The following is a 56,313-nucleotide window of genomic DNA, read 5'->3' on the forward strand; positions in this document are numbered from 1 at the left end:
TTCAGGCTGCAACCCGTGCATCAGCGCATTTTCGCTCGATTGAGTGGATTTTCATTTCAATCAACGCCACCAACGCATTTTGCACTGCCAACAGGTTATGTGTAAATCAGGTTTCCACCACCACCGGAAGTAGCACCGTTTCGTGCCTCAGTTTCGAGAACGGATCATCCTGCGAAGAAGAAACTGGACGAAGCCAGTGACACAATCACTTGGTGTATAAAATTCGAACCTCAGCATTCCCCGGATTATCGAGCACCCAGCGGTAGGCAGCAGGCAGCTAGAACTAAGCACAACACGACAGATGAAAGTGCACAACTTCGTGGGAATCAATAGCGTGCGCTCATTTATCGGTGAAAAGAAGCCTTCTGTTCCTTGAACTCAGTTGAAAACTGCGATGCTGCAGACTCTTTTGAACAGAAAGTATGAAAAATGTGCTTCCTATCAGCTCGCAATAAAGGGGTGCTATATCGTGCCCCCTGGAGCCGTTGAAAAATTTCCCGTTTGGCACACTCTCACGATCACCCGATGCGATGAAGACTCCAACGGAGCAAAAAATCATTCGAATCACTTGCCGTTGATTACGGCTGAATTCATCGCATATGCTTCCCAGCGGGGTTTCCGTTCATCCACCAACGGAAAAACTCATCCACAACTGCCCACATGCACCACTGGCGTTCACTGCATTCCGTCTGGTACGGTGGAGCCTGAGCCCGTTATCACTTTTCCAGCTCCAAAAGGCAGAAGAATCCGTTTCCGAACCTGTCTCCGGCTGCCAATTGCTGACAGAGCAGGGCTGGATAGAGCGCAAGGACTGCGAGGATTTGAGAGTTGAGGGCAGTGGAGGCCAGACACGGCTCAACGTGCTCGTTCTCGGTCCTCCAGCCCCTGGAACGGTTGCACTTTTCGCCTCATTTTCCCGCAAGCACACTATCTCACACGGAGCCAAATTTTCCGCCACTACGATTGAGATAACACTAACCGTTGCTGCTGCTGCTCCTGCTGTTGCTGCTGCCTTTGCTGTATGGGTGTAAAAATTACGGAAAACCGAAAGCGGATGATGTGATGTTTGCCATACAAAAATTCTAAAGAAACTGAGCGCGCTGGGCCGGAGAGGGCGGTCAGCAAGCAGAACGTACAGCACCAGGCCAGCACGGTTTGCTTCCATTGGTTTCGGTGAGGCGAGCAAAACGGGCCGCGGGCAAACACGAGCGAACGAAAAACGAAGCAGGCCGATTTTCACCACGTCGAATCAACAGCCGTTTTGTGGTGAGTTTGCGCCGCGATTCGTCTGCGAGAGCGAGCAAAGGTGAGAGCACCGGTACAAGTTTTCTCACTCTCATCACGTGAGTTTTGATTCACGTTGCTCGTTCAAAAATCGTGCGATCGTTTCGTGCTGCAGTTGGGTATATGTGCACGATGCAAACGAACATAAGCTGGACAAAAATCACGTCATGAAAAATCCCTTCAATTCAATCAGCAACGTCTATCAATTTAGGAGAAAATTGGAACCAGAACGATGGGAAACTAATCGACCGTTGGCGGGAAATTGGAGCTAACTCACCATCTCACATTCAAACGTGATCTCATCTCACCAATCAACCTCACGTTCGCTCTCGCAACGTTCGACTCTCCCCGGTTTTTCGTTCGGAAAATCGCGTATCCCGAACCGAGGTAGACCGCGTTTCCCGCCTGGGAAAGCTGCCAGAGCTGCACCGTGAGCGGCCGTGCGGGAAACGTTCTGTCGGTCCGTGAAAAACAGCGTGCAGCAGGGAATCCCGCCCGCAGGAAACCTCACCCGAACCCGTTGCCCGGATCCGCTTCGGTGCGCGGCGAGTTTCACCAGGCCCATTTTCCATCCGCTCGCACACACGGCTGTGTCGGTGTGCGTTCGAGTGGCGCAGGGAAATTTTCACCTGCTCCCGATTCGATGCTCGAGGTGCCTGCAAAATTGCGGGCCTGCAGGCGCACACGGATGCGAACGGACGGTGAAGGTCATTACTGTAATATTTGATGCCGGGATGGGTCGAGCAATTGCAGCAGTTAGCATGCCCTCGGGGGATACGGTCGGAAAATTCCATCCCTCCGCCCTGCAGCTTCCTCGCACCGCTCGCATCGGGAGGCCCAGTTATTGACCCAATAACGGCTTCGGTACGGAAAATGAAGGCATCCGCATAAAATGGAAGCAAGCACGCGTGTACGCGAGCATTGACATTGGTGCGGAACGTTAACGGTAATGGCAAATGATCCCCTAACCCCCAGCCCTCCATTTCCACCTCACCCGACTGATGATATCGACAACCGCCGACTCCCAGCCAAGGACAAAAAAAAGACGCAAAGAGCGCCGGTTTCGAGTGGCTGTGGAATAAAAAAAACACTCTTCCCACCCACCGACTGGATTCGAGAGGGAAAGGAGCGCTAAACTAATTGTGATAATTAATTTTTACTGCAGTCCCTAACTCTCAGCCCTCAGCACTGTCGACTGCAACGCCGCCAGGGGGAGTGGTTTTGAATTAGGACGCGTCCCTGGCAAAAGATCTGGAGAACGCGCTAATGTCTGTTTTTGTCACCGCCCAAACATGCTGCGGTTTAAATCTCCCGCAAGACAGTGCCACATATGTTGCGGATTTTGCTGGTTTATTTTCATCGAACGACACTTTAAAAGCTCGCGATTGAGTGACGCAAACCGGAACCATGTGATTGTTTAAACCGTCAGTGCGGAAGCGCTGAATATTTAAATTCAAAATAAATTCCCTGCACTCACCGGGGGCCCTGGATTCGCGTTCTGCTCGATTGCTGGTAATTCGGTTCGTTTCCACTTCAAAACAAGCTCATACGCGATTGCCATCCAGCCCCCGGGGACATGAAAACGAACGCAAAGTCAAACGTCAACAGCAGCGGCAGCAGCACCAGCACCCGACCACATTGCAATCCGGTCGCGCGGAACGAATATTTAATCATAACAATTCAAACACTCCATTTCTAATCACATTCCCAGTGAACCGAACCGTTCAATTCCGTCCGATTGCGGATGGTGTGCCTCCAGCGCTTCTATCCCTCTCTTTCTGAGGCGTATAATTCCGCAAAAAGGTTTTTCCTTTCGTGATACCTACGCTCGATTTTGTCAGTGACTTGAGCCCAGCCTTCCCGTGATTGTATTACTTGCGCTCAGTCCTGATTTTTTTTTTTTGGTGAGTGCACATCGTGATGGCTCGAAAAGTCGCTTCTTTTTCGATTGATTTTGATTGCCGGAATCACAAGCAGCAGCAGCAGCGAAAAATGCGTACGAGCACGTCACCAGTCAGGATGATATAGAAAAAGGACACACCGCGATGTCAGGAATCGGGAATGTTTCAAGCCGTTCCGTTACCGTTTATCGATCGGCAAGCCGGCTCGTTTGGGGGGCTATTTTTTGTTCTTCTCTGGAGTGTATTGAACCCACTTCGACGCGAATGTTGTTTGTCGAATGCCCCATCGAGAAGGGATGCTTTCTCAACACCCCTGCTTGTGGGACCAATTGGGTTGCTGGTCGCACTATTACGAGCGATTGGAGGACTGCTTCCCGATTCCAACCACTCGTCCCATGCGATCTTCACCAGCGTACGTGACGTATATGCAAACAGGCAGGAATAAAAAAAAGAGTCTGGCTCTCACGAGACGATGCTCGACGCATAGCGTAGAGAAAGGACACCAGCAAGCACCTCGAAGTGCTCCCGTCGAAAAACTTCAATCGCTTAAGAGCCTTCCTAGTCATTATGCTTAAGCAAACAAGCCACCGTTTCAGGCGGATAAACAAGCCCGTCCATCCTGCGTCCTTCCGGTCTGTCGGTAGATTATTGTGCTGCCTCCCACCTTGGCACCAGGAAAAGGACCCTTCGAACCGGCTCTCGATGGCGAATGTGTGTACCTACACTTCACGGACAATCTCACCCTCCACGGGTACATACATACGGGATGCGCCTAATTTCCTTCCAGATCCTTCATTAGCTCCGTGTACCGTCCTCGCACGGTGCGTTACATCTTAATCAGGTGCCGGTGTTTCCTTTCCACATCGGCCCAGGCCCATAAGAACTACCTTCTCGCACATGCCACAAACGGAAAGGTGAAGTTCGGATGGCAGAGAGTTGCCCTTCTGCTAATTGCCAGCGCCATCTTACCAGGTTGGACGTGGCCATGGAAAAACGGCCAATATGAAAGAGTCTAGCGAAGCGGAACACGCCCGGCGTTACACGAACGTGGCGAAACGTGAGACCGGAAGAGGTGTTAAGTAGCAACAGCGTAATTACATTCACCCTCACTCCGGCCGGCTTTCGGTGGGGTGGTTGGGAAATGCTTTTCCCCTTCCGAACTCGAACCACCTCCGGGGTCTGGCGCACGCTGGCATGCAACAAGTTCCGCTTAATCAAGTACGAACGGGAGTCCTTTAGCACGTGGACGTCTCGGTGGGGCTACTGGACGCTCGCGCGTTTGGTTGGTGGAGTGTTTTATGATTATGCACTTTTAATAATATTTACCCGATCAAGATAGATTAACCAATGATTCGCCGCGGCGTGATAAGCCAGCGGGTGGCGCGCGGGTTTTTAATAGAGCCATCGCGAAACCCACGTCACTCTGGTGAGGGCTACGGGGTGCTTGAACGTGCTTGTGTTGAAAGTGAGTTGAAAGAACTCGCGATTATGTTGCGCTCTTTAGATCCTGCAAAAACCCGGCTGACGCTGGACGGTGTGAATGAAGCTGCAAAGCAATTTTGGGATTTTTTTTCGTGTCTCCTTTGCTCGCCAGCAAAAAAGCCGCTCATGTTACTTTATGAAAACACACTCTCAACTTGGCCGACCGTTGCACCCGCATAAATGTCACGTTCTCTGATAATACCATAAAAAGGAATCGGCGTCCCTTTGCTCGACGCTCTCCATTCGCGTTCCCACGCAAAGAAAAGGCGCGTTCCGTTCGACACCACCAACTGGCGTAAAGACGTTTCATGTTAGCGTCGTGTGTTTGTTGTTCGTTCCATTTCCTTTTTCTAATCCTTCTGCTTGCTGAAAGCCTCCGGTGAGCTTTCGACACCCACTTCCGGTTGCTCTTCACGCCGTATGGTCTTCGGTGTCGGTGGTCGATAATTCGTGCTGCGTTAGATGCTTCACGGCACTGTGATTCTCTCTTTTTTCTCTCTTTCGAAGAACGTGTGCCCGTGTCAAGGATGGCGCTCGCGTCAAAGCGACCGTACGCGAAGTGGTGCATGGGGATTTGTTTCAATTTGCTTTTGGCTTAAAGCCTGTGGAACAAAGCGGAACGCTTGTAACCGAGCGTGCATGGCATGAAAAGATGCGTTAGTTGACAAGTCAGACAGCGCGGAACGTTAGGACGGGCTTAAATGGTGGCCAAGTACCAGGCGCCTCCATCGTATGGCACATCAAAAGGGCGCAATCTTAATGAGCGCTACCGACAGTATGGTTTTAAGCACGGCCCCACATACATGGAAATGGTGTTTGGCTGCTTCCGGTGGTACGCAGTAATCCGTACGGAAACCCTTTCTCCAGTTCGTCTAATGCTTTGCAGAGCTTTGAAAGCTTTGTGTACGACTTGATGACAATGGGTGGAAAACAATGCGCAAGAATCTCTACAGACTTCACAATTCTATAGCTATAGGCTGTAACGTAAATAATCTAGGCTCTTTTTCGAATGAAAGTGCTGCAGTAGAGAATCATACTACCAACCTATCGATTCAAAGCCACTTGAAGCAAAACAATCGAAGCGAATATTTTGCCCGAGCACAAAAAACATGCTTAGTTCGAAGGAAAATAAAGCTGTCTCCCTGTCACCAACATCTTACAACCTTTTTTGTGTCTTTATTGTTCGTAAAACTACTCTGCAACTAAATGAAGATTTCACGTGTCATGTCATTGAATTACGCCCAAGGCCACATGTTATCGCCGTTACACTAGTGGCACATTTACGTGTAGCTTTATTTATCGCGAGTTAAAACTACCTTTTTATGCCTCTCTTATTGTGTTTTTGTGCACTGAAAATCTTCAAATCCCTCTCATAGAGTTCATTATTTGCCAGATTGTTGGTGAGTGGTAGAATCAAGCTATTTATTGTGTCGCTGGCTGGTTGGTGGCTCGACCGACACAAGGTTACTTGTTTGATGCATCGGGCTGATGCACGTGATACTGGTACGTGGCACATTTTGGCACGTGATACTGGATCTTGAATTATAATCTAATGCTAACAAATATCAATATTATGGCATATTACATGGAACAATTGGAAGCAAACTGGCGATGTCCTCAGGTGGAAGGGTTAAACACAAAGCATTATCATTCCGGTCGACAAGCAATCACCGTTTATATTGCGGTCGATCCGTTTAAGCACTACAAGTCGGTTTTGTAATGAAGCAAATACAGTATGAAAGATTTTAAAACTTGTAAAAGAAATCATCATGAAACATATTATTAGATACTAGCTCTCAAAGGTATACTTCACTCTTTTACCCTTCCAAAGCCAATTACTATAATATGATCGTAACGTTCGTTTCACTCTTTGATCGTTCCAACCGTGACATTTGTAAATTCGGATTAATTGCAATCACCACACACCACAATCAGTATGAACGTTTTATTTCGCATTTACAATGCTGCCTTCACTCTATTAAACCCCAGTTTGACGCTTTATCCACTCGCGACCCTCCGCAATGCTGCTGTAAACGCCATACTTGTTCGGCTTTGCACACCCAATCGCCCACGATATGATACCGGCTTGCATTCCGCGGCATATTAGCGGCCCTCCGGAATCTCCCTGCCGATGGAAAAGTCCGTAAACATGAGCTTTTCAGGCTGTAGCCCACCAAACACATACTCACATCGCACGAATCTCGCATCCCTTCGACATACCCAGCGCAAATCATGCGTGCCGTAATTTCATCGGTACCCTCATACGCCTTCCGGCACACACTCTGCGACACGATCGGCAACTTCACCTGACGCAACCGGTCTCGAGACTCCAACCCGAGCGTATAACCCCAGCCCGTAACCGTGCACTGTTCCGCCGGTGGAAAACGTCTCCTTCCTGGTGGCAGCTTCACGAACGAACCACGCCGGAAATGCTGCCTCAACCGCAACAACCCAAAGTCATAGTCACCGGTAGCGTAGGAAAAATTCTCATGCTTAATCACACGCTCCACACGGTGCAGCTGTCCACCGCGATCGTAGAACGTCGAGTTGGCCCGCACCATCGACGTCTGGGGGGTGAGTTTACTGTGGGTGGGAAACCACGAATGGAAAGGAATACCTCGTCAGGGACACCTTTTTTCGGTATGCTTTTTTTTTCTCTGCACACTCGCCACTCCTGTTTCTCCTTACTCGACGCAATGGGCCGCCGTTAGGACCCAGCTGTCGCTGATGAGCGTTCCACCGCAGATGTGCTGCTTCACGAACGGTGTCCACTTTTGCACGGAAACGACGTACGGGTAGAGCGTGATCGTCGTTTCGGTGCCGTTTACGATCCGAAAGTTCATTTGCCGCTTTCCACTGGTGGTGGCCACTGGAGAAAAAAATCGGAAAAATCAAGAAGTGCACATAAAGAAAAAAATAAAACCTTCAAACACGTGTGCGCGCGAACGTTAATTCAAAGGTCCTCGTTCAAAGGAGGACGCGTCATTACCGCAATAAACGATGGCACCGAAAATGGTGATAATCGTGGACACTGATCGCCGCATGCCGGTTGGTTACTTAAAAGAATACTAAACAGGAACAGCACGGCTATCTCGCAATAATGTGGTTAAGCTCATTACACGCATGTAGGGCAGATTTGGTGGATCTGATTTTAATGTTGCTATTTTGGGGCGGGGGGGAGGGCATTAGTTTTTGTGTGCGCAAGGTCACTTTCTCAGGGACGGCTCACTTTGGGGCAATAATTTTGAAGAAGGTCGCTCCAGGCGCGATATTCTCGCTAACCCATGGGAGGTTTTCAAATTTCCTTCATCTGGGACCGTTCACTGTCCAGATCGGTATCAAAAGAATGATCCAGAACAATTTAAATGGCCACTATATCACGGTCACGTATAAATGGCACACAGACTCGTTGTCTGGAAATAACCTAAAATTAATGATGATCGCAATAAAAAGCCATATGTCTATTGAAACACACTCAATTCACTAACGACGATAGTTTACGTTAGGCAAATTACATCATGCCCTGTGGATAATCAAAATTAATCAACTAGAATGTTTTGTTATCATTATCTAATGCTTTTATATAAAATCGCGATATACCAGAAAAAAGTAGTTCATAGGTGTTTTAAAATCCAAATGACAGCCACAGGTTTTCAACATTTTTCAAACTGCACTACAGCACGTTTTCTCTCCAATATTTCACAACTAACAGTGAGAATGGCTTTTTAACCGTTATTTAAAACGTGTGCTTGAAAAGCATTCTTACTCTTCCAATACTAGTCGCTACAGAAACCAAAACATCCAACATAGCAGGCGGTGAACGTTGCCACTTGACAACACCCAGCCATGCGGAGTTCGAGCACCTTCCATCATTCGCTCGCAAAAAAAAAGCATAAAGCAGCAACAGAAGCATAAAAAAAACCCAACCCCACCAATCACCGGAGCAAATGTGTCGCGAATCATTTCGCACCTGCACGCGATTAACGTACGTATGCTACAGCGACCTTTAAAACGACTTTTCCTCCCAACCAAACCCCATTCCGATCGATACTTCATCATCATCCGTACAAGCGGAGGAAACGGAGGTTAGCAACGTTAGCGCCATTCATGGTTCCGAATGATAAATATTGATTTTCACCGCTACTCCGGCCAGGCCGATCGATGTTTTTCCCTCCCTTTTTCGCATCGCCCAATTCAATGGCGTTTCCGGTGGATTTGTTCACCATCGTTATACACCTTATCGTACCGAGGCACCGCATAAGAGGCGTTGCTTTTCTTCTTTTTTTTTGCTTTCTTATCCCAAATCCCCTCTTCAACCGTTGGCGGTTGTGGCCGATGTGTCTTGGCTTCACCCGGTGCAAGGATCGGTGCCCTTTCCGAACCTCCACGAACCACCGGAAGCTGTGCATCGGTTTTTGCGAGTGAATGGAGCCGCCCGAACTCAAAACCGGTGCGAATTTTAAATCGATCACCTACCACGGCGAAAAAGGACGCCCGTGATCCCGTGATACATGCCGGAGGTGGGTGTGGGTGTGGGTGTGGGTGCGCGCATTGCGGTATCATCCTCGCAGATTCCGTCCCTCTGCCCTACAGGTATTCATTATTCATGGTGAAAATTGCACAAAAGCCATGACATGATTATTTAACTAATGTCATACTATGTGGCAGATGCCAGGTCGGATGCGTGTGTGTGTACGTGTGTGTGTATATATTTCCACTTCGTGGCTGCATATGAAGGGCTTACGCCACCCCCTAAGGGTGCGCGAACAGGCACACACACACACACACCGACGCCGACACACAATCATTTGTCCATCTTTGTGCCGCTTCACGTTCCGGTTCCGGGCCAGCTCAGCTCAGCCATAGTGGCTGGAAAAGCTGGAAAAGCGACCCAGAAGTCGAGAAGCCAAAGGGGAGGGGTTTTCCGAGCTCCGAGCGTTTCCGTTCTACCGGTTCATGCCGGTTGGTTGGTGCGCATGCCGTAGCAACCGACCGTTCCCATCAGAAGTGGCAGCGCGTTCCGGGAACACGATGTCGTAAATTGAAACGTCTTCCAACAACCTTAAACAGCGCGTCCGTGGATGGTGCGCGCACACCCAGGGAAATGGTGCAAGGACAAGGGCACACGGTGGATGCAAAAGAAGAAGAAGAAGAAGAAAAATACACACACACCCACACCCACACACCCGGAAAGGGAGCCGGGCGCGCGCCACAGCACCACACGAACAAATCAAGAATGAAGAAATGAAACCGGCACCATAACCCTTCTCCTGCGTGCTGCTGGGCTGGCCGCGGGTTGAGTTTCCACGTGAACGAGTCCCCGATAGGCGTGGGCGTGGGTTGGGGGGGGGAGGGCGTGGGTCGGGGGCCCATTCCTCCCTTCTCTCACCCAGCACCAGTTGCTTATGCTCGATGATTATTTTCTCCTAAATTATTCATCCTGCAACTCAGGTGTGGACATCGTTCCGGGGTTTGGCTTACGGTGCTGCTGCGCCGTGGGTGGTTGTGAGGGGGCGAGCTTTCGCCTCACAAGAACGCTCATCGCTCACCCTTCGTGGGGGTGGTATGGAAAACGGGATGGATTGGATGGTGCTCCCGGGCGAAAGTGATGCCCCTTTGCCGAAATCATTTTTATGTGCTTCTGCGAGGCGACCAGCTCTTAATGGGAGGGCAGTTAAAGCTGAGCGGATAGGGCTGGGTGGGGTGAGGTGGGTGGGAGAGAGAAGCCTTATCAATTAATTCGTAGGCCGAGGTTCTGTGAGAGAACTGCGGCTTGCTTATGGTCAAGGTTAAGATGAGCACGAATAAAGCACGCTGATGCTGCAGGCAGGAATGGATCGAAGTTTTAGTTGGAAATGATGACAAACGTTCGAAAAAGTACCGAATAGCGATGATAAGGGTTGAAAGTGAAGATTGTTTCACAAAGGTGCATTCAAACTATCGATTTTTTGTATGCATTGTTACTTGAATCATATTAAAGATGTAAGCTGTAATATAAGTAGATTGCGACCCAAAAGAGAGTACCATGAAGAGCTTTAGGATATTAACAATAAAATATTGATTTATGCCTGCTGTTGTTAAAGGCTTATATTTACGACATGGCTAGAAGCCGTTAAAACCCTTGGGATAATACATTATTCAAACGAATTCTACTGGGTTTTTTGGTGCAGAAAACATGCAATAAAAGTTCGAATGTTCATCGAAAGAAAATTATGCTCTAAAATCGATTTATAAATAGTTGTATTATTACGCTTACCCTACCGCCCACTACCCAGACGTTCTAATATCGATATTTGGTGGAATAATCCTTTGGCGAAACTACTAAACCGCGACCTTTTCGAGCGCCCCGGTACACCGTTTCGACGATGTCGATCATCTCCTGCTTATCCTCGAGCGGCCAGTTGATTTTGTTGTTGTTACCCGTGCCCAAATCGATCATGATGTGTTTGTTACGAAAGAAGAACATCACCGTGCAGGGATCGTACAGTTCGTACATTTTGTTGAAATCGGGCACCTCCGTTATGTCCACCAGGTAGATTACAGCAAAGTTTTTCACCTTCTCGGCGATGTTGTACAGCACCTCGTCCATTTTCATGCACGTTGGGTCCCAATCGTGTCCGAATCGTATGACCTGTTGTGGGAATAAACACAGAAAACCGGATGGTTAGCATGAGTAGAACGTGCTTCGGTAAGGATACTTGTGCTGTTCAACGTACTACGACACGGTCCTCCTCGGACAGAATGGCTTGGTCAACTTGCCAGCCGTTATGTAAATGCGCTAACATGTACGACATCTTGGCGGATGGTTTGGTTTTACTTGCGGTGCACTTGAATTAACGTTATATTCTTTTTTTTCGCTGCGAACAAGCACACCGGAATATTCGTGCCCGTTGCAATAACAAATAGTTGTATGTAAACAACAAGAGACGTTTCTCGTTTGACAACTGTTTGTCATTGCTCGAATCAGAACATGCTTTAAATTCGAGCAGATATGTTGTTCTCACAATTAATGATCATTTTATTTGTGCATTTATATTGATAAACATAAAAGAATTTTATAACTAAACTGTAGATTGAAAATTTTCAAGGTTTTTGCATGTGTTTCAACAGTTTGGATGAGGGTAACAACGAATTATTAAAACTAACAGTTGGCACAAAGCATTGAAAACGCTTCGAATCACAACGGACATTCTAATTACAAGCGAGTGCACAAAACAGTGAAAAGTGAAAGTAGGAAAAAAACGAGCAAAAACATTGACCGTGCATTTTGTAGAGTAAAACGGAGAAAATTTTTCATAAAAGTAACAGGAGAGCATACCAGGTAGCAGGTGTAATTAGCAAAAATTGAAACGCTTCAAACGCAGAAACGCTTCAAAATTAATGCTTCTTATATTGAAACATAGATGGCGCTAACTGGTCTAAAATTTACCTCTACTATTAGATCATAGATGGCGCTGTCAAAATTCTTGAAAATTTTCACACTTGAAATATTTCAAGTGATTTAGCGCCATCTATGAGTGAATTGTTTTTTCTGTTATACGGCATTTTGTTACCTCTTAGTTGGCATGCTCTCCTGTTACTTTTGTGATAAAACGTCTCAATTTTGCTCGTGACGAGCTCGATCTCGGGGAGTTTTTTATTGTTCCACAGGAAAATAAAGAAGCATTCTAACATTCAATTTCTTTCCTTTGGACGATCATACCACCACGAATCATTGGTTTGTGGATAAGAATTCATATCGTTTATTTCAGCATTAATTCAATATAATTTAACGAACGGGCTCGCCTCAGTTGATGATGTAGATAAAATTCGTGCCAATGTTCAAGTCTTTGAAGGCACCGTTGCTAAGCAGCACCTGTTTCTTATCCATATCCACCGTAAATTGTCCCTCCTCGATCGTAACCTTGCCCGCGCGATAATCCTGGAACGCGGGAAGACTTCGCGGGCCAAGCACAGGATCTTCGTACCGCATGATTTCCAGCGCGGACATATCGGCTAAAAAGAAACGTAAAAAATCCCATCCCATGAATATCATTCCTTCAGGTCACTTTACGCCAGCATCACGCCCCCCACCACGCTTACCCTTGAATCCGATTTGTTTGGCAAGCTTCTCCTTCAACGTCTTGCTCGTGTCGCCATCGGACAGATTCGTCGTCACCGTAAACAGCCCCGACCGTTCGACCGGATTCTCGAGCGTTACCGTGACGAACGGTTTCACCGTAAACACGATAAACGGCACCCCGGGACGGACCTCTTCGCGCATTTTCTCCGGCGTATCCGGCTGATCCGTGTACTGAAACGTGAGCGTATCCAGCTCGAGCGTATTCCGCAGATAATCCGCATTCATTCCCAGCACTTCTCGCTCGTCGAAGTCCAGCGTCACGTCCATCGCTTGCTTGCCCGGTCCACCGACAGCCTCCACCCGCTCACGGATCATTTGTGCGAAAGGCATCACCCGCTTCATGTACTTCTTCAGCAGCTCCTTCTTGCCGAGCTCCGTTGCAATGATCTTGTTATCGGGCAACGTACCTTTACCTTCCCTTTCGAACAGCTCACGCATCGTGTCCAGCACACACGACTGCCACGGTGGGAACGTTTTCGCCACCCAGATGGTGCCGTCGCTGGGTTTCGCGGCCGGAGGTTGTTGGCTTTTCCCTGTGCCACCCGCTTTCGCGCCCGCTTTCTGCTGGGTGGCGTTTTTCAGCGCCAAACGGAACGAATGGGCCGCTTCCATCAGGTAGGCGGAACACTTGATCTTTCGCTCGTCGATCGCACCAACCGTGGGCCAAGAAGCGTGCAAAATGGACGCTTTATTGCCGAGCAGATCGCACCAAATGTGTTCCGCCACGTGGGGACAGATCGGTGCAATCAGCAATGCCTGCCGGCGGATGAATTCCATCACGAGATTCGCGTGCATGCCGTTCGACCCGCACAGCTCGCGGTATTTATCACGCGCCGACTGAAACTCGAAGAAACCCGTCCGTAGGGCCTCCTTGAACAGCATCTTGCCGTAGTACTCGTCCGTCTGCTTCGTCAGCAGGTTCATCTCGCTCAGGAACACCTGATCGTTGAAGCTCGCGTCTTGTGGTCCCTTTCGCAGCAGCGGTTTGGAGGCGAGCGTTTCCTTCACCCACTCGATGAAGGTGTACAAACGGAGGATACCTGCGTCCGCGTTGGTCACGACAAAGTTCGCATCCTCGATGCTGTCTCCGGCGTCGGCAAGACACAGGCGCGTTCCGTCCGCACTAAACTTGCCGATCGATTCGTATAGCGTGAGGAAATTACCGTCCGATTTGGACATTTTCGCGGAGTTCAGCAACAGGTGACCGTTGCAGCGTACACCTCTTGGCCACATCGCGGGTTCTTTCGGCCAGATCGCTACGTGATTGTACAGGAAGAAAGTGAGATGGTTCTGGATCAGATCCTTACCGGACACTCGCAAATCAACCGGATACCAGTAGTTGAATTCGCGCTTCAGCTGATCGAGTGCTTCCCGCTTGACCCGGCTCTTTGCGGGAGGTTTCGAGTCGGCGAAGAAAATGTAGTCCCACACTTCCGGTGTCATGTCCACGGCAGTGATACCGAGTGGGCTTGGTTTTTCACCTCGGAACGAGCCAGCCTGCAACAGATGTGCGACGGAGTAGAACGCCATGTAGATGGTGGAATCGGAAAGCGATTCGATGAGCCACTGCTGGTCCCAGGGCAGCTTCGTACCCAGTCCGTACGTACGCGAGCAGGCGTACTCGTGCAACCAATCGAGACAGTGCTCGAAATTACGCGAAACTTCCTCGTGAAACAGCTCCATCGTGTGCAGATGCTCGGTCGTTCGCTTTTGCCAGCTCTCCTCGCCGTAATTCAGATACCACTGATTGCAAAGGGCCACCACGCATACATCCCCCGATCGGGACATGATCGTTTTCTCCGGCTCGTAGTACACATCCGCCTCGTTCCGATCGATGAGGTACTGCTTGAGGTCCTTCTTTACGTCCTGTACCTTTTTGCCCTTGTGGGCGCCTACCAGCATCACGCCGTCGTAGAAACCCTTCAGATAGACCAGCTCTTTGGCTTCGGCGAGCTTTTCGCGATCGTTTTGGCTCTGAATCTTGAACTTATCGTACGCGTACACGGCGCACAGGTTTCCGAGCCCAGGCACGTCGATGATCGGGATCGGTTGGAAGGGCAGCACCATCTCGTCCGTGATGCCGTACTTCTCCCGGAACGGTTGCTTCTTCTGCAGGTCGACCAGTGCGGCGTAATCGTCCGGTGAATCGGACGGTACGGATGTCACGATGCCCGTGCCTTTGTCCTCCTTGATCGACAGCATGGGCAGTGTGTAGATGGTTTTGTTCGAGGTGAGTGGAGCGGACAGCTGTAGACCCATGATGTCCTGCCCAACGAGCTCACCGAGGACATTCAGTTCGCCCTCGACCGTAGTGAAGCCCTGATAGGCCATGTTTCGTGCTGCACGACGCGTACAAACCCACACCTCGTGCTTTGCCGTCTCGAACGCGATGTACTTGATGTCCGGATGCACCCAGCAGTTCGTCTGACCGTACATGGTTTCCGGGCGCAGAGTGCCACACACCAGATAAACCGGTCGCTTTCCAGCAACCTGCGCAAGCTTCCCGGGGATCACACCCGTCACCTTCATCTTGATCAGAGTGTATTCCTGCGGACCAACGCCCTCACCGGACGAACGATCGTGGTCCATACATGGTTGGCCGTCCTTTGGGGAGTAGATCGTGTGGCGCTTGCCGTACATAATCTTTCCACGGGCCTTCAAATGATTGAACTGCCAGCGTACGAAGGAATCGTAGAATGGGTTCGCATCCGTCGTGATGAAGGTACGACGCCAGTCGATGTGTGCGCCCAGTTCCTTCAAATCGCGTATCGCCAATGGAGGGAAATACTCCAGCCAGTGGTCAGTGTGGGCAAATTTGGCGATTTCATCATCACCCAGGCCCAGACTTTGCATGATCTGCCACTGAAACTTCGCCGTACCGGCCTTTGCCGTCGCCTTGCTCTTCTTGCCTTTGCTCTTATCTTTTGGTACGACATCGTGCTCGTCGGGTTTTTCCACCACTATTAATTCCTCTTTCGGAAATACCGGTGGACATCCGTACAGCTCGATCTCGCGCTTTAGCTTATCGGCGCACGCTTTAATCGGCATGCCAGTGCAGTGGAATCCGAGCGGAAACAGCACCTTCTTTCCCTTGAGCCGGTGGTAACGCACGGCAAATTCTGCCTTCGATAGCGAAAACGCATGCCCCAGATGGAGCCGCCCGTTCATGTACGGGTACGGGAAGGTGACCAGGAATTTTTCATCGTTCTGCTTGCGCGGTTCCTTCGGTGCGTCCACATCGTACACTTTGTCCCGTTGCCAGCGGTCCTGAATTTCTCGTTCAATTTTTTGCAGGTATTCCACCTTGAACGTTCCCTTCCGCTCGTTCGCCTGTGATCGATGGATGAAACGCATAAATTATCACGAATTATAAGCACCATATTGCATCATGCACTGCGGTGCATCACTACCCGTTACTCACCATCGTTGATGCAGATTTAATCGTATGGAGTTCAGCGAATTTCAGTCAAGGGCCGGCACATGGAAAACGTAAGCAAAACTAGTTCGCAATAATCTCCCGAATGACAGGTGGGCCCTTTGGCACGTTGCTTTGACAGTTGTGCTGCAGTAGGGAGGTATTTTATTTGACGTTTACAGGCGCGCTTAGCGTAGCGAATAGATTGAATGTTTAAATCATAGTTTTTAAATTTATTTGAATAGTAATGATATAATAGTGCTATAACAACAGCTAACATATTAAAAGGAAATATTTTAAACCAAAAATCAATACATTTATTCCCTCACGTGGCTGGTTTTGTAACGGCATAATGTCAGCCATTTGAAACATTTGGACAAATGCATAAACATTTGAAAAATAGTTTTGTATCTAAACTTTTATATACGACCTATTTTAGATTGATGAGCTGAACGAACTTGCTTCAAATGAAAATGCTATTTTTAGCTTGCCATAGTTGATACTTTACAAGCTACAGTGGGATCACTTGAATCCAAATTCAATTCAATTGGAATCAAAATTCAACAAGTAGCTGTGCAACGTCGGGAGTAGTTTCCATTTATTATGTCTCCAACGCTAATGATTATGAATTTTGATGAATAAAACGGTGAATCGTCTCTAGACGTTCGCGTAGGCTAACAAGTTCCGTGGGAGCAATGAGAGCAATCAATTGACTGTGTCGTCTGGATCGTCATCATTTGTAATCAGCGAATAATTGCGCGTGTTGGGATTTTCTTTAATGCTCGTATTCATTTATTTCGTTGTAGTTCCATTCGTTTGCGTAGTTGGATGTCCTTACACACCGCTGTTCTCGCGAACCCAGTCGCGCACGCTAGCCACACGCGAGTAAACTCCCGGATAGCCGGCCTGAGCGCATCCGTAGCCCCACGAGACAACACCAACCAGCTTGCCATCAGCAACGAGCGGACCACCAGAGTCTCCCTGGCAGGCGTCCTTGCCACCCTGTTGGTATCCGGCGCAGAGCATACGCTCAGTCACACCTCCGAAGGACTGGTAGGCCTTATGGCACTGCTGCTGGTTCACGGTCGGCACGTTAGCGGCACGCAGGCGCGCGTTCGATTCCGAAGAGCTCTGGGTGTTGCCCCATCCAGACACCGTCGTCATGGTTCCATCCTCGACAGCCTCATCCTGTTCCGGAAGTGCGACCGGTGTAACTTCCTCGCTGAACGACAGCTCACTCTCCAGTTCCAGCAGCGAGTAGTCGAAGTCGATCGTGGATGCATCGTAGCTCGGATGTTGGACGACGCGCTCAACAGCCACCACAGTTCCACCGGAAGCGTGAGCAGTTGATCCGACGCGCACGCTCAAGCTCTTGGCCGAAGCACCGTCCGTGCAGTGAGCAGCCGTCAGGACCCACTTGCTGGATAGAACGGAACCACCGCAGTTGTGTCGCTTGTTGTACTGCAGCGACACCTGATACGGAGCCTCGGAGACGTCGATCTCGAATCCACCGACGATGCGCTGGTTACCGATGGCGTAGTGCGGTCTCGGGTGGAACCGCGGCAGAGGGCGAACGAACCCACGCTTCGATTCGTTGTGGGCCTGAACACAGGCGATCACCACAGCCAACAGAGCCAGTACGATTGCAATCTTGTTCGACATCTTGTCCGGTACTCGTATGCTTTCTGTTACGCTGAGGTCCACTATATATACCAGGGTCATCACGCCGGCAGTGGCAGTGAACTTGTCGCTGCAGCCAGGATTAACTGATAACGATATCAATCACAGATCGATCTGCCAGGTTGATTGGAGCTCGGTGGCACTTGATAGAGAGTGAACAAAAAAAAACAAATGCGTTCTAACAGCGTTGTTTGCCCTCTTAAGCGTGCTTTATGTCTTCGATACCGGACTGGACGTACAACTTCTGCTTGTCTGAAGTGGAGAAAACCCATCCAACGTGGGCCACCTTAAGCCATGGTCAACGTGCGTACTAAAGAAACGTGTAGTTCGCGCCGTCGCGCTATCGATGCACTTATTGGTGGACAATAATCTTGATAAGTGGGTTTTTTGTCTTCTCGATCTCGAGCTAATGCTTCAAATATGCGCAGAGATGCATCATGTCAGACGATTTAAAGCGGTGATTTGTTACATTGTACCGAGGATGAACTTCTAATTCCCAGCCACGATAGAGAGTTCTCAAAATTGTCATCACATAATCACAATCAAGCCAACGAAACCGAAGTAGAATAGGAATAAAATAGTTTAGTTTACACTTTATTAACAGAAAAAAAACAGCAACTCTCGCAACTAACAGTGAAGCGGTTTCGTGTTAGCCGCCGCAATAGGACGATATGTTCGAGGCCATCCGCCCTCTATTTACATGCTAGCATCCTTGCCCTGCGCTGTACACGACTCTCCGACGCTGGTAATCATACCACACGCCATTCCCAGTCAGCAATCATCGTATGGCGCACTGGAACCAAGCTCAGTTATGATTATGGCCAAAGGTCAGCGGGCTAGGCAGGTGCTTGGACTTTTTCCGCTCGATCAACTCGGCCAGCGTTTCGCGGTGTTGCTGGTGGCTGATGTACCCGAGCGAACCCGATCCAACGGTAACCCCATTGGGTCCGTGGATGTATCCTAGTGATCCGGAACCCAGCGCGATCGGACCGTGGTTCTTCGTCAGTAGTGGCGATCGTTGATGCTCATGTTGGACACCGAATCGTGGGTTAAAGTTGTCCACCAAAGTGGGCAATTGAGGCAGTTGTGGAGCAAAAGCTGACCCATACAGTGGCTCGTACGTGTTCGCAGGACTGAACTTACTAAAGTACGTGGTAGTGGGATAGGGCGTGCCGGCAGGTGTCCGGAAAGCACCCGAACCATGCAACAGCTGGTGCTGATGGTGTTGATCGCGTTCGCGTTCCTCCGCGTGGAATTCCATCACGGCGTACTGCTTCAGGATGCGACCGTCCGCAATGTACGTTTCCTCGTCGTCCAGACTCAGATGGTTGCCGCTCAGAAAGGGAAACGGAGAGCCATAGTTGGAGTACTGGAACAGGTTCCCGTTGAAAAGCGTCGTCGGCTTAAGGGAGGACACCACACGCGTTGGTCCGTGTCCGTATGGGGCAGCGATGGTGGCATGTGGTGATCCGAAGTACGACGACGTGGAGGTGGTGTAGGTGGGGGAAACCGATGGGCGGGGAAAGTAGACGGACGGATCGGTGACGGTCAGCAGGGTCGGATCTCTCAGATCGATGACGAGGCGCTTCTGCTTGATTCCTTTCGCCGACACGCCACTGTGGAGGGCAGGAACCAAAAGGAACAGGAGAAAGCAAGTCGCTAACGGTGGCTACCAATCGCGGAAGTTGCGAGGGTTGCGTGCAGGACATCGAATGGGTCGAGGTAAGAAGAAAAAGAAAAAGGGAAAAGAAGAAAAAAAACAGACATCTTGAGAATGGGGCGCAGCATGAAGCAACCACGAAGCAATTGGCACCCCATAATGGCCACCCTCGATGCATCGCAGAAGGACTATAAAAGAAGGATCATTCAGCAGGAGTGCCTCGGCTTGGCGATTGTCGACGTCAGTTCGATTGGGTGGCTCCATGTGGCCACGGGCGCTATAAAATGTCAATGTCAACAAAATGAAGTGGCCGTGCTCGTTGATTATGGGCTCGGTTTCATTCTGCAGCCCATCGTCGGTCGTGTTGTGGGTGATGTGGGCTGGACTGGGTGTGAATCGTAGTGTGTATGTGTGTGTGTGTTGTTGTGGAATGTTATGAAGCTAAAATCTCATAATGCAGTTTTTCGACTTTCGACGGAGCATCCATGTCGAGGACGCCAAATATCTCATGGAAACGTGCTGTATATTTTGCATATGGAACGCTCGCTCAACCCAGATGATTGAACTGTAACTTTACCGATGCAAATGTAGACACCAGGCAACGCTCGTTTCGAATTGCATTCGTCGTAAAACTTTAGCTCCGCAGTAGATGAGATTCGACACGTGTGGTGCAAATTGCATACCAACCAGGCGCATCGTTGGTGGGCAGTGCAGAAGCGATAATACACGCCACAACCATCGAGTGGACGGAATGCCGGCACCCGAGACAGATATTTCCAGTGCAGCTCTATTTCATTTCAGGTATCATGAACTATCCTTCAGCTAGGAATGATGTTTGGGAAGGGATCCTGGATGGACTGATTTGATGGAAGGGCTGAACGCAAGGTGCTTCCTTTTCGCAAAATGCATCTAGGAACGTACGGTCCTTTCCGTTCGACAAAAAAGCCAAAACCACTGAAGCTATGCAACGAGCGAGAAACCTCCGAACCTGCTTCTACGAAACCGCAACTAATCTCGGAAGAGGTGTAGCGATTCCATGCTTCGACGATCCGAACACCGGTACCATCATCATCGTCATCACCCATCATTGATCGAAGTCGTCTGCATCGGCTCACATCTTCATTTGCCTGATCGGGTGCTCGTTGCTTCAAGCCATGCACTTGACTTTTGCTATCTGTGCGATCTATCTTGCGGTTCACCGCCTGTTCGTGAGGTCTCAACCAAGCGCCACTGCAATTACGTCTAATGAGAAGGTTGTTAGCGCGCCAGCAAGGAAGATATGGGATCGGTTTGTGTCTCCTAGCGGCACGATGAAGCCACGATATGTGCGATGAAGCAAAGGGACCCGCGTAGATGGGTGGTCACCTTTGGTGGCTTTTGCCATGCATCCCGAACGAAGGAAGCACCCACCAGCACGCGGTAGAGCTGGCGCCTATTATGGCAAGAAATATCGCCTCTTTATGCTAACCAAGTTAATCCAGCGACGAGCCTGGCTGCATGCGATCCACGTCCTTGAAGCGCTAATGCGTCTGCCCGTGTGGCCCTTTCGGTGGCCCGAATTCTCCCTGCACATTGCACAACCCGGTGGCATACAGCGTGGCATTCGCAAATCGTGCTCCAGTTTCAATTATGATCATAAAATTCATCGCTAAACAGCAGGTAACGAGCGGGACAGCCCGTATGGGCCCGTCGGTCTAACGCGCGAGTGTTGTCGCGCGAAATTGCGTGCTGGTCGATGTGATTAACTTTGATTGACTATTTCATCACCAGGTGGCTTAGCGCGTTCGGGACTTTCGCTGCTGTTGCCACTGGTACTGGAGTGAAGTCTAGCTAACGCTCATATGCCCGCAAGGGACCCACGGCGGGAGACAACCCCCTTCAATTAGGGGTCGTGTGGAAAACAAAACCACCGGTGCCTAGTTTTGTGCGAATCCTCTCAAACGCACGGCGTGTTCGACGGTAATTAGGGTGACGCGCGCGTAGTTAGGCCCATTCGACACGGCCGCCAATTGGTGCGGCAAGAACGCCAAGCGCGCCTTACCAGGGTTGCCAAAAAAAAAAACCCCACTCGTGACGAAGAACAACCCCTAAACAAATAGAAGAAAGCGAAGAGTGGAGCGCAAATGCGATCCCTGGCGCGAAAATCAACCGTGACGTGCGCCTTGAGCAATCTTGCGCTCGTTCATTCATCAATGCCGCGACCACACCAGACCGGTTGGGGTTCTTGGGGGTTCCCGAGAGCGCGGAAACTCACTTTCTACCGACCGGGCTTGGCCCCGTCTGGTCGCGGTCCATTCAAACTGGGCCAACTTGCACGCCCGGGCCGTTGCGTAACGTGGTGGTGATTCAATTTAGCGCGACGCACACGCGTCCACGCGTCGCCGACGGCCCAGAATCCCTCCAGATGGGCGATGAATGAACGGAACCCTGTGCGCGTCCTGGAACGTGGGTCAGCCCTTAGGGTTAGGCGAAAGAGCGCGAGAGTGTGGCCTAGTGCCGCGGGCGATTGGCGATGAGATCGGGGTTAATCACGGTAGGGTGCCACTAGATCGAGGATCGAGCTGGGCTGTCGGTAAGTGTCACACTCGGGCAGCACTCGGGCAGCAGGTTTTTCCTTTCTTCTTGCATCACGCCATCTCCGGCATGGTCCCGGTTTGCGTTCGGGACGTTTGGTCCATTCGAAAGGGTGCGCACCGGTGAAATGCAACTGACGCAAGCTGACCAAACGCCACAACGGCTGCACTCTGTCCTCTGACATGCCGGTGGTGCGTCAAGTCGGTTTTCAATAAGCGCGCAACTGAACCGGCCAAAAAGAACCGGGCGCACCCGGGCCCCGGTGGGAAATGTGTCACGTAAATCACCTCGGGGAGTGCGTGTGCGTGTGCGTGTGTGACGACTATGGCGGCTATGGTGATGAATGTGCGGACCCGATCCTGGGTCTGGTTTTGCGTTACGTGATAGCAGCTCCAGTTGGGGTTCTTTTTGCGTCGATCGATGGCGTGGATCGTTCTGCTGGCGTGGAACTGGCGTGGAACTGGCGTGGAGCTGGCGTTCACGCAGCCAACCGGTTGAGATGCATTCAAACGCCCGCCGGCTGGTGCTGGGGTTGGGCTTTAATTGTATTATATTTGTTTTTCGATCGAATGAATGCCCCCGAGCGGGTGGCTGATCGGGCGCGTGTTGAGAAACTCGTGATATGTATGTAAATCAATCATTACGAGCGGTCGTGGTGGCGTGTGTGCCCTGTGATGCGATTAGCGACAATATTGCGTGGTGAATAGAGCGTTTTTAGGAATTAAATGCGTTTTTTTTCGGACAACTGCAACAATGTTGCCACTATTTCATATGACGGGCTGCTTGTTGGATTTTGTTTCAATGTTTTCAATTGATGCAGAACTGTGATAAAAGCCATGGGCACTATGTCTAAAAGACTGCTAATGTTGAACGCATGTGGGCTTTTAGTCCGGTTTAGCCCTGTTTAGTATGGAAAACTCGATGCAACTTTTGAAAACATCATTCATTTTGCTTAAAAAAGCTCTATATCAGCTTTTTATGCATTTTGTTTTTTTTTTTCAAACTGCAAACTGGTTGTTTGATGTCGAATGCAGCTCATTTTCAGCGTAGCAAGATTCAAACGATAAAAGAAAGGTGCTGGAAGGGCTTTTAGCCTGGATGTGGTAACATTTCTGTCTGTTTTTTAAACAGATGGAAAACGCGCAATGTCATTCCATTGTCTATACGTATGTCTATTCCGGAAAATCGCCCTGGTTTCGTTGCGCGTGCAGTTCTCGCAAACGGTGCCACACAAATTGATTGCAGCCAAACGGGATGGAGCCCAACCGTTTGAAGTCTACGCTGAGGAAGGCTGTGAGCCAGAATGCATTTCATTATGCATCCCTTGGTTTTTCCGCGAATCGTACATCTGACGATAAGAATTGTCTATTCGGTAGCGTCAGACATTGGTTGTACACGCGCAAATGAGCACGCTTCGTATCTGGTAACATTCACCATCGGAAACCCTAATCGTCTAAAATACAGACATTTTTTTTTATTAGGCACACCACAAACCAAACACCGACGCCTCATCTCGCGAGTCCCACGCTTCATCGCAATCGTCAAACCCCCAACGAAAGGGTAATATTTACAACCCGTCAATTATCCGGTCGTTATTCAGCGGCAGCACCTTCAAGCGTTTAACCGACCCGCGGAAGGATCGGGCTTCGAGTGGCTTAAAATATCGCCTCAAACGGTAATGGTACAATGTAATGCGATCCGTTCGTGGCTCCCGCGTGGCAAACCGCGCAACACCAAACGAGCATCGGAGGACGAAATCAATGTTCTCTGTCCTGCTCTACCGCGGGATTGTTTGATTTGCATTTTTTTGCTTTTCTGAGCGTTCCAACACACCCCCAGTATCGGTAAAGATGATGACCTCCAGTGGTACGGTAACCGGAGCATAATTTACCCCCCGGACTGTTTCCATCGTGTTGCAGCTGCATCGCCTACACGCTTCATCGATTGCTTTTTGGGTGCCCACGAGGCTCCTTTGTCGACTTTGTTTTATCGCGCTGCCATATCAGCTACTCCCAGTGCCCATCAGATAAGGTAGCTGCGGGCTCGTGGTGCATTGTTAGTTTTTCGTTGTTATTTCCAGTCTGCTGCAATGGCTTGCATCCCGGTTCCCACACCGTTTGAATTCAATCCAGTTATGAGCTTTAATTTGGTTGCCCCAATAACGGGGTCGGTGGCTCACGCCTCGTGATAAACGCTCGATGAATCCGAGTGAATGTTTTCCCTCACGCGGCCAACCTTCAGCGGAGGTCGAGAGGGTGGTTTGCTCGAGCGTGAACGAATTGGCAAATCACCCCATCCTGGAGCACGTGTTTGCACGCGCGGCGTCCGGTTCGATTCCGTTCATTATTCGACTCTTCACCCACCGACATTCGGCGTCCGTAAGCAGTTTGTTGTGCGCGAAACGACAAATGACGAGGCTGACGGCGTTTTCTAAAGCTGTAATCATCATCACGACCCCCAAACATTCAGTGGTGCGTCCGTTGGAACGGAACCCAGGGTGTCTTTTGCTGCCACCGGAACGATGGGGCTTTGGGGATGGCCTTTTATCACACCGCCATTTCGCGCTTCAGTTCACGCCCCATAAACGGGCATGGGGCTCATGATTCGAGCCACACCGCATCGATTTGGATGTTTTGAAGAGGAGCTATTTGGAAAATTGCGTCCCACTGCCACGGGCCTGTACAAGGCTGCTCTGCTCTCTTGCCAAAGCTCGCATGCGGCTCATGGCGGACGGAAGCTCCCAAGGAAAGGTGTCTTGTTTTCGATTCGATTCGTATCGACAAGTGGCATGACACGAGCCATGGGCCTGATTGGGGTACACCGGGGGTGACATGTGACGCTATTAGCTTCTGAGACGTTTCCGGTGTCTTTGGAACTTCCCCGGGACGGGTAATTGGCTGAGTTGTTAGGCTACCGTGGCGTAGAGCGTGTAAATCACCTGGGTTCGAATAAATTATCCACTGTATGGGTGCGGCATTCTCAACAGGCTTCCAAGAAACCTGTTGATTTGTTTTATCTATTTTATTTTCAATGATTTTCTTATGCGACGAATGTTTCATGGGTGAAAATTTCCCAGAACGCATTGAACAGATGAGTGAAGTATGTAAAGCGTCCCACGCGAATTCCCCACACGGCGCAATTGAATGTACAGACATATTTTTGGAGTGTTCCCAGAAAGAATTTCACAAAGCAGGGTAATTGTAGCTCAAGATAACCTCCCACTGAGGGTGGATTTATTGTGATTCCAGTCTCAACAGTACTCCGGGAGCATTTACCCCGAATATGAACCATACGTGGGAGCATTTCGTTTTCGATTCAATTTTTTCATTCACTCTCCCGTATAATAGAGATAAATTGCATTGGGTAAGAAATTAGATCAACACAAATTTAGCATCACTTTCCACCATCAGATAATGGCCGGTGGCTCACGGGGATCAAGTTGCGGTTGGACGAGGACAACGCCCGTTTCCAGCGTGCCAAAGTGCATGCGCTGCACCACCTAAACGCTATCGGCCATCGTCATCTGCATCAGATAACAGCAAGCAAGCTGTTTTGCTTGACCTCCGGGCTCACCGACCTGCCTTACGCCATGGCATCTTTCTCTGTACGGTGGCTACCTCGAGCCCTTTCACTGGTTCTGCTTCGAAACCACGACGTAAAGCTAAAGGCGCGTTCTGCGTGCGGCCGTTCTAAAACCCCGCCGTTCAAGCTTTGCCACAGACCCACCGAGATGGCGAGATGCAACATCAAATTACACACGGCTCTTGCGCACGCACCGACCCAGCATTCGGCCAGTGACACTTCATTACACGTGCGGTGGTGGAAGATAAAATCCATCAGCAACCCTTCGAAGTGCGCTCGATCTCGGGCTGCACGATCGGGTGAGAGGTGCCTAAGGGTGCCTATATTGGATTAGTAATAACCCGCGACCACCACGAGTCACGACATCCGCGACACCCGCGCCAACGAAGAAGCCCTAAGTGACACAAAGGGCAATAAGCTGCCGTCAACAAGCGCACCTTACGGCACGCAAACGCACGGATCGTCAGCTCGTGGCTGTCGTAGGCTGTCGAATTGTGCTTCCAATTGTGCGAACGGTGAATATGATTTACGAGCCCTCCCGGTCACGGTGATCGCCGCTGATCATGTCCCGGAGATAGCTTTATGTGCAGCCCATTATGCTATTTGTAGCGATGAGAATGAAATACGCCTCCACGTAGTCGCTTGTTTCCCCGTGTCTGTATTGACGATGAAGCCACCAACCAAGCCGTAAGAGCTGCGTTATGCTTCGTGTTTTTACCATTTTGAGCTGCCCAGCGAGACGATCCGAATGGAAGAAGAAGGAAGATGGCAGTGTACGGGTCAGCAGGGCAGGAAACGGCGCCCTAGTGTGATCCAGACCACGCGAAAACTGGATCGGGAGATGACGCAAGAGTTTCGCTTTTCTTTTTGACGGCAATTTCACTCGTTATCACGCGTTAACGAAGGACGGGATGGGATGCACTGCGAGCCTTTTTGGTTACAATATCAAACCCCGAAAGTGAACTCCTCGAGCACGATCGCAAACTCAGTAAAAGCATGGGAAATAAACTTTCGATTTCAATTCAGCTCGTCCTGCACACTGCTTGAGTTGCTCCTTGCAGTTGGCACGAATGATCGCAGGATTCGTCTCAGGAACGTCCCATATGTTTATTTCGCACACGAAGCTCTGTGGCACGCACGATCACCCTTGTCTTAACGCCACCACGATCACTAAAGGACTTCGCTGCTACCGTTTGCCTAGCGCCGCACTAGCCAGCTTCACTTCACTGCACGCAAGCCCGCACCACTAAATGCTAGACGTACAAATTTGCACTGAAAACATCCGACCGAAACAAGTTCACTTTATAATAGTTGAAGCGTTCCGAAGGCGTGAGCGCACGCGACCGCGTGTGTGTGTGTGCGCGCCCGAGCTGCGCTCCTCACTCGCCTTTTGCTAGATTTGGCTTCTTTAAGGCGCCCCTCCTTTGGACGATCGGTCGTTGCACGTGAACCACCCCAGATCGTGCAGGATCGCACCGAAAGGCTCACCGGAGGCAGAACCGACCCCTAAAACCTGGACAGAGAGGGGATTGAATCGAGCGAGGATAAGGGACGGACCGCCCGGTGGTGTGGATGTCTTTTGTTTTATTTGCTCTGATCTCGCGCACGCCGTGTACGAAAATCCATTCCACCCCTTACACGCCACCTGCAGCCGAGTGGTGAACTTGGTGGCTGGAGGACAAGCGAGGCTGCGAGATCTGTCTGCGATCGGGTGTTGCTTTCGTCGCCGTAGTCGGGCTAGGCTCGGCTCGATTTAGCCCGTGGTCTGCAACGATCGCGGGTTCGTTGCGGGACGCGCATTGAAGTCTTTCATTCACCGACCGATCACACAACGGGGTGGTGGTTTTTCGTTTGGTTTAGTTCTGTTTTTTTTCTGTTTTGTTTCGCACAAACACCGCATTCGAAGACCTTTTGGCAATGGGGGATATTCATTACGGAGAAAAATGGCCCCCTTTTCCGAACGGTTTTCATCACACCCGATCCTTCGATCAGCCGCCCTTCACTGCCACACACTGGGAGGTGGGCTAGTTCCCACCGGAGGAGGTCCTTTTGTTGCGCCTCAGCCAAGACAAATGATGATTATGATTATGGCAGCGCTTTTGTTTTAACCCTTCCCGCTGGAGAACTGAGGCGAAAGGTTTGACACTCCCGTGTGACGGTGTGTTGGGATTACCAAACTCGTCGCCGTCGTTGTCGTCCTCTGGTTATTGAACGGTTCGATCGTTTAAAGGTTAAACTTTTTGTTAATACCGACAGTCGATTATTAACTTCCGTGACTAATAACATTGCGGTTGTATTAAAACACGATCAAACAGTATTCAATTTGATCGCGCCCATTCTGGTCCGTTGCTGGCAATTGCCTAATGGAGGGTTTGTGTTTCACCCCAAATGGTTTGATGTTGATGTAAATGGTTATTAAATCTTTTCCTATCTCTCGATCACGTTCTGGTAATAAAATTTGGAAATATCAACCACACCGGTGTTCTGAATCGCCAGGGTGAGAAAACATCAATTTTAACGGGGCGCTTGGAGCTTCTGAATAACGACCTATTTACGATCGCACGAAGACGGCTAGGTGCAGGGTTTTATTTTACCTCGGAAAGCTGCCACGATTTATGAGCAACGAGTGGTGAAGCCTTCCATCCGCGTGCTGAGGCCGATTACCATCGAATGTCGTCGTGGTCAACGCCATCGTGGGCTATCGATGGGATTTGATTTGGTGTACGAGAATGGTACGTCCCAACCTCTCGTCAACTTGGCGTAGGCCGGATCGTGCATTTTCTAGAGGGCTTGGAGGCAAGCCGCGTGAGAAAGGATTCCAGCTTTTGCCGCGGATATTGGTCCCTTTTCCCATGGGCCACCCATTCACCCTGACAGCGTTATGTTACGGACGCATGCCGCCGGCACGTGGAAGCGCGACCACTTTCGCGTGTGCGGTATTCGAATTTCGCGCCAAGCTAGGCATCGTTCGGAATAAAGCGATATCCGTCGTACTGGTCGGTATTCGAAGAATGCGTTACGAGGTGGCAATTGGCGCGTGAGGAGAGCTTTGATTTTGGTATTGCTTTTTTGTTTTGCTTCCAGATCACCTTTCGGAGTGCGTTTCAATGGCATCCCGGTGTCAAGGAATCCATCGCGAGCGGCCAGTATCGATTATTCGCGCAACCATGATAGAATTCGATATGATTCTGTTTGCCTTCGACAACCGAGCCATTGCTGGGTGAAGATTTAAATTGCTTGCATTGCATGCGTACAAGTGTGTTTGAGTAGAATGAATAAGTGAAGTATCATAAATTATCACTCGTTCGCCTAGAAGCCTCTTTAATCTGTTTGAAATTTTAATATGAATGACTCGTATTTTATCTCTTTGGGAGTAAATGCGCTAGCAGGGAGAAAAATATTACGCTTTTATGATCATAAAACTTGCGTTACAGTAGAACTGGTGCATTTTCATTCGTACTTGACCCAACGTACGGTGATGAATATTAATGAAGCCCCAGAAGAAGGACTCTCAATCCAGTCATTTTCGGTCCGGTTGAACTTGGATGCAAATTAATGCGCACGGATTTATCTGTGCGTATTCCCACTGAATGCAAAACCGCCATTTCTAGTTAGCAGCGCTCTGAGCGCTGTTTGTCTCCCATTGAAAATTCTCTTGGGAAGGATGTTAGTTTCCAGGGAGAAGTTTTATTAATTATAAAACTATTGCATGGTTGACAGCGGCAATAATTAAACAAAACATCGTATCCTTGACGTCGTACAAAAAAGGAAATTTTTGCAACAATTACAAATGAATACTTTCTTGCGAACGGTTTTTGTTTTCGGGAATAAACTATCAACTTCTTACAACTTTATGCGATTTGATAAATATAAAGTAAAGCAATTAATTTCAATAATATATATGAAATAAGTAATATTTCAAAATTCTATTTGATGCTGATGAGGATTTTATTTCATATTTAGGTCTTTTGTTTACTTATAAATAATAAATAAAATTTATGATATAATCTGAAACAAAAAGGATTTCTTAAAATTAAAGAAACTAAATCAGCTATAAGTGATTGTCACTGCTACTGTCTTACAAAACATGGTGCAATATAAATGTTTATTATTTGCTAGAACATGTGACAAAATGTATTTACTGAAATATATCAGCACTTTTTCACCATTTCGAGGCCATTTCAAGGCCACCCATATGCGTGACATCATATGTGACGATGATAATTTAATATGAGCCAACGGAAACGACAATATTAAGTACCGAAAATTGGCACCCACCGGTTGCGATTTGTTGGAAATGATTGTTTTTGGCCAACTTCTAGCGACGTGATGTCAACCGTCGTCCGGGTGATTGGTCATATTTCTGCCCCCGTCATTTTCACCAATTGTTCCGTTGCATCCGGATCACTATCGGTTCGCCTGAAAGGTCACGCTTTAGCCCACAGGTTTTTTACCGCAAAGTCTGCCACGCGTCCAAACCATTTCACTGGAAGTGTGAATTTCGGTGCACGTTACATGGTGGCAGAACATATTACTGAAACTTTCGCTGAAACTGAAGCTCGTTTCACACTGAACTCGTCGAGGGCTGGGAAATCGTATCAATCCTGTCTAGAGGCACGACGTTGCAATTAATAATAACGATCTGCAGGTGTGGGTTCAACCGGAGCCGAGCAGATAAAGCGTTTAATTACTCACAAAGTTGTTGCAATCAGGCAGCCGTCACATGCAGTTCGTGAACCGGCGATGGACAGTGGCGATAAAGCAATGAAACCGATAAAGTCACTTTCGTTCCAGACCAACGAGAGGAAGAATTTTGAGAAGGTTTTTAAACCTAAACAGCACAAATGTGGCTGTGATACAATTTTATAATACTCACAAAGTCCCCACCAACGTTACGCCGCTAAACAACCCCAACGAGGTGCTACCGAGGCGAACCGCGAACAGGGTGCCTTCGCTTGTCTCAGCCTCCAGCCCACAGCAGGGTGGCTTGCGGTCTCGCGGTCTCGAAAACAAAACTCGACCCACCAAACGCCTAAAAGAGTCAAAAACAAAACGACTCACTTGTGCGCCCTCGTAGACTTGCACCCGTACGTGCCACGACGTCTGTTGGGGTGCTGTTTTTTTTCTTTCGCTTCGAGTCCCACCTTTCCTTCGAAGCCCACGACGATGGCCCGCCCCGGTCGCACGACTTTCGCGGCAAAAAGGCAGCAATAAACGGTGAGCCCGACCCGTCCCCGAGCGAACCGACTACTGCACTAACGCCGCCGGGCATCCGATCATGGTAAGAAGAATTTATTGCTCCGATGGATCCGCCGCGACAGGACCGCCAAAGCCGCCGTTACTGCCGTCGACGTCGTCGTCGCCGCTGACCGACCACAACAGCGCCGGTTTGGCAAGAATGATTTTCATTTTATTGTGGCTGTGTTTAGGATTGCATTTTTTTTTGTTTTCTTAAGCCAAGTGAATTCTCCGCCAACGGTGGGCCATCTTTTGGGACGGACGGACGACCCAGGCTGCAGCCGGGGAGTGGCCGCAACAATCTAATTTAGCCATTGCCATCTGCCGGTGTTGCCGCCACCGAGGAGCACTAGAACAGCCGCCGATCGGACGGTGGGAAAAATGAAGCCTCCAAAGTCGCTCAACTTTGCGTTGACTATGGCCCTGCCCGGCCAGGTGGACCAGTTTTTTTGTCCGTTTCATATTTGATCGCTCGAGTAGGTTACCTATGCAGGTCACATCATCCCCGCGCGGCGCTCTCGTCGAACAACGTGGAGCCTTTTCGAGCCCTTCGCGTCATGCATATGACCTTTTAAGTCGGCACCATCCGAGACCCGTTCCAAGGAGGATGATGATGGCAAGCGGGATACTCGGACCGTTCTCTCCTTTTGCCTGTCCGTCCGATGCAGGGGCGTCGCATGTAATGATCTTGTAAAGCCCTTTATTCACACACCCATACACGCACGCGAACAGAAGGGCCCATTCAGTGATGGATCGGGGCGACTGGATCGACGATCGTACGGGGCAAAGGGCGTTCACTGTGCTCGGCCGGTGCTGGCAACCTTGCACTGAAAGGGAATTAGAAAGAAATTATGATCTCTCAAGGTAACACTGTCAATTACCGTAGCCAAAGGCACTGGCCAGCCCTAAACACACGGTCACCAAGACCCAGCCCTTTCGCGCGTGCTCGATCATTGTTTGAGAGGAACCTTGGCGACGGTTTACGGCTGAGGTCGAACAGGAGCGACACCAAGATTAGAAACACCACCACCAGCGCTTGAGTGATTCGGAGCCCTTCAGGGTACCCCCCGATGGGATCGTGGGCAAATTTGTACGAATGCCCTAAAAGCCATCGCTTGGCGTTCCTTCTACGGGAGCCTCGAGTCTGTGGCCGGCCAATCGGTAGAAACACGGACATGAACACGTGTTTACCGGCGCGAATTGGGATTAAGAAAAGTTGGGCGAGTTGGCGAAAAAAGTTTCACGCGAGTCAACGAAACACGGATCACACGGGAATGGTGGTGCAGTGACATTTTCCACCAGTGAGCGTGTTTGCGCGGTGTCCCAAAGCCAGGTTGGAGGGGTCCTTTCCGTTGGATGAAGTTGTAACGCTTTCATCGCCAGCTCGGTGACACTTGTGTAAGCACTCGCAGCCGGTACCAAAGTTTAATGCATTTCAAGCACTGAGTGGCTGTGCAAGGCAAAGCATGTCATTTTGAGTTTGCTGTAAGAATAAACGCGAAAATATGATGCTAGCAACATTGCGAAAGAAGAAAGATAAAGCTGGGGATTTGCGGGATGCACAGCTTGTCACTGTTGTAAAATTAATTGCAAAGCTGTAGTTGAAGGGAAATTGATTCCGAATAAGCGTATGCTTACATAGCGGATTATTTACAGCAAACTAATGTTTAAAAATTACTATTCTAGACGATTTATGGTCTTTGAACGATTTGGAGGTGCTGTGCTATCTAATAGAATTTTTTTATGTAACTTTGATGTTAAAGAGCTCGACCTCAACTTCAATCAACCTCGCGGTCTAGCTTGAAACGCAATGAATGGTGATTGGTACTCTTTGAGTGTATAAACATAAACAGTTGAGTCGGGAAACTTTTCATTCCAATGCCAATGCGCGCGAGGTTGGGCGGAAACATGATCAAGAGAAGTCGAGTGTTTGCTTCCAATTACGATTAATAAAGAAACACTCGCGTCTCGAAATAATACACTCGCGATTCGCATTTTCATCTGCTGTTTACAGAACAATCGTCGTTCCTTTCACTCGCTCGTTCCTTCGTTCGTAGCAGGACATGATTTGTTTGCCCGATTTTCCTCATCATTTCGCAACCCACGCAACACTGGCACCCACTTTCCCGTGGTTTGTCCTTTAAAGAAATGAATCGAACCGCAAGATAAACAGGTCCAATTTTCATCCCAGAATTAATCACAATATTTGTTGGAATTGGGACGTGCCGATACGAGCGGGGGTTGGTTTTCCCACAGCTCTCTCTAGCGCAAAACGTCGAGTGGTGGAAAGAAATGCATGATTGCTACGGAATTCTCCTTCGATAGGGGCTTTAATGTGAAAAATAAGCATGAAAATGGGAAACACCTGCAGGTGCGCCCTTCTCACACGCCGGTTGATGGCTATTTCTCAAGCATCTTTGGAGCCCTCGATTGAATCGGCGCCACAGCCACCAAACAGCCGCCGACAGCCGTGAAAAGATGATAAATTATTAATTTGTCTGCACGTCGAAAACGCGGTCATATAAAAGGGCCACCAGATGAGGCGTGACGAAGCGCGAGCGTCTAGGCGACGGAAATGTGCTTCAACGGAAGCGAGCCGATGTATGAGACTGATGTAACTGAACCACCCGGGAACCCTTGAACCGCCTACACGGTCGTCGTGGAAATGATTGAACACGATTTTCAACTTTCGGTCGGGCGATTGGGAAAGTCACTTGGAAAACATGTATCAACTGCTGTAACGATGCGAAGGACCTTCCAGACATGCGATGCTCTCTTAAGGGATTGCGTAGTAAAAAATCGATGATGTTTCCGTTCGTCGTTTTTGGTCATCCTTCTGTTGCTCATCTCGAAAGACTCGCTGCACTGACCGCTGACCCGTTTTACTTTTTCGGCAAAAAGACAATGTGTGCAATCGGGCCAGGAGAGTGGAGCTTGTGCTTCTGTTAAATGTTACGTCGACCTTTGAAATGCTAAATTAGAAAATTTAGCCCCATTACGTGGCGCGTGGGAAAGAAAACTGCACGCTATAGTGCTTGCGCTTTTCGCACTGCACCCTCTTTTATTCACGACCGAACTCGAAGCAGCACAGTCCATGGGTGCAGCGTGAACGCGAGTTATTAACTGCTTCATTTCGCATGAGGAGACGCCCAAAATACCAGAGCACCACCTTCAGGAGTGCGGGCACGCGTGACAAAAGTTAAACCCATCAAATCACGCCACGGTGACAGCGTGTGAGCGCCATCAAAGCAAACAGATGCCTGATTGCTCACCACACGTGGAGTGTCAGCCGTTGCCCAGGGCAACGAGTGCGCGATGTTTGTCGCGGTGTAGTTACTAACGCGATAGAGTGCTTCGCGACCCATGGCACCTACCGCAAGGATGGACGCGAACCGGAACGATGGATCGCATAGTTGAGTGGACGCCTCCAGGAACCGCAACAGCAGCATCCAGCTGCGAGTTACATCAGATGAGCAAAACTTACTCGAGCTAAATTAGTGCAAAATCATTCGCCTCGCTGACGTACCATCCTCCCGGGCCGCGCGTTCGGGTGGGACATATCCTGTAGATGGAAAATGAAATTAAAATCACGGGGGTGGCTTTGTTACACCGCACCCGCGTTGGCGTACACTTGTGCCGGAGGGAAAAACAAGGGCAACCGTGCTAGGAATAAATAGCACTCGTTCACTCGGAAGCTAACCGATGTTTGGAGTAATGTAGCTGAAAATAAAACTTAACCACCTGGAAATGATACGGCGTTCCGGCGGTGGTTGGGTACAATTAGTAATTGAATCAACACAGAATCGGCCACAAAAACATGCTGTTTGCATTGATGATGGACTGGACTTTTTTTTTGTTAAAGCTTGCCTCACCAATTTTTGCAACATGGCCCACAACAAGTAGCGCCATTGTTATTTCATTTGGAACATTAAGCAATGGTTGCGGTGCATGGGTCGAGAAAAATGCTTGTGCGTTAATGAAATTACGATCCGATTTGCTTTACGTATGCATTATTTGTTTTGGGAATTTTATTCCTCTTCCCTTTTTGACTCGATTTCAACGGTAATGGAATGTTTTGTGCATCATTGATATTTACTGCGCAGCGAGCAGAAAAAAACATGTAGTATTCGTATGGGTGATGGTTATAAATTTTTATGGATTCGCAAAAGTGCATTTTGGACGTAAAACAACTTGCAAGCGAAATGGATTGAAAAAAAATCTCGTTAATATTTGCATTGCTGAGACCTACCGTTGTGCAAAATTTACGGTAAGTAAACCGTTAAATATTGTGCAAAAAACAGTAGCCGTATTTAAATATGTATATCAAACCCAATAAAATACGTTCAAAACAATAATAAGCAAACTAATTAATCACTTGACAAATGGTACTAGTTAGCTCATAAAACACTAAATTAGGGCATTTAAACGTCCCGCTCCTCGTGTTAAGCCCTTTCAAATGATGTTTCTTTTTCGCTTTCAGCAGCATCCAGTCCCTGACATAACTCAATGGACGGCACCACGTTCGACGCCATTAAAATTAATAAGCCCGATAGGCACACACGCAGGGCGATACGTAGCCAACTGAATGGTTCATAAAATTTTGAATCCCCCAAGAAATTGGTAAGAAACCCAGGGCAAGCCCACCGAAGCGACTGTCACGTCCAGATAATGAGCGCATTAGCTGACGCACGGGATCAAGCTTATCGGGTGAGCGTATTAAGCGAGTGGCCAACAAAAGTAAGCCCAAGCCCGGTGTTCGACCCAACGAAGGGTTGTGCAATGTGGCCGGCGTTAAAGAGACCGGCCGAGACGTTCACTCGACGATCGGTGCTTCGATCTCGATGTCGATGGCCTGACTTGTTGCCAGACCGTGGGACGAGCTAGCACCAACGGGGCAGCGCTTTAAAGAGCTGTAAAGAGTCCCCCGTTCACCACCTGCTTTTTCCCCACACGCACTTACACGCCCATGGAACCGGGTCGGGAAGGTCCGGTTGATTTATTCTACTTAATTGTAGCCACGATGGAAGCGGGCGCGGACAGGTTCGATCGGTTCTCGACACGCACGGACTCACGCGATCTTGTGCGGCCGGTGTCACACCTTTGCCGTTCCGAATCTGCCCGCCGGCTAGAGAACACCGGTGGCCTTCACCATTGCCAACGGGTGGGCTTGCGAGTGCTTCAACACCTTGGCCAGTGTTCGCTTCTTCCTACAGCGCGTCTGTGTCAATTCCACGTGCGGAGTGTCGTGATTTCGCAACGAGAGCGAAGCAACCGGAAAAACGATCGATGATGCCTACAACTTGGCTCGAGGATCATCATTACACGCAGGTTGAGTGGGTGAAAACGGTATTACATGATCGTCGCCTACCAACCAGCGAACTAACTGGACCGGAACGACCGTGTAGTTCAAGTTCACTCGCACAGGGTGCGCTTTCTTCGCGCGCTCGTGCGCTGTGGGTCAACGAGTCCCACCGGTGGTGGCCATTACGCAATCGAATGCCGAATTTTCCAGCTCGAATCCGGTCGCGGTGGCTTATGAATAATGGATGGTAAAGCTCTCCAGCAGTCTACCGGGACGGGACGAGTGGATCGTCGCGATCGGATGTGATCTTGATCTTCACGTAATTGGTCCCGGACCGCCTTTATACAAGCCGCCCTATCATAATTGCTGATGGTCGACACAATCTCGTTTGTATCGCTCATCGGGTGTAGCACATCCGGAGAGAGACAGAAAAACGCATTCCTGTCTCATTATTGTTTTTGTTCGTTTGTTTTATGGCCCATTTATGTTTACTTTTTTTTTGTGTTCTCGTGCCCTTTGTATTCGAGATGTCCATTTTCAACGTTTTAAGAGATGTGAATGAAGATAATTGATATGTTCAAACTATATTTAAAACATTAAAACATTTAAGGTATTACTCATCCAAATGAGTAATTGGAATTGCATGAAAGTAATTGCTTGTCCTACAAAAAGTTGAAACAATCAATTAAATTCAAATACACAAAATGTACAAGCTACAACATATATTAATACATTTTGGTATATTCCACGCAGAGACAGAGTTTTACTGTCGACGATTTTATCTGCTACACGTACGACGATCTGAAGGTACACCTGTAAGGCTACCAGCTTCTTCCAGAGGATTAAGGGTTCTGCTCGTTAGCCATCTCTTGGGCAAGATAGAGAGGTAAAAACTGTCCCCAACCAGCCGATCAACCCTTCGGTGGTCCGTGAAACGTTGTATAGTGCCTCGAGCACTGATTGGTCGCGATCGACATCGGCTCGTTAGCTGACCGCGTTGCCATCGGCAATCGTATCATCAGTGAGCTAGGCTTCGAGCCGTGAAGCTGTGAAGTGTCCTGTCGGTTGTCCTGCTGGATCGGAACTGGCCGCACAGAGGCCTACGGCAGACCCTTGGGTTGCGATGATTCGTTTCGCAAACAGCACCTCCATTACCGTGTGGTCAGCTGAGTCAGCTGCATATCTGATACAACGCTCCACAAGGGTCATTAGCATGCGATGTTAGATGTACGTGACATTTGGACGCGCTGGTCCGTTGGTCGGACGGTCGCGAAAAACCCGCCTTTTCGCTCACGTCGAACGGTCACGACTTTTCAATTAGACATGGCCGTCGCACGCTCCCTTTCCATCCGAACGACGGGGTCACCAACGGCAAGATCACTCCCTGGGGTTCGCGAAAACGGTGGCACTTCGATTTGTGTTCGCGAATTCGCGTTGAGGTTTCAATTCCGAACACATGTTTAGCGAGCCACTGGCCACGGTCTAACCCACGGGGCCATTGATTGAAGCCGCGTGGTGGAACAAATTCTAGCCCTCAGGGGCCACCGAATCGGTGATGGTGGCGAAAGATGGAAGAAATTGCTTGTCGCGAACCGATCAGATAGAGCGGATCCTTTGCTGCGGGCTGCACTGGCGCGCCTGTCAACAACCGACCCCGGGACGGGAGGCCAGAGTTTGGATTTTCTCTGCACAAATGAGTCACAGCGGGCCAACCGATGCACGTGCATGTTGTCGAGTGAATGATTTATACACCATGGACAAAACTTTCGTATTAGGTCAACACCATATTTCACTAAGTTCGTTTTTCAATACTGCATTTATCGATTTCTTTACTGCAACTGTTAGATGCATTGTATTTCAAAATTGTGCAATATAAAACATTTAATGTACACACCATTTTTGACCTAGATCATACACCTTTTAGAAACGGGAAAAACTTTAAGTTATTGTTAAACAAACGATAAACTACGAGAGAGTATACTAGAAAGGATATTTGCATAAAACGACTTGACCCGAGAAAAGCGTTCAACATCTCTAACACATGTGATATACCGATTGCTGCTCTCAATCAATTCTACTCACCTGGAATCAATCGCACATGTTCGGATAAGTTTCAAGTTCGCTTCACACACGACACGTCCACAAATAACTACATATATTTTTTCTTTCATTTAAACCTGTTTTACATAAACGTATTTAACGCACGCCGCACACCTCCCGAGGTGTACTTTTATCCGTGCAGTAGTGCATTATTAAAAGCTCTTCAATTTCCATGGTTCGTTTCAGTTTCATAAGCTCAACGGTTTCCTTTCACCTTACAAACTACACTGATCCGTAACGGATGCGCCTCTGACTCTGACGTCAGCCAAGGATCAACCAACCTGCAGCAGCTTTGCATCAATCCTATTCGAGTTGCTCCAGCAACCTTTAGCGCCGTCGTTGTGTTAGAGCGTATCTTACTCCCTGTATAAATAATGCTCTCGTCCAACGCTAAACGCGATTTGTACCGTCGTCAAAAGTTTGTCAAGTAGCACTTTGATTGGTTCCAGGTTCCTTGCAGTCTTGCTTTCGTCCTTACCCCGCTTTTCTCCGGCGAGGCCGGAAATAAATCCAACAGTACATCGGCACTCCTAACGGCCACTGCTCTGAGCAGTTTCTTTTCCTCGAAACGATAAGGAACCAAATGGAAATGCAAACTTTAACCACGATCCAGCGGCATAGATTGCTTAGGTAACTTTTATAATCCCCACCGGAGGCTGGGATCCTGCCTCAACACTCATTCCAATTCCTCGAACCGCAATGTAAGAAATAGATTTCTTTTTTTTTCTCTGTAAATCGTCACACGATTGATTCGTTCCACCTCACAATTCAGCCGGGTAATTAGGTTCTGATCATTTTCCCGCGTTGAATTTAACAGCCGTTGGAGAGCAAAAGTTATCAACATTAAGATACATCTGTGCTGTGTGTGTGTGTGTATGTGTATGCTTTTCCTTTTAGTTTAAATCTGTCATTAAAACTACAACTTATTGTGTCACACGGTTGAGCAATAGAGCAACAGTGCTAATGCGGAACTAGTCCAATCTCGTTGGTGCAACGGTACCAAAGAGAAGGTTGTATGGCTCGGAAAAACAGGGCGCTTTGATTTAGATCGCGCTTAGCTTGACTATATTTGAACAATTAGTTGACGGTTAGCAGGATCACTTCCAGTGTACGGAGACGGAGACGGAGGCTTTTCGCCTTAGAGGGTTAGCAGTAGATTAGTTTACTTTTAACCGGCCTACTTGACCTTTTGTAACATTGATTCAAGTTCTCTGTAAAATGCAACATGCTGTGTGGGAATGCTATTTTCTATGGTCGCATGGGTGTCGGTGTGTGTATGTGCGTTGGATTGGACGCTTTCAGATACCGGATGCAGGAATGATTGAATTCATATCGACTGAGCGGAAATCAATACTTTTAGCTGCGAGGACCCCCAGCTGCGAGGGCCAGCCTCAAGGATGGCCGCATTTCCTGTAGCAAGCTGCTTTCGATGCCGAGGGGATGGATGTTTCCTTACATTATCGGTGGCACGATGTCGTGCTTGTCGTCCTCATCGCTTACGTACATGCGCGTCAAGTCCGAGGCGACGGATGCCGTCTCGCAAGCGCTGTCGGTTGAAATAAAAAAAAAAAAGAAGGAGTCCCTAATGTAGTCCACCGATAATTAGCTCACTTTTACGAGGTGCCAGAACGCAGCCTCCAGCTGACGCTTCCAGTCAGCCATCGCGGCAGCTTTTCCGGCGCACGATCGCACCGTCCTGCACCCGCACGAGCAATCAATTATGCTTCCCGGCCTGCACCACGAACATGCGCCCGTAAATCATGCAGCCCAACATCGGAATCCGCTCCACACACGGCCAACCAGCGCGTGCGGGCCGATGGTTATTGGAAATAAATCACCATTAAATGAACACATTTCAATCCCGCACCAATCCGCGGTGAGACAAACGCCCGTCGGGGTCGTTTTTCCAAACCAACCCGAGCCTATGGGGGCCACTCGGCCACACTATTAAAGCGTCCGATCAAAAGGGGTCGTGTCTCCGGCATCGCGAGCTGCGAGCAGGGGTTGTAAATTTGGCGCTCGTCCGCTCGCGTACCGAGTGGCACAATTTGTCCACCCGATCGATCACTCCGGCGGCGGGTGGCCACTAAAAAGTGTTACTTTATGTGAAAGCAAAGTCATGTCTACCGCCGCTACCTTCGACGGTTGACCTTCCAGCCGGCCAGTCGGACAACGCATGTTGGCGGTCTTCGTACCAACCCTTAAGCGCCGCATAGTTGGGACAAATCGATTCGCACTGGAAAATTGATTGAACGAATAATTTACCCACCCCATGCGGGAGTTTGTGCCCACTCTCTTTCTCTCTCTCTCTTTTTCTCTCTATCTCTCAATATGCTGATAGCAAACCCTGGTCACCTACCTGACGACGTCGTGCTCCTCCAGCACCGGCACCTCCGTGCTGTCCAGCCCGTCGTCCTCGTCCGCCGGCAGCTCGTCATCATCATCGTCATTCGACTCGACGATGATCGAAAGGTCGGGCAGCATTTTCGACTGGGTCGGTGGTTTTCCACCCGACTTCAGCGTCACGCTCGGATGGGTGGCGTTGGCCGCATCGATAACCTTTGAGGGGCCGGGCAGATCTAATTTACGCTTGCTGTGGAAAATGGTGCGGGAAAACCAAACGGTTTTTTGATGTCAAATTAACGAAACTCAACGACAAACAGTGACGCCCAGCGGTCAGTCCGTTTTGTGTACCGGATGTGTTGACTTGGCTTGACACGCGCCTAAGAAAACAGAGCCATTTTTCCACCATCTTGTAACCTACCTTTGCGCGGCTTTACTCCGCATTACCACGTCGAGCCAGTTGGTCGTGATCTGGGGAGTGTACCTGTTTACGAGTGAAAGGGCAGAAAACGGGAAGCGTTATCAGTCGGCGCCACCAGAGGTCAGAATACTTCGGCCCAACTTGCAGTGTCCTGCCGTGACTGTATGATGGATGGCGATCATGACGCGTGGCACCTGGTTGAGGGTTTAGTTCCATTTATTGACTAATTGATTGATGAGCAATCACTTCGGGTAGCACCACTAATTACTCGAATCATCAATAACAATCGAGAACACCGCCAGAAACGCCACTTATGACCCATCACCCATCACACTGTCACGTCCAACGGGCGCTGCTGATGATGGACCAAATCAAGTGAACTAGACGAGATGAAAATGAGTGCCGAATTACGCGTGCATGCGTGCCGTTCATTCACGAATGAGCTGTTGTGGATGAAAATTGAGCAAACCATCTAACGAAATGGCCTGTAATGGGGAAATGCTGAGATCTGAGACGCCATATGACGGTGCAAGCGAAACGAAAATGAGCAAACAGAAAACCGCGATATTCTACATCGATCGTTTTAAACGCAGGCACAGCCACCAAACGCACGCCAGCGAGCGATCGTGGCGTGCCTGCGGTCAGAAGCCGCGCTCGTGCCGGCCCCAAAACGGGGCCACACTCTCCCCGGACGCGGTCCTCAAACATCAACTGAAAGTAGTTAACCTGATGGTATGACTTGGCTAACTGGACCTTGATAATCCAAAGTTCTCTAACCGAGAATCGGTCGGCGGGCAAGGGTCGGCCTTTGCTTGCTTTTCCATCGAAAGCACCTTGTTGAGGTACTTGAGATCGAACTTGAGAATCGCTGCAATCGGGCACGGACCGAGGAAAAGCGGGATGAGAGCGGGATATAAGCGTCGCGTCAATCCACCAGGCGGTATGCAGCAAAGATGCAAGGAAGGAAAGAGAGAGAGAGAGAGAAAGAAAAAATAAACTCATTTAATGGCTCCTGTAACAGACGGACGGATCCAGGCTGGAAAAACTGTTGCTTGCTGGGGGAAAATGCCGGCCAACGCCAACGGAGCCGCACTTACATTTGTCCAGTGGTCCGAGCTTGAGCGCGATGTTGTACAGGATGTCAGCCGTCCAGAACTCCGGAATGCGAACGAACATCTTCTTCGCGTCGGCGGGCAGATGGAAACCGAGCTTGTGCAGCAGCAGAATGAACGGCTGGTAGGACAGGATAGCGAACTGGTCCTGATTCCACGGCACGACCGGAATGGACTTCTTTTTCACTGTGTTCCACAGACAAGGCGAAAGTCAGCACCTTCAACTACCTCACATTCTAAAGAAAACTCGAGTCTACTTACAGATGCAATGGTAAGACACCGGCTCCATAACGACGACGCCACCGATGCCGGCCGTCACGTAAACGTTGCCACTCAGCAGGTTCAACTTCACGAAGCAACAATCCAGCAAGCTCTTCTGAAGCCAAGCGATCAGTCTCCCACGGTTTTCCTTCTGCAACCGATCGCGCAACACCTGTATGTCATCAACCGCCTTGGACGAGGACTTAAAGTCGCCATCCTCCGGTTTCGGTGAATCGGCCGAAGCGACCGACAGAGCAGGTGTCTGCACGTTACGCTCGTAGTCCGGATTCTCCACCTTCATCAGGTCGTCGTACTGGATCAGCGTGATTATGTTCTGCTCGAGCAGCTGCTCGATGATCGACAGACGCGTCTTTTGCTGGTTGCCGTTCTCCTGGAACAGCTTCAGAATGTCGGCCACGACGCACTTGCTCTGGCGGCACTGCACATAGTACCAGTGGAGTGAATCCTTTTCTTCCTGCGTCCAGGTGACGAGCAAGTTGCTTGACAGCAGCTGTGTGCTGATCTCGGGTAGTGTCGTCGAGAGCGTAAGCGGAGCTGGTTGGGGCGTGTTGATGAACTTGTGTATGACATACTCGATCAAGTCTGACCAGTCCTGGACGTGCGAAAAACATCACCAAAATACCACCATTTGATGTCGGTTTCTCGAAGCAATCGGCATAATCCTTCATCCGGTTTACTTACGTCACACAGCTCGTACTCCGTCTCCCAAATCTGCGAGTACGTCTTGAGTATGTTCGGCTGGAACAGCACGTTTATCTGGCCCAAGTCACCGCCCACGTGGTGCATCATCGTGAAGATGCAATCGTTCACGAACGCGCCATTCTCACGGAAGTCCTCCAGCAGCAAACCGTACTGATGCATTATCTCCACCGTGGCGAATCTAGCAAAAGCGAAACGGAAGAAAGCATAGAAAACGTGTCACAAAAACACAACATCGTTTGGAAACAGGAAATTTTTCCCTTTCGGAAAGGCCTTCCATTTGCGTTTCAATTCTATTTTTGCGTTTCAATTCTATTTTTGCGTTTCGTTTACTGTTTGATGTGGGTCAGCATGTCTCCCGGCGTGCCATCGACGGTCAACTCCCGGACCCCATCCAGCAGCAGCAGCAGCGTGTGGTTGGTCACGATCAAATCCTGGAGATACTGGCGGCTCTGGATGTTTGGATTGTAGCATCGAAGCAGCAACACAAACAGGCAGCGCAAATCCTCCGTGCAGCTAATCTGCAACTGGAGCAGCTTCAGCTTCTCTTTGTCCTCCTGTTCGTGTTATAAATAGTTCCAAAGGGTTTACATGTAAAGCAACGGAGTGGATGAGTCGCCCACAGGCAGGATTCCTACCTTCGTTAAATGCGTGCTTTTTTTGTATGTATCCAGGGCTTGCAAAAACTCCCGTATCGCGGTTACAACCTAAATGGATGGTATGAACATGGACATGGATGGTATGAAGGAGTTATAAGCGTTTTGAACACACTGCAGCAGTGCAACAATGTCTCACCAAATGAATCCTTCGCAGGCAAGGTTTGATGTCTGTCTCGGCAGCTCTGCTAAGCTGTTCGAGCTGCTCGCACAGCATCACACCCTCGTACGTTAGGTAACTGATGATATCGAACGAAAGGACACTGTTGATGTGTTCCAGGTCCAGCTCGAGCTGGGTGGCGAACTTCAGGAAATACGTCACCAACCAGAAAAAGTGTGACGTATCGATTTGCACTTGCTGTGTAACGTTAAAGATTATCGAATTAATGGTCGAATGAATGCGTGTTTTTTTTAAATACAACACAATGTGTTGGAACATCCTTATTGAAAAGCATAAAAGCTCTAGCTAATGATTTCAAGCAGAACTGGAAACCATCGTAGAATCTTCAGCCTAATATTAGCATCATTATACGGTGTAAAAGTAATAATGAAAACTTGACCGCTCCGAAAATACCCCTATCATTTCAGATTGCGTCATTTGGCCGTTGTTTGGCAATTAAAATTAATGATTCCGTGTCAAGTGGTACATCGCATCCGCATTACACAGGAAAGTGCGGACCACTCAACCGCATCGCCGGGGCCAGTTGCGAAAGCTTTCTTGCATTGTTAACCAAAGCTTTTAGCGTCAATTAAAGCGAAAAAGAGACAGAGAACCCCAATGCTTACCAGATCCGACAGTAATTGCGTGTGCAGCTCGTGCACGAGATAGCCGTATCCTTTGAGCAGAAAATCGACCGTAAACTCTTTCAGGATGTGAGATATATCATCATCGGTCGGGACGTGATGCATCAAACCCTTCATGTTGATTCTGGAAGAGGCGGAAACGGAAGCAATCGTAATGCATTCGGAGCGGGAAAACTGAGCCGCATCCGAGGCATCCTACTTACATGTTGCTCTTGCCACGTTTCACCAGCTTCTTTCGACGCAGTTCCTTCTTCTCCTGCACCGACACTGGGTTGCGCTGTTTGTTGGCCGCGTTGAAGCGTTGCTTTTGGTTAGAAGGTGGCTTCTGATGAATCGGTTTCTGGTGCGGGCTGTCATCCTCGTTGCTCGAGGTGGAGATGGACTCCTTCTCAACCTGCGTACCATATCCGCAATCGGAGTTCTCCGACAGTGACACTTGCATCTGCTTTTGTGTACTACCAGACGTATTCATCGGTTGTGATTGCGTTGGAGACTTCGGTTGCTGAGACTGCGACTGCTGTTGCTGTTGCTGCTGCTGCTGCTGCTGCTGTTGAGGTGAGCAACTGGACATGTGATCCGGTTGCTGCGGCTGATGCGCATTGTCCTTCGCAGCTTGATCCTTTGCCATCGCGGCCACCGAGGTCTCGAGACATTTGCCTCCCTTGGACTTTTTGGTCTGCAAACGAAAGTTAATAAATTATAAACCCAGCACAGTGCACAAAAACATACAAAGTTTCGGCTAACTTCCTGCGCCTCGCCAGCACACGCGGTCTTCTGATGTTCGCACTGCTGATGCAGGACACCACCGATGCAGGACGACTTGCCGCTCACACCACAAACACCACCGGGGCCACCGTTACAATTTCCGCAGGTCGAACCGTTCGAAGTGCATCCGTCCGCAGCGTTCGCCTTCAGCGTCTGGTGGTACATCTGGTGGGATTTGATCGCCCGCGAGAGCACGATCTGCGTCGGGAAGTCGGAAACCATGCGCGTCGTTGGTGGCACCTCGGACGCACATTCCTTGCTCATGGACGATGGCATTTTGCCACTGCCTAAAATGCAAATAGCGTTCATAAGACCGGCTGGTTCAGAGGGCTGAGGTTGGTGCTGCCGCTGCGGTGGCTGCTGCCCGGGAACGGCTCGTTCCCGGCGCGGACATTCACCATTGTCGGACGAGTCGGACGTCGGGTCGGACGTGAGCATGGGACTGGAGTCCCCGCTGCACTGCTTCGGCGGGGAGGTGTTGCTCTCGTTGTCCTCCGAGCTCTCCGAGAGTGTCGACTCGAACCACAGATTGAGCAGCTTCTGGAGCGTGCTGATGTGCTGATCCTTGTACATCAGCGCCACCAGCTGCGCCATGGTTACGCCCCAGTAGGCGCGCTGCGGGCACGACATCAGGTAGATCAGCAGCTTGTCGATGCTCTGCGTGAACAGGTTCCAGATGATCTGATTCTGGAAGGAGGTGTTGTGGCCCGCTGTTGGATAGCTGCCCGCGTGTGATCCCACGCCCGTACCCATCTCGGGCACGTGCAGGATATTGCGCAGCAACAGCAGGCAGTTGTTAACACTGTCGCATTGCTGTATCGAGAGCTTTGTGTCCCGCTCGAGGATACCCTTCATGTGGTCGATCACCGCCTTGGTGGTTTTCCACTCGACAAACGCCTCCTTGCTCGTGATCAGCAGCTTGTTCAGCTCGAAGATCGTGTGCCGCCCGATCTCGGACTTTGAGACCAGATCCACCGGCAGCAGGCACTCGACCGGGACGGTCAAGTTCACCAGCAACCGGATGCTGGTGTCGATGATCTTCACATCCTTCGCGTTCACCAGCAGCGGCACGATGTCGTTCTTGACGTTCTGCCCGAAGCCAATCGCCCGGCGAAATGTTCGCAGGGTCGCATCCTCTACCGCCAGCTTACAGATGATCTCCTCCAGTGTGACCAGGCAGTCCTCGCTAACGTGGTACACATCGTCTTCGAACGTGCCCAGCGAACCGAAGGTGCTGTTGATCTGCGGGTTCGCCAGCAGCCATTCCATGCTTCAGGTCTCGGCGCTGCCGGCTACTCCCGAGAAGGCTTGCAAAAGGTGCCCGCGTTCACCGAGGGGAATCTCGAATGCCGCGCTAGTGGCACCGCAAGCGAAACTAAATTAACCGAAAGGCGACTTTCTGCTACCAAATGATGCACTGTTTCCTTAAGTGTCCCTTGCTGGGTAATTTATTTGCGCTTGAAGGCTAGAGGCTAAGTGGGAGCGAGGATTTTGTTGATGAAAGCGAGGTTTCGTACCCATTGGGCAGGTTTTCTGTTGAACATAGGCCGTAGAAAAGAAACACGAATTGCAAAAAAGCGTCTTATTATAAAACATCATGCACTAGATTAAAATAAACTTTTGATCGACACAAACATTAAAGTTGCCACTGTTGCTTATCATTTAGACGAGCAGTTGATGTAATTGACTTTAAAATAGATGATCTAAAATAAACATAAGCTAAATCCCACAACTATGCTTCGTTGCGCTATCGTCAAAATACAACGTCACCAAAATGAAAAGCTTAGTAATTATACTTCATCGCTTTTTGCGTAGCACGGACCACCCTGACACGAGTTGCTGTCCCTGTTTTCAGGTGAGTGAAATGTTGATCCAAATTCGTAGAAAATCCAGACATTTCCATCGAGACGCCGCATCTATCATCATAGCCACTCATCCGTGTAGAACGTCTGAATTTGAAGTTGTCCGTTCTGAGCCGAAATTCGTAACTGATGTGTTAATCGGATATGAAATGTAGCTTCACCACAAGGAGCTCGTGCCTCGTGCGGGACAAAACCACCGGAGTACGAGTGCAGTTGACAGAACAGACCGACAGGGGACGATAGATGGACAGGATATGACACAGAAGCAGGTAGCTGTATAGGTTATCGGTCGTTTTGCTTGAAATTTTGTTAACACATCGATGCGCTAGTCCGGCTGTGTACCGTCCTTTCTACACGCTCGACAGAGCCTCGTTACGTACGCAATGTGCACGGTGACCTTTTTTCAGTTCCATGTCCATTGCCCGGCGCAACCTTAGAAATGCCAAACAAGGAAGACACCCGCACTAATCCCGCTCGAGTTCCCGGAAGGATTTATTTCATTTTTCCTTTCGCGCGCTCGTCGCCGCAATCGTCTTCTTATTAGCCGGTGTACATAACGAGTGCCACTCGGACATCGCGCTGATGCGCGGGAAAATGCGACGAAAAGTTTTTCACCGCGCTCATCCGACACGAGGTGCGCAAAAAAAGGCAACGTGAGCGGTGTTCGATATTGCCATCGCTATCAAACCCCCCTGTTTCGAGAGGTGGATGTAAAGAAATTATGCTCGTGTAGCGGATTAACGGTTCGACACTCGATGGCAGCATATTATCTTCTCCCGGCACCACTCCCAGCCAGGACACCAGGCACCAGCGGGCCCATCCTACGCAGCAGAAGACGACAGGCTCACGATGGCTCATGCTTCATGGGAATGGGTGTTTTTTTTTCTCGCTCCTGCCACCCTCCAGGAAATCCATTTCACTTGCAACAAAATGTCAACCGCGTGGTTGTGTCGACTTCAAGCCACGGTTGGTCCATCGTGGCGCACCCTGTCGAACACGTGCACGCGTGTGGAAAGCGGGCGGTTTCGAAAGCGAATGTACTAGACACCTGCTTTCCTTGCTGCTTCACGTCCACGGGACACGCAAAGTGAAGCGAGACCGACCGAAAGCCAGCTCAGAATAAATCTTTTCATGCTACACAAATGGCCGCTCCGTGGAATGGGTGGTTGGGAAAGTTTTCCACCAGCAAGCGGGCGCAGATTCGCTCAACGCGACCAAAACAATTGCCGAGAAGTTTAGCGTGCTCAAATTAGCCACATCTCGGTGCGATCCAAATATAACGCAAGCACACAAAGGCCTGCCGTCGGTCACTTCGCGGGCTTCCGGGCCATTTGGTTCTCCAGGTTTGTAGTGCTCACAGCATCCACAATAGCCGGCGGGTTTTTCTTCGACTTTCAAGCAGTTCATCACGTTGATGAAGAGAAAATAACACCACATCCCGTGGTGACATTCCGAGAAAGCAACCGTGCGGCGTGAAGGATGGTGCGAATGCATTGTTATGCTGGCCATGTGCTTCGAAGAAAAGGAAGTGAATGGGTCAAATTTAGCGGTTCTGTTATTATTTTCATCCGCAGCGAAGGATGCCCTCAGGATGCAGTGGTTCTATTCCGGTTTCCGGTAGCGTGTTGACACCAGGGTAAAGGATTGAAGGTCTGCCTGAACGCACAATAGAGCGAAGGAATGCACAATTTCCGCCATGGCCATGTGCGGGTGAAAAATGCGTTTTCTGTCCAAAACGACCACCTCGACGGTTTAGCCTTTTGCTGACGCACAGAGGCGTGAGGATAAATTGAATTTAGAATGCCATTACATTCGACAGAGCAAAACGGGAAATCAAATGGACGCTGGATTGCAGCTTCCGACGCGCCCACGTCGCACAGATGCAAATGGAATTCAAATAAGAAAAGGGAAATCGAATTTACTCGGAACAAGCGAGCCAATGTCCGTGTGCAAACATTCGCGAACCGGCCAACGAAGTATAAACACAGCAGCTAAAACATGATCATCCTTTCCGCCGAACGCAACGGAAATTGGCCAGATAATTGTTTTCCCGAAACTGTTTTCCAACCCCTCGCCGGAACTGGACACAGCGTAGCATCCGATCCCGGCAAAAACAAACTTCGGACACTGTGTAACAGACAAATAACGTATCGCGCACGTGGATAAAGTCAATTTTTCCACAAAGAACCTTTCTATATGTAGCTTGCCCGAGGCAGCTATAAAAATGTGAAAGTTTCGAAACATTTATTGCCCAATTGAATTGACTGCTTTTTTTTAACGCATATCTGCAGTAAATTAGGAGATTGTTAGACTTCTCGTCTTAAATTTGCATGGTATAACATTTCCTCGAAACTGTGCGGCGTGGTTTCATGAAACTTTCACAAAAGATCACACTTTACCACGCTCAATGTCTTCTTTATATCTCGCTCACCAATGTGTCGGGGAGAAGATACGCAGAATCGTTAAGCTCACAATTGAATTGCTAATCGGCTTTTGCTCCCATCCATTCATGGCGCCCCGGGGCTGTTAATGTAAAGCATATGCACAATTTTGCCACCGAGACCGCCAAAGGTGCGAATTTTCAGCTTTTATAATGCTTTTGCTGGCGCTTTGATCAATGGCCAAATTTCCACCAACTACCGACTTGTGAGCGTGAGGATTCAAGTTCACTCGCATTCGAAACATCGATCCCGGCGGGAGATCGGCCTTTGCTGCAGGGTATCCGAGCCCGGTGGTTATGCGTATCCTGCCGCACCTTGTGGCAAGGATACGACCGGAAGTCTTGTCACGTTTTCGCTACATATGTCTCCGTCGGCTGGCCTGTTGGTGGCGAAATCGCAGAAATCAATCCCACACTCGAACCGATCGGGAATGGTGTCGACCGGAAGCTTGAGCTGGGACATAAATGTAACACGAGATTTGTGTAAGTGGCTACCGAAACCCTGTCTGAATTCCGTTTTCAACCATGAGATCATCTTGCTTTAATGCGAGACGACGGGAGATAACATTTTCGCCGGAAATGCTATGCACATTTTCATGTTCTGCAAACTTTTCAATGATTCAAAATGCGAACAAACAAGCTTTATGGATGCTGGACTGTGTCCGAGACGGCATTAGACATTCTTTCGGGCGGGCATTATTCTCCATACCAAATACGTTGAATCGTTAATTAAAACATCATCCAGTAAGGCAATTAAAAGACTGAGAGCAGCTTTATGAACGCGACGGATTGGAAGCAAATTTTAGATCGTTATTGTTTTGTAAGCAACGTTTTGCTAAGTAGAGTCACTTCAATCAAAGAGCCCATCTAAATTACGCTTCCGTTGTTCGCTCACCAGGATTTCTTCTCGGAGAAGCGTTGCGCAACAGCCTTGTTAAGAGCCAGCTCCTGCATTAATTATTATTTATTTATGTACGAAGCACGACTGCTGATGTCGAGAATTCAGAGGCTTTAGAGCGAAAAAGCGAGACGCTTTTCCACGAGTTAAAGCCAAAGAAGGGCTAAGGACACTTCTGGCAGCAACCGTAAAGGATCGCTTTCTCTGATGATAGCCGTCATTTGAGATTACGCTTCTCCTTGTCCTTCGATGTCCATTATCGAACAAAATGAAACGACGATGGTGCAGTAATCAATCCAATCAAATTCCCTGCTTAAATTCATCAAACTGTTCATCACGGGCTTAGTTTTCAAGCCCGTGTGTATGCAAATAATTATATCAAGGATTTTCTTAGTCCGACATTATGCACGATAATGCCATCAAAAGATTCTAATAAGATTTCATACGATAACATAAACAAGTAGTGTTATGAGGAACTTCCCTGAAGTAATTGTTAGTATGATGCGACAGATAATATCGATAATAAAGTTGATATCATCAATACGATGCTTTACATCTATCCTTTATATTTTTTCTTGTTATATAAGCATCAATCCAGTTTCACATTACAACTTTCCTTGCGTTCTAGAAACCTTACATTAAAGCTACATGCATCTACTGGATATGAAAAATGTTCCAGGCCATTATTCATTTTGTAACGTAAAACTTATTACTTTATCCAACAAGCCATCTCAACCACCCACATAGCAGTGTTTGATATCATCTGAGCTCAACGTTCTTTTACAAACTCCATTCAGATTTTAGTATGAAAAAGAATGCGATTAAACGTTAAATTAACGAAGCGGTAAATATTAGACCGACGCTAACAACGACGCTTAAGTGCCATTTGAATCCGATCTGGTCTGCTTTACCTTTTTATCAACCATTTGATCAAGCTGTCGAGCCAGCGGTGGTGCTGTAAAAATGCTTATTCTAAACAGATTCGATTAGAACAAGCAAATTGAATTATGTTGGAGAATGCTCGAGACTGTGGATTGAAATTTTAATCAAGGTACCGTCTCTTTTGATGTCTAACAATGTCTGTTTCTTTATGTTTCGAGTGCTGCGATTGATTTTAGCTTTGGTTTGTAAACTAGAGTTACTTTTACTAACAATACATGTTATTTACATAAATCTATGAGCCAAATTAGTATACCCCTATAATTACAGGACATCTTGGTTCTTTGCTGTTATTTGTCATAAAAATGGATTAATAATTTACTATTATTACATGAGCATGCAATAAAACCCTACTAAATGTTCGACTTGCCCATCCCGGCTCGGTGCTGATTATTGTGAAAGGTTCTCCTTCGTCCCCACGTTGCATCCGCTTGCTGATGCATCGTGTCGAGTGGACAATCGAGCCGATCATGAGCTAGAACCATTATACAACCCATTCCGACGCAAAGCTCCGAGCTGTTACGCACGGAACTATTAAACGTGCCGGTTCGTCCCAGCGTCGATGCACCGGGCGAAACATGTGCAGCTACTTACCTTCATTAGCTTCCGCCGTCGAGGGTTGGGGTTGAGGGAGTCACGAATGTACTATCTCGTTCCGCGTGCGTGTGTGTAAGTTCAGCGATGCAAACGGCCACTTATGGATGATGACGCTGGCGTTGTTTGCCACCAGCACTGTGTGGCTCTATCTTGCTCGATCTGGCAAACCACTTTGCACTATCTGTTGGCCTCAGTAGGCCACTGTCCACAATGTACCGTGTCTACGATAGGGCTTCCCGACGGCGATTGATGGCACCCACACAACAAGCGCTAGGGGTGGCTTTTCCACAGCGCAATAGTGCAGTGCGTCTACTGCCTATTGATGATGATCACTCGCGACGATGACGAACACTACCGCGACGGGCTCACGATGCAACACGGCTATGAAAACGTGATCTGGCAATGGAGAACCACACACACGCTCGATCTGTCGGCGCACCCTGCGAAGTAGCCGCGTTGTTGCTGACTAATGCGTTAACAAGGGCTTGCTGGGCTTGCAAAATAGATCGGCGGTTTCGTTTGGTGTTGATGGCCACCGGGGCGGATGTTTTGCACTCGGTTAAGGGTAATGGCGCACAATAAATGTTACCACACACTTGCAATTTGCACTGCAATGAGATCACGTTGGTTCGAGATCACTTTTTGGAGAAATTAATCCCACCTTGATCGCTCACTCACACTGCAGCGAGAAACTAGGCGAGGTGTTCACCTTGAGCCGTACGTCGTTGTTGCACTTTCCGTGGATGAATGTACAGCGCATTTTGAAAGGACAAACGCGTTTAGGGACACTGATTAATCGAACGCCACGTGTGATGTTTCCAATTCAAACAAGCACTATAACCGTCAAAGTATTTTTGCACTCCGTTAGAGATACTTCAGCACACTATGGATTATAGCAATACACTCTGTTTAACTCGTATACATGAGCCAGGACCGTAGGGTTTCTACTTCCGTATCAGACCACTCTCCATGCGCAACTGACGCCGGTTCGATGGTGAGAGGCAACTCAGATTTACACAACGGCACCTTGTTAGTATACTAGAGCTTGTGCAATTGTCGTCGCTACAACCGCTACTGATGCGCCAATTCAACTCGACTGCTAACACTCGCCGTCTGCGATTGAATGCCTGGTCGGATGCTGCCGGTTGTTTGGGAAATCTGGCGTATAACCGAATCTCGCGATGCTAGCTCGGAAAATGAGACCGACGTACATAAACCGACATGGGTGCATACGGCACACCGAGAGATAGAGTGAGAGAGAGAGCAAGAGAGAACACCCACGGTTGATAAGCGGGAAGATATGCGCGGGCGCCCACCAAAGCTGGAAGGAAATGTTTGGAAAAAAGCGAGACAGCAGGAAAGTGAAAATGAGAGCGACAGCGGCCCTATGTACAAACCACCCTAGAGGCTTCCGCCCTTGCCCGGCGCAGTTACCTAATGGGATTTTATTTTCCAACGCACCGCGAACACCGGTAAGTGTCGGAACGATGGCTAACGAAGCCTTGTTTGTTCCCGCACGACCTACGCTAGAGTGGATGGGTCCTCGTTCCGCTCGCAAGACGCCAGTTCGGACCTAGTCCATTAACAGATACGCTTCATTTGAATGTAGCCTGATGTTTAATTCAATCAAATTCACGGGTTCTTGCAAAATAGTTCTCCCCGGTCGTTCTTGCGACCGCAGTAGGCGATGCCGATGCCACACAGTAAGGACTGCTACTGCTCGCCTGGTGAACTGCGAAATCAACAGGCTGCCACCGCCATGGCCAATGGTCGCATCAGTGTGAAAATATTCGTATCCCTGGCAGACCTCTCCGCCGCCGTTGGCTCCCTTTTACCGGTGAGCAGATCCATCGCAGTACATAGGGCTCTTGCGATATACAAAACACAACCGGCACCACTATCGTTCTCGCTCGCACCATCGCACGACACGGACCGTTGGCGGCTGCACGTGGGCCGGCAACGTGCGATCGGGCAAGTTCATGTTTCCGATGCGTCTCCATGGCCTGCTCGTCGGCGTTGGTGGAGGCGCAACACGCAGGGTGACGGGAACAATAGCAACAAAAACACACATCGCGGATTATGGTGGACGGGCGGCATATGCCTGCTGCTGTTGTTTTCTGTGCCGGCGTATTAGTTGCATCCAACGCTGAAACCGGGCCACTGCGATAGGCTGTGTTTCCACCCTCGCAACCATCCCTTAAAGCACGCACACATAATCGCACGTGCGCGATGGGGGAAGAAAGGTGCACAAGAGCATCCGTTTGCTGGGAACGCTGGGAAAAAAAAAGATTTTGCACATACACCCGTGAGGTATCGTGTAAACATCCGACCATGCTGCCGACACATGCTGGTCGGCGACGTGCGCCACGGGGAAAATCTTTTGCCAGCAGACCGAACACGGCACGTTGAATGGCGACTCACCGTCGTTCATTCTCAAGTTGGTGGAAATGCTCGTTTTCCAGCACAATTAAGCATAATTAACGATGCCCCTTTCAACAAACCGGACTACTGGAGCCTGTGCGATAAGAAGTGACCCTTGAAAGTCGTCCTTGGGGCGTTCCTGAGTTTGGGCGGGAAAATAAGGTGTCTTGCCATCTTGCAGTTACATCACTGGACTTGGGAACGTACGAAGCGTAACAAGCGCGTGTATGACTTGCTGGACACGCGTAGAGCAGGCAAATACCAATAGCCGCCAGACGTTTGCTGGAGCTTTACAAAATTCGTTACACATAAGCGGACGCTATCAACAAGGATGCGAGCTGCAACAAACAATGCAATAGAAAAGCAAACGGGAAAGCAGTTTCGATTTATTTTTTTTCCTAGTGGTTCTATTGTATAGAAAAAATAAATTGAAGCAGGAACATGGTTTTTTGGTCTACGAATTGGCAATATCGCACGTTCGAAAAACAAAACCCCACGGAATACAAATCGAATGGACATGCGAACATCATCGCTCGTAACGGTGGTGTATGCATTATGGAAAAGACGTGTGAATGGCGGGTTTTCACACGTTCACTACCACCGTGCGTACGAGAAAAAGATGCATTTCTAACATCGAACGGTGTCGAAAGCTGGCCCTAATCCAATTCCCAGCTAAATGAATAAATCTGCATTTAGTGAGAACGACCGTCGCAACGTCCCAAGCAAGCCCGAACGTCGTTCAGCGCTGATGAGAAGACTGGGACCCGTTGTCCGAGTGAATCAGGAGATGTAGGTTGAGATTGTAAATTGATTGGACATGATTTAATGCTCAATTAAAACTCGGCCAGGATTATCGGCTTCAAAAAGTTAAATCGGATTAAAAACTGAAACTTTTTTGGTTTATGGTTGACGAAACGTCTCATGTTTCAAGTTCCATTGCAGAAAAAAATTGTCGAATTAACCATGTAGGTCAAAACGCTTCCTCAACATGCAATTACTGAAAGTCCTTGAAACGAAAATGAGCAAGAAATGCACGATTTAACAGGATACAATGATATATTTTAATTCCTCAAGTATATAAAATAATCATAATTTAAATTCTTTTCAAACAATTCAAACACAATTTTAAATCACCTAAAGCTCTCTTTAAGACGCTCAGTTATAATGGAATCCTTTATCGTTGTGGAGATACAAACAAAAACAAAACTTCAACCAAATTGAAATTCCCTGGAAATATCGGAATTACAAGGATGGCTCTTCATCTGAATGTTCTCAAGCGTCGAGTGTACACATCTTGAGTGCTGCAGACATTTTAATTACCATCGTTCCGTCCTGTCGCCAGAAAATGTCGGGAAACTAGATTCTATATTTGATCAGTCGGATGCAATACTATACATAAAGTATAATCTGGATTGAGCTGGTGCGAGACTTAAGCAAATTTTTACATCATTTCCAGCATTTTGTCAATTAAAGTGTGTAGTTTCTATTTCTTTCCTATTACCAAATCTTAAACGTCTTTGATATGGTTTTCGTTTTTTTTTAACATTCGATGATTTTTTCACTTACGGATTGTTTAAATTTTCAACATATTAGTCTGCTGTAGGTTTAAATGCCTTGCCTGAAATGGTGAAACGTAAGAAGGCGTTATTCGCCGAATTGAGGATGAAAAATACTGCGATGATGGATGGAATAGGAAGATGGATTGATTGATTCGAAAAATGATAAGTGTAACCA

At 48.8% G+C, this 56,313-nt stretch overlaps 6 protein-coding genes across 7 annotated transcripts; all 6 read right to left on the reverse strand.

Annotated features, from left to right (window-relative positions):
- Positions 1–6,645: 6,645 nt before the first annotated feature.
- Positions 6,646–7,711, reverse strand: LOC128723973 (trypsin-4-like). Its single transcript, XM_053817738.1, has 4 exons — positions 7,657–7,711; positions 7,356–7,536; positions 6,857–7,250; positions 6,646–6,792 (listed from the first exon to the last, which is right to left on the reverse strand). The coding sequence occupies exons 1-4, from the start codon at positions 7,709–7,711 to the stop codon at positions 6,646–6,648; spliced, it is 777 nt and encodes a 258-aa protein (XP_053673713.1).
- Positions 7,712–10,947: 3,236 nt separating this feature from the next.
- LOC128723695 (thioredoxin-like protein 4A) lies at positions 10,948–11,545 on the reverse strand. The gene is made up of 2 exons (XM_053817459.1): positions 11,384–11,545; positions 10,948–11,298 (listed from the first exon to the last, which is right to left on the reverse strand). Exons 1-2 carry the CDS (start codon positions 11,459–11,461, stop codon positions 10,948–10,950), a joined length of 429 nt encoding a protein of 142 aa, XP_053673434.1. The 5' UTR covers positions 11,462–11,545.
- Positions 11,546–12,396: 851 nt separating this feature from the next.
- On the reverse strand, positions 12,397–16,143 carry LOC128723974 (leucine--tRNA ligase, cytoplasmic). Its single transcript, XM_053817739.1, has 2 exons — positions 12,750–16,143; positions 12,397–12,662 (listed from the first exon to the last, which is right to left on the reverse strand). The coding sequence occupies exons 1-2, from the start codon at positions 16,141–16,143 to the stop codon at positions 12,454–12,456; spliced, it is 3,603 nt and encodes a 1,200-aa protein (XP_053673714.1). The 3' UTR covers positions 12,397–12,453.
- An 829-nt stretch (positions 16,144–16,972) lies between these two features.
- LOC128722487 (trypsin-1-like) lies at positions 16,973–17,870 on the reverse strand. Of its 2 annotated transcripts, XM_053816152.1 has the most exons (2): positions 17,780–17,866; positions 16,973–17,725 (listed from the first exon to the last, which is right to left on the reverse strand). In XM_053816152.1, exons 1-2 carry the CDS (start codon positions 17,864–17,866, stop codon positions 17,039–17,041), a joined length of 774 nt encoding a protein of 257 aa, XP_053672127.1. In that variant the 3' UTR covers positions 16,973–17,038. The 2 variants fall into 2 exon arrangements, with proteins under 2 accessions (XP_053672127.1, XP_053672126.1); XM_053816151.1 differs by having other exon boundaries at positions 16,973–17,870.
- An 819-nt stretch (positions 17,871–18,689) lies between these two features.
- On the reverse strand, positions 18,690–20,629 carry LOC128723975 (uncharacterized). Its single transcript, XM_053817740.1, has 2 exons — positions 20,543–20,629; positions 18,690–19,553 (listed from the first exon to the last, which is right to left on the reverse strand). Exons 1-2 carry the CDS (start codon positions 20,627–20,629, stop codon positions 18,690–18,692), a joined length of 951 nt encoding a protein of 316 aa, XP_053673715.1.
- Positions 20,630–38,378: 17,749 nt separating this feature from the next.
- On the reverse strand, positions 38,379–46,691 carry LOC128723516 (protein timeless). Its single transcript, XM_053817270.1, has 14 exons — positions 45,821–46,691; positions 45,387–45,709; positions 44,861–45,333; positions 44,640–44,781; positions 43,993–44,211; positions 43,836–43,904; positions 43,531–43,754; positions 43,180–43,378; positions 42,478–43,090; positions 42,202–42,402; positions 41,858–41,972; positions 41,105–41,167; positions 40,700–40,933; positions 38,379–39,886 (listed from the first exon to the last, which is right to left on the reverse strand). Exons 1-14 carry the CDS (start codon positions 46,689–46,691, stop codon positions 39,793–39,795), a joined length of 3,840 nt encoding a protein of 1,279 aa, XP_053673245.1. The 3' UTR covers positions 38,379–39,792.
- Between the last annotated feature and the right edge of the window lie 9,622 nt (positions 46,692–56,313).

The sequence above is a fragment of the Anopheles nili genome, chromosome 3 (genome assembly GCF_943737925.1).
Source record: "Anopheles nili chromosome 3, idAnoNiliSN_F5_01, whole genome shotgun sequence".
In the NCBI taxonomy this organism is placed as follows: domain Eukaryota; kingdom Metazoa; phylum Arthropoda; class Insecta; order Diptera; family Culicidae; genus Anopheles; species Anopheles nili.

What these genes read in the sequence shown, in the direction of transcription:
- LOC128723973 (XM_053817738.1), bottom strand. Translation starts at nt 7,711, where the DNA reads ATGCGGCGATCAGTGTCCACGATTATCACCATTTTCGGTGCCATCGTT. An exon ending in ACGGCGGCCCATTGCGTCGA is followed by an intron (nt 7,251 to 7,355) that starts GTAAGGAGAAAC and finishes TCCCACCCACAG; the next exon opens with TAAACTCACCCCCCAGACGT. An exon ending in GGATGCGAGATTCGTGCGAT is followed by an intron (nt 6,793 to 6,856) that starts GTGAGTATGTGT and finishes TTCCATCGGCAG; the next exon opens with GGAGATTCCGGAGGGCCGCT.
- LOC128723695 (XM_053817459.1), bottom strand. Translation starts at nt 11,461, where the DNA reads ATGTCGTACATGTTAGCGCATTTACATAACGGCTGGCAAGTTGACCAA. An exon ending in CCGAGGAGGACCGTGTCGTA is followed by an intron (nt 11,299 to 11,383) that starts GTACGTTGAACA and finishes TTCCCACAACAG; the next exon opens with GTCATACGATTCGGACACGA.
- LOC128723974 (XM_053817739.1), bottom strand. Translation starts at nt 16,143, where the DNA reads ATGCGTTTCATCCATCGATCACAGGCGAACGAGCGGAAGGGAACGTTC. An exon ending in CAAACAAATCGGATTCAAGG is followed by an intron (nt 12,663 to 12,749) that starts GTAAGCGTGGTG and finishes GTTTCTTTTTAG; the next exon opens with CCGATATGTCCGCGCTGGAA.
- LOC128722487 (XM_053816151.1), bottom strand. Translation starts at nt 17,866, where the DNA reads ATGTCGAACAAGATTGCAATCGTACTGGCTCTGTTGGCTGTGGTGATC.
- LOC128723975 (XM_053817740.1), bottom strand. Translation starts at nt 20,629, where the DNA reads ATGGGTGATGACGATGATGATGGTACCGGTGTTCGGATCGTCGAAGCA. An exon ending in CCGAGATTAGTTGCGGTTTC is followed by an intron (nt 19,554 to 20,542) that starts GTAGAAGCAGGT and finishes CGCGATTGGTAG; the next exon opens with CCACCGTTAGCGACTTGCTT.
- LOC128723516 (XM_053817270.1), bottom strand. Translation starts at nt 46,691, where the DNA reads ATGGAATGGCTGCTGGCGAACCCGCAGATCAACAGCACCTTCGGTTCG. An exon ending in CGCAATTACTGTCGGATCTG is followed by an intron (nt 44,212 to 44,639) that starts GTAAGCATTGGG and finishes AACGTTACACAG; the next exon opens with CAAGTGCAAATCGATACGTC. An exon ending in GAGAACTTTGGATTATCAAG is followed by an intron (nt 41,168 to 41,857) that starts GTCCAGTTAGCC and finishes ACTCGTAAACAG; the next exon opens with GTACACTCCCCAGATCACGA.